Genomic DNA, 54889 nt, shown 5'->3' on the forward strand with positions numbered 1-54889 from the left:
TTCATTCATTCATTCATTCATTCATTCATTTATTTATTTATGGGATTTATATCCCACCCTATCTCCCAAAGGACTCAGGGCGGCTAACAACAAAACATATAATAAGTACAGAAATTAAGATAAAAATAAAATTAAAATCATCTGTGCAATAAATTAAAATTAAAAACTAAAAATAAATTAAAAATTGTAAATATAATTAAAATGCCTGTCAGTCCAGGTCAGCCTGGTGGAATAGGAGTGTTTTGAGGCCGCGGCGAAAGGACTGGAGATCTTGGGCCATCCGAAGCTCAGGGGGGAGCTGATTCCACAGGGCTGGCGCTCCCACAGAGAAGGCCCTCCCCCTGGGGGTCGCCAGCCGACATTGTCTAGCCGACGGTACCCTGAGGAGGCCTTCTCTGTGTGAGCGTACTGGGTGATGGGAATTCGTTCCCGGCAGCAGATGGTCCTGCAAGTATCCCGGACCTAAGCCATGTAGGGCTTTAAAGGTAAGTACCAGCACCTTAAATCTCATATTTGCATATGTGCTGTTGCCTGACAGCGAATAATCATCCCAAAATAACACCGTTTATTTTTGTTTTACATAGAAACTGCTGAAAGTGGCTTTGAAGGCGAAGTACAATGAAGAACCAAGATGGCGAAAGCAAAGCTTCTCTTCCACCCCCCAGCCCTTGCAAAATAAGGGGTGTTCTGGGGCCGGAAGATAGTGACTTAGCTGAGGCTCCTGGAGGGAATGCAGGAAGCGGAGATTGTCACCACCAACTTGGCCTCTCTGCCTTGAAACACTTTGCTGACGATCAGCTTGAAATGCCGGTGAACGAGGAGCAGAGGGAGAAAGAAGAAGGTGTGTTTCCCTGAGATTCACTAGTTTTGTTTCTCTTTAAATGTAGAATTTGGGGCACCACCATCATTTGAGAGAACGATTCTTACTCTGTCCTTCACTAATTCTCTCAAGAGCTGTGTTTTCATTTGTTTTTTTTCTCTTTGGACTTCTCCCCTCTTAATGTTGAATGGTGCTTTCTACCGTCTGCAGCACATCTGGCAGAGGAGGCTGTGCCTTGCCAGCCAGTCCCGGATGTTTCTGAGGAGCTCAGCAGACAGCTGGAGGACATTCTGAGCACTTATTGCAGGGACTCCAACCAGGAAACCCCTGGAGAGGACAATGGCCAGAATGAGCCTGTGGAGCTGGACGAGCCAGAGAAGTGCCGAAGCGAGTCCCCCCGGAACGGGGACCAGGACCAAAGCTGCCCTGAGATAAATGGCGAGAAGGAGGGTCCCAGGGGAATCACCGATGAGATCGGAGAGCGTGACCACAAACGAGTCCAGGAGAAAAAGAAGCCTAGAGGGCTCGGTAGGAAGTTCTCTGCTGACAGGCCTACATTCCCTATGTTCTTCCAAAAAGCAGGCAGTGAGAAGGATTGGGGAAGGGACATGTGCACAGAGACGCTACCGTTTCTCTCTCTCTTGTCTCTCTCTCTCTCTCTGTCTCTTTCTCTCCTCTTTCTTTCTCTCTCTCTCTCTCTCTCTCTCTCTCTCTCTCTCTCTCTCTCACACACACACACACACACACACACACAAACACACACACACAGTTGCTAAATCATTCCAGCCTTAGCAGTTGTTAGTCTTGGAAGGGGGTGATTTTTGGCATCTCACGACTCACCTACCTCTTAAGGGTTGTTGTGTAACTGAAATGCGGGGAGGCTCCCAGTTACCTTACCTCAAATGATTTTAAGAGTCTATAACTAGAATGTGTCTAGCTTTACTTCCCACATTCTAGAGGCTTTTTTGTACCGGAGACGCCATGCCACCATGTCTCTGTGCTTGCTCTGAATGAGCCTTTGCTTTGCTTCCAGGCAAGGAGATCACTCTGCTGATGCAGACCCTCAACACCCTCAGTACGTCTGAGGAGAAGCTGGCAGCCCTCTGCAAGAAGTACGCGGAACTGGTCAGTGCCTTGCATGGGTGGAGAGGCGACTCAGCAGACGGGAGAATTTTCTCCGCTGTCACGCGGGCAGGGCAGCGGGTTGTCCAGGGGAGTTGGATGCCTTCAGATCATCTTCACTCAGGCAGCTGCAAGAGATAAAAGAATGGTCACTTTCCAACCCAAGTTGCAAAATCTTATCCTGCTTTTGGGAGTTTGATTTCTTGAACCAGGGTGGCTGCTTGACTCTTGGGTAGCAAAAGTAACCAATTTTAAAGCTTAAAAACTGAATTTAAAAACCAACAAACTTATGATGGTGGGAAAATTTATGCAATGGTATCTTATCAGAAGTTTTTTTGTCTGTTTTATTTATTTTAGTCGGTTTTTAAGCTTTAATCTGTGTAGTTCAGTTGTTTAGGACTAGGCCAAATGATTTACTAACTCAGGCTCAAGTTCTTCCCTGAAACTTCTGTGAAGTTATAGTTGAGGGAGAAATAAAATTATGTAGGAAACCTGAGTAAAAATGCTAGAAATATTTATTTTTAAATGCTGCAGCACACTTCAGGGGGCGTCATCTTCTCCAGAGAAAACTTCTGTTATTCTTGCTAAAAAGTAGAAAAGATCTACATAGTTTCCAGAATGAAAAAGTCCAGGGGTCTGTCTGGATTCTCGGTTGTCCAGGTCAAAGTTGTGCCAAAGGTGCTTTTTTCAAAACACTTTTTTTCCTTTGAAAATGTTTCACTTTACATCCAAGACATTCCTTCAGTGTTTTGTGTTAGCATCCTTGATGATCAGAAAAACCTTGCAATGAGTGGTGGTTTGAAAAAGGCTGATTAATTAAATAAAACATGTCTGCATTTAAGCATATTCAAGGGGAATGTAGACTGAAAATAACTAGTATCTAGATAATTATACCCCAGTAGGAGGGACCATCTCCGTTCTGCTCCACTCCAAATACATCGGCTGATAATCAGCCACCCTCCTTGGCCAGCAAGCTGGCTGAAATACTGTATAGTCCACTAGTTGCTTGGTTGGCAAAGGCAGAGCAAATCAATGCGGGAGACACATTAGCAGCAGGAAAGGGACGCCTCTGTCAGAACCGTTCTCCACAATCGTAGAGCCTGTTGTTCAATCTTGGCAATTTTAAGATGCCTGGGGAATTCTGGGAGTTGAAGTCCACGTCTTAAACTTGCTGGGGTAGAGAAACACTGTTACAGAGGTGCACAACCATGGAGAAGATATGTGGTGAACTTTACAAACATGAGCTCAGCATGAGAAAGAAGCCCACTATTGCCCCCCTTGGATCTTGTTAGTATAAGGGAGCAAGCGAAGGAGTAACACTGTCCTACTTTAAAGGCTCTGTTATTCCAGTCTGTCTCAATAAAACAGAGTTCAATATTAGGGTATCTCCTTTACCTGTCTGGCCTACCTGAAGGGCTGACAGTTTTGTTGCTGAAATAATTAGCTTTTTAAACATCTCATTGTGCTTTTATTTTTCAGGGAGATCCTTCAGTCATTTCTGCTACATGATGTACTCGTTCCTTATTTTTCTTCCTTCCCTTCTTGTCCCATCAGCTGGAAGAGCACCGAAACTCTCAGAAGCAGATGAAAATACTGCAGAAGAAGCAGACTCAGTTGGTGCAGGAGAAGGACCATCTCCGAAGTGAGCACAACAAGGCCGTTTTGGCTCGTACCAAATTGGAAAGCCTGTGCCGGGAGCTACAAAGACATAACCGCACTCTCAAGGTACCTGAGGCTGGCTGATGCCAGATGAGAAAATTGTCAGAGCCTACCTGGACTCCCCCCCCTCCCCCCGCAGCAGTACTCCACCTCTCAGAGCCCAAAGTGGCAGCTCATTCCAGGGATTTCCCAGGCATCTCCTGGCCCTTTGAGGGGAAGGGTTAGGGCTCAACACTCTGTTCAGGGAAGAGGAGGCTTAGGAGCCAGCCACGACAGAGAGTCCTTAGTTTAGGATCAGTCTTTAGTACCGATGGACCCCTGAAAAGGAACCCAAAGTTCTCTCTCCCCCCCCCCGGGGTCATATGACCGCATTTTGGTCGCTTGGCAAGGCCTGCAATTTACAGCCATTTGCAGCATCCTGGAGTTTACTGTGTTTGTTCCAGAAACAGGCATTTCCTTCTGGTTTGTGGCAGAATCACCGCTGCAGAAAAGGTCATAAAGTTGGCTGTGGTCACATGATGGCCCACTTTACAACCATTGTGACTTATGACTGAAATTGCAGCCTCGGATATGTTTGTAAGTTGAGGACTGCCTTCACCTCAAGAGCAAACGGTTCCAGTATAATAAGACACGTGCATATATTTAAAATTATAAAATGATAAAAACCCTCTCTCCATAATGGAAAGAGTAGCCGGCCTCTTGCCCACAATCGCAAGCCACAAAGACTCGGAGCCAAACGGCCCCCCCAGAGCGTCGGTATTCAGCCCACTGAAGGCCGTGCATAGCCGCTGCCCCCTGTCGTGACCTTGACAGGCCACGAGAGAGGGGGAAAGTGCCTGGCGTGGATTCGGGAGGGACGGTTGCCGAGTGGCTGATTGCAACTTCTTGTTCTTTGAAGAGCGGCAGCAAGCTCCTCGGGGTTTGCTAGCTGGATTCTTTCGACTCGGACTCTTGGCATTGTCCGAGTCGCCTGGAAGGCTCTCCCGCTTTCCTCCGCAGGAGGAGGGTGTCCAGCGAGCTCGCGAGGAGGAAGAGAAGAGGAAGGAGGTAACCTCCCACTTCCAGGTGATGCTCAATGACATCCAGCTGCAGATGGAGCAGCACAACGAACGCAATTCCAAACTGCGCCAGGAGAACATGGAACTGGCCGAAAGGCTGAAGAAGCTCATAGAGCAGTACGAACTGCGAGAGGAGGTGAGCGGCAGGGAGGGAGGGGCCGAGGGAGGGGCCGAGGGAGGGGCCGAGGGAGGGGCCCTCCTCCCCAGCCTGCTGCTCTTCAGCTGGGCCACCTCAGACGAGACTTTTTCTGCAGGATTTGCTTGGCTTCCTGGTCAATCGACAGCGCTCCTCCTGAGCTCTAGAAAAGACAGTGTATGTAGGTAGTCCTCGGCTTATGGCTGTAATGCAGGTTAGCCATTACAATCTCAAGTGGTGATGGTCGTTAAGCGAAATCACCTCACTTAACGACTTCCCCATTCCTGCTCAAGTGTAGCGTGGGGTGCCTCTGGTGGGGGAGGCCCTGAGAGGCCTAATCCTGAAGCCTCCCGCACCCCACCACTTGGGGTTCCCCACCACCACTTGGGCCTGCTTCCCACCCCGCTGGGCCCCACACCCTCCTCCTCACTTACCTTTTGAAGATGGCAGGAGGTCAGGGGAAGGGAAGTCAGGCCACTCCATTGCTGGGCCCGATCCTCGAAACGGTCACCATTTTCCAAATGGCCGCATTGAATTGTGGCTGGTCAAAAAATGGCAGCTGCTTCAGGGATTGTGCTGCCCAGCCCAGCAACGAAGCAGCTTGCTTTGTTTTGCTAATGTGAGCTCTGCGGCATTCTTCTGCAGAGATGCTAAGGCTCTGGGTTCAGTTACAAGCTAGCAAGCCACGCTGGAGGAAGGGAGGGCCCAGCCGCCTCCATCTTGCTGCCATTCGTCCTTTGTCATCAGGGACTCAGCTTAGCTTGAAAGAAGCTTTAACTCTCCTTAGTGGGTCGCCCCCTTCAGGAAAACCTTTGTGTGTGTCAGTTTGCGCTGTCATGATGACACCGTCAAACTGCAACATTTCATGCCCATAAAATAGCTCAGCCTTTTTTCTCATAGGGCTGAATCAAAGTTGGCACCAGCGAGGATTCCTTTGGCGGCTTCAGATCAGGCTTGAGAGTTCAGTACGGAGCTGAGCTGCCCTGGACTGACGCCTGTTGTGTTTTTCTTGGCAGCACATCGACAAGGTCTTCAAACACAAGGACCTGCAGCAGCAGTTGGTGGACGCCAAACTCCAGCAGGCTCAGGAGATGTTGAAAGAGGCGGAGGAGAGGCACCAGCGGGAAAAGGACTTTGTGAGGCTTTGCGTGGTTGTGTCTTTGTTTAAGAAACAGAAAGCTGGAGGACAGCCACGCTGCCCTCCTCAAGTAGGCCTTGGCAAGGATTAGGAGGGAGCAGATTCTGGGGCAGCTGAAGAAAAAGAGGCAGCTGAATGAGAAAAGGATCTTCAGCTGCCAGGAGACACTGGAGGAGTTGTCAGGAGTTCTAGTAATCAATTGTGGGTAGTCCTTGACTTATTTTGCTTAGCAACTGTTCATAGCTACAATGGCACTGAAAAAAGTGACCTGACCTGTTCTCTTACTTCTGGTATCACCCTGGTCATGTACTCAAAATCCAGAGGCTCGGCAACTGGCATCCGTTTACGATGCTTCCAGTGTCCCGGGCTCATGTGATTGCCATTGCCATCTTCCCAGCCAGCTTTCAAAAAACAAAGTCAGTGGCAGAAATCCAGATTTGTTTAACGACTGTGTTTTGCTTAACAACTGTGGCAAAATGTCATAAAACCGGGTACAACTCATTTAACCCTGAGCTGCCTTGTTTAGCAACGGCAATTCTAATCCCAAGCTGAGGACTGCCTGAAATGCAGCCAGAGGGATTGGCTGTCTTGGTCCTTATCAGACCCGATTATCAGTGAAGCTCTGAGATCTGGATTTGGAAAGAACTTGACAGAGGGAGCAGATGCCAGGCGTCTGGAATTGGTTTTGCCTTTATCCTTGGATTCCACCGCTTGGGAGCAGAGGCTGAATAGCGGCTGGGGAGGCGGAGGTTCTCTGGAAGGAGATTCCCTGCCCGTCGGAGACTCTCCTCCTCTCTCATTCCCTTCTTGTTCTCCCCTTCCTTCTCTTTCTCCTGCAGCTGCTGAAAGAGGCCGTGGAGTCCCAGAGGATGTGTGAGTTGATGAAGCAACAGGAAGCGCATCTTAAGCAGCAGGTGGGATGGCTGGGGGCATCTTTGCTCTGGCTCAGTTGGTTTAGCCCAGCGGTCCCCAACCTTGGCAACTTGGACGTGGCTGGCTGGGGAATTCTGGGTGTTGAAGTTGCCACAGTTGGAGACCCCTGGTTTAGCCTAAGGATGCTCGTCACTTCCCCGAAAGGGGGGGTTGCTAGGCTCTAAGATGGGAGACGCCGTCTTTCCAAAACCAAATGTGGGATAGACCTGGGCCATCTGTGATGGGAGTCCAAATGGTGGCTTTTAGGTAGTGGTGCAGGATCAAAAAAGGAACAGGGCTTTACTTGGTTGGTTGCGATTGCCATCTTGACTGTTTGGACACCGCTTGCCCCCGTAGACACCCTGGATGGGACTTGGCTACTGCCGCTGCTCTCGGGGCTGGAGAAGAGGAATTTGTCATCCCGCCGTCCTTTCTCTCACCTGACCCCGTAGAACAGCTGCAGACGTGAATGTTCCAAGCAGTCATTCCTCTCTGCTTTCTCTGATTCAGCTGGCTCTTTATACAGAGAAGTTTGAAGAGTTTCAGAACACCCTCTCCAAAAGCAGCGAAGTCTTCACCACGTTCAAGCAAGAAATGGAGAAGGTATACAGTGGATCAAGGCTATGGAGGGCAGGAGGGGGTGGGATGGGGGGGTTGGTTGGTTGGTTGGCCTCTGAGTGACTTGTGCCAAACCCTCAGAGGAAGAGTCCAGACTGAGGTTTTCCGCCGTGCTTCTGAAACTGGCAGCAGAGTTAAAGGCTGGGACACATTGACCCACCCCGGACCTTGAATTTATGTGTGTGTGAGTTGGGGTTGCCGCGTTGCTTCTGGCCTTTTGGTCCTGCTGTGCCAGAGGCTGCTCGAGGGAGCTGGGGCTGCAGCAGGTGCCACCAGGATCCAGAAAGCTTTTACAGCATCTTTTCCCACGTGGAGACTTAGGGACACCTCTGGCCTACAGAACTGCTTTTTTTGCAGAAAAAAATCAGAGAAAACGGGTCAGTCCAGTTTGGGCCAATCTGTTCTAGGGCAGCAGCATCCACGTCCCTTCCCATTCTTGTAGGCTGAAAATATTGAAATTTTAAGAAATGTTTTGCAGAATCTTATATTCCCTAAGATATATCCATCCGTCTGTCCATATATTTATTTATTTGTATCCCACATTTATTATTTTTACACATAAGACAGCAAACATATCCAACACCCCCCCGCCTCCTATTTTCCCCACCACAACAACCCTGTGAGGTGAGTTGGGATGAGAGGGAGGGACTGGCCCAAAGTCACCCAGCTGGCTTTCATGGCTAAGGCGGGACTAAAATTCGTCATCTCCTGCTTTCAAGCCATTATTGCATAGTGCTTCCCGGTAAATACCTCCTCACCTTGAATATATTTGCAGCATTATCAATGTCAGAAAAATTTAAATGCTTTTGATAAATTGTTATGGTGTTTGGGGCTGGTTCTGATAAATACTTGAGTGTTCATTTCCTCGTTGAGGTGCTTTCTAACAAAAGTGCATTTTTTCCTATAAAAAAAGTTTGTAGCACTGCCACTGTTTTTGAACCAATCAGGATTCAGTGAAACATTTTCATTGTTCATTTCCATACTGATAGCTTTCTTCCTTGTAAAAAAATCAGTGATTTTATCCATACTCAGCTGCCTTTGATTGCAAGGGCAAGAACCATGTCACTCAGTCTGGTCTTCAGTAGTCCATAATCCCAGTTCTTGGCTTGCTGAAGACTGACAAGACAGGAAAGTAGGAGGGGCTTTGTAACTGCTCTTTTCTTGTTTCGGTTGCAACTCTATAGATGACCAAGAAGATCAAGAAGCTGGAGAAGGAAACGACGATGTACCGGTCCCGGTGGGAAAGCAGCAACAAAGCCCTTCTAGAAATGGCGGAAGAGGTAACATGGCCCTCTCCCGTGGGGAGACCGAGGCTTTCTCATTGTGGGGAATGTAGCCAAACAGGGCAGCCTTCCAAAATAGAGGAAGCCGTGTTATCTCGCACAAGACTGATGGACAAAAATAAAGATAAATCTAGAAACAATTAAAATGTTTGAAGTTACTTAAGATCTGAGGCCAAGGAGATGGAAAGTGCAGGGCTGAGGACTTATCCCGTCGGCCATCTACAGCAAGGAGTGCCCCAGTGGTGCTCCAAGCCAGCCAGCAAAGCCAAGTTTTAAGGCCCCTCTGGAAGGCTGGGCGGGGGGAGCAGATCTCACCTCTGACGGTAGTGTGTTCCACAGGGCAGGGGGCCACAGTGGAAAAGGCTCTTCTCCTTGACAGCTCCAGTCAAAATTCCTTCACAGGTGGGCGGGCTAATCCTATTGGGGCGAGACAATCCCACTGAATTATCTTCAGAACTTGGTTCCATTGACTGTCTTCAGATGTTTCCTTCCAAAAACTGACTCTGAAATTGATGCTCTTGTTCCCACACAGAAAACCCTCCGGGACAAAGAACTGGAAGGGCTCCAAGTGAAGATTCAGCGCCTTGAGAAGCTGTGTCGGGCCCTGCAGACTGAACGCAATGACCTGAATAAAAAGGTCCAAGATCTGTGTGCCTTTGCGTCTCTGACCACAGGGACAGAGGTCGAGGACCAGGCCCACAGCATCCCAGAGGAGCTGGCCCTGCAGGGCCCCAGGGCAGGAGAGGGCTTTGGTTTGGCCCAGGCAGTGGGCCCCCCAGGCCCGCCTGAGCAGCCTGGGGCACTGAGCATAGGAATGGCGGCCGAGCAGCCAGCAGAGGAAGCTGCTAACTCTGCTCAGTAGAGCTGAAGGATAAGCGGGCAGGTTGCAGCTTTCTTCAGATGGATCCATTCCTCTTTCGAAGCCCCGTGCTCAGATGAAAACTGTTCTGGGGCTTTCAGGTTAAAGCTTTTGACAATACTGAATGCTTTTTTGGCTTTTAAAATAATCTCTCTGTATTATCCAACACTATGTACAGCAGCAACATCCACCTTTTATATATAGATCTGTAAATGAGATTGATCCCGTTCTCTGCGTGGTGCTGTGTGAACATCTACGTCTGTGGCAGATCCAGCCATTGATCCTTTTCAAAGGTGGGAAGCAAAGCGGGGGAAGCTTGCTAATTTTACCTCCTCCCACTTTAACATCTGGTTGTTGCAGCTCAGTGAGTGCCATACTAATGCAGATGCAAAGCAAAAATCCCAGTGGGACTTTGAGGATTAATTCTTTTCTTTTTCTGAATGGTTTTTTTTTAAATTACCAGACCTGCCCTTTAAAGTCAGTGCTGGAGACTCAGGAGTTTGATAATGTGGTAGATTATTCTTTTTAGCCCGTAGGGTTTTTTTTGGGGGGGGGAGATGGAGAATAAAGCTGATGTATTACTGTGACGTGGGGACAGACACCAAGGAGCCCCTTTCATCGGTGTGGGTGGAGGAGGCGTCATCTCCAGGACTTTGCTACTTCCAGAATTGATGTCTCAATAGCCTTATGACTTCACAGTTGCCTCTATGATTATATGTGTGCATGGACACAGACACACACACACACACAAGCAAGTGTATGTACGTACTAAAGATTTAATCCAAAGGTTTTGCTTCCTTAACTGTTTTGCACATACTGAGCATTCCTGCCTGTGTCTGTGCCTGGTGAATGTTGGATGGGTGGCAAAGTATATTCTCCTGCGTGTAACTTTCTAGGAGACAAAACTTAACCTCCCAGTCCAGACCACATAGGTGGTGGGCCCAGGAGCTAGAACAACCTCTGCCCAAGTCTGGTTGCCTGAGGTGTGTCCTAATAGCACTTTTGATGGATTGTTTGTCTAGAGAATCATGTGGTGAGGAGGTGTCCTCAGAGCTTTTTGGTAATTCTGTCCATTTGGACCCTTCTTCACTTACAGCCAATTCATTATTTTAATTTGTGCCACTTTTGGTCTTAAAAGCAATCACAAACTTAATTCTTTTAGATAGATGCTAAGCCAGAGCCATTTTAAGTATTAATATAAAATTATTATATTGCTAGTAGCTTCCTTTCCACTTGAGAGAGATTTGGGAGAGCTGGTCACTCTTGAGGGCAAGGCCCATTTGCTCTCCCCCCCCCCCCAGTGGACAGCAGTCTCTCTCTCTGGAAAAAAAGACCTGAGTTTTAGGAAATGAGAATTGTAACCCCTGCCTGAAATGGCAGACCTGGCCCCTGTTTTCTGTGGGGTTCAGTTGCTGCTGAAATTTTCCTCCTCTTGGTCAGCCGGCAAGAAGAGAATGGATGATTGTAAACGTCCCCCACAGCTCTCCCAAGAGGAGGAGATCATCGTAAGCTGGGGAGGTCATCTTTGTCCCAATTTTTCTCTTCTGCAGTGTCAAGCAAACCTTCCAGTTTTTAATGCTGTTGTACAATAGACTTCTGTTGTATGTATCTTTGTACCCAATAGAAATGCAACATGTACCTGTTGTTTGTCTTCCTTTTTTATGTCACTCATTTTGATACTGTGAGAATTTGACACGCAGTGGATGTTTCCACCCCTCCTTTCAGGTCCTGCTACTACATGCTGCCTGGAAGGGAAGGGAGAGGAGGGGGTTTGCTCCTGGGAGGGATAAGCAAAAATGGCAGGAAGCTGTACAGGCCCAGCAGGGTCAGCCAAGGCCCAAAGGTCTCCCCAGCTAAAGAAACAGACATCTCTACGGGCAGCAGCGTTATAGGAAGATGTGGGAGGCAAATGATTGTTTTTGTCACAACAAGCAAAGGCATCTTATAATGAGAAAACAATGATAAAGCCTGCAGTTTTACATGGCTAAACGATTTAAGTTGATTGATGATACAATGCTGAATGATGCCAAAGCTGGAAATAATGAGAAAAACTGTTGGACCAAATGGCTTAGGTATAAACCAGAAGACAATCTTGTCATTTTCTATCAAAGTGTTGATTTCTTCATTGCAACAAATAAACGTATTCTTCAAACCAAAATAATGCCTAGGTGCATGCTAGACAGAAATCAAACTGCCTGTATTGATACAAAGAGGTGGAAAAGTGCAGTTATAATAGCAAAAACATGGACTGGGTTGACTGGGGACAGATTGCAAACTGCTCGTGCAACTTCCCAATCAGACTAAAGCAAAAGAATAAAGATTACTACTTTCCACATTGCGCTCTCGAGCATATAAACGCCATTTTCAAAGACAACATCAGGAACCGCTTTGAGTCCTGAACTCATTGATGTGCAACCAGAGGAACCATGGAAGGGTATCAAATAATGTGAATGTGAAAATAGAGTGCTAAAGAGGAAGAAACAAGAAGGCACGCTGGATGTCAGAACAAACTGGAAATGGTCAAGAAGAAAAAAAGGCCAAAGCCAAATGACAAGACACAATATTACATCTGTAACGACACTGAAGGTAGAAGCAGACATGGAAAAAGGTCTTTCAAGAGATCTCTAACTCCAAGCTCACGTTGGTGTAGGAAAGGACACCGGTGGACGGACAGACGTGACTGAAAGAAAGATGGAAGCAGCGTATTGAAAAATGCAGAAGAGATGGAGAGGTCCAGGTGGGTGGTGAGCACAAAATGGGAGTGATCAGAACCCAACACCACTGGCCTGAAAGTTTGCCTACCAGTAAAAAGGGAAAAGAAAAGAGCTAAAACACATCAAGGAAACCCTCAGAACCTGTAGCTATTCCAACTGGGCCTTCATCAGATCCAGAAGAGCCAGCAGGAGCATCTCCATAACAAAGAAGAAAACAACAAATGAAGCAATGTTGTTATTCCATACGGTGCAGAAATATCTGAAAAGCTCAGGAAGATTTTCAACCAACACAACATATGCTAGAATAGAATAGAGCTGGAAGGGACCTTGGAGGTCTTCTAGTCCAGCCCCCTGCTCAAGCAGAAGAACCTATACCATCTCAGACAAATTATTGTTTAGTCTCTTCTTAAAAAGCTCCAGTGATGGAGCGCCCATGATTTCTGGGGGGCAAGCTGTTCCACTGGTTAATTGTCCTCACTGTCAGGAAGTTTCTCCTCAATTCCAGGTTGCTTCTCTCTTTGATCAGTTTCCAACCATTGTTTCTTGTCCTGCCTTCAGGTTCTTTGGAGAATAATTTGACCCCCTCGTCTTTGTGGCAGCCTCTCAAATACTGGAATCCTGCTATCATGTCTCCCCTATTTCTTCTTTTCTTTAGACTAGCCAAACCCAAGTCCCGCAGCCGTTCTTCATATGTTTTCCAGGTCTTTGATCATCTTAGTTGCTCTTCTCTGAATTTTAGAATATTTCGGACATGTGATGTGACACCCAGAAAAATACGGCAAACTCCATTTAATCCTCCACGGAGAGACTGAAGGCAAACGAGGTCCAGGCAGAAGAAGAACATTGTGGCTTCAAAATCTAAGCGACTGGTTTGGACAAAACTCAGCAGAACTTTTTAGTGCCGCTACTGATAAAAACAGGATCACCAATGCCCGATAATGGATATGGCACAAGAAGAAGAAGAAGGCTGGTCGGGGATATCTACTTAGGCCAGGGGTAGGCAACCTTGGCTCTTTTATGACTTGTGGACTTCAACTCCCAGAATTCCTCAGCTAGGCACGCTGGCTGAAGAATTCTGGGAGTTGAAGTCCACAAGTCATAAAAGAGCCAAGGTTGCCTACCCCTGACTTAGGCGATAGAATTACAGCAGTCTCGCAGTCATCTGATTAGACCAGGCCAGATGGTGACCCATCATTCTGCATGCCACGGTTTTGCCGACTGGGGGATTCTGGGAGTAGAAGCCTACACAGCGCAGAACTGCCAGGGATGAGAGCCGCGCCTCGTGCCAAGCGCAGGAGCCGCCCGGCGCCCCTTCAAGCCTTCGGCCGCGGAGGGCGGAGCAGAGGCGTGGCCGGCTCCGGATCCCACCGCCGGAGCCTCTCGCGTCCCGCGACGTCGCTGGGTGGGCGCTGCCCGCCGGCTGCCGGGGATCGCCGGAGCCCACGAGAGCCGCCGGGACGCCTGGGCCGGTCGGCTGCGAGTCGGCGCGCCCGCGGCGAGGGCCGAAGGGCTCGGGCGGGAGGGCAGCCCGCCTCAGCCGGGCGGAGGGGCGTCGTGTCCGGCCCCAGCCCAGCCTGCGGCGCTGGCGGCGGCCCCTGGCGAGGGAGAGGCGGCAGCTCGCCGAGGGACTCGCAGGCTCGGCGCCGGAGAGGTTCCCTTTGTTATGCCGGGCGGCGGGGAGGGCCGCCTCCGCTCCAGACGCCCCGCCGGGCGGAGAGCCTCAGCCCGACGCGGCTCTGCCGGCGCCCGCCTGGCCGGCCTCGCGGGGAGCCCCGGGACAGGGCGGGGTCGCCGGGCGGAGGGCGGCAGGGGGGCCGGACTCCGCCTCTCGGCCGGCCGGGAGAAGCGGCTGGAGGGGCAGAGCCGGCCGGGAGGGTGGCGCGCCGCTGGGCCTCCCGGGGAAGCCGGCGGGGCTGCGGGTCGCCCCTGACGGGGTCGCTGGTCTCCCCGACCCGGCGCCGCGAAAGGCGGGCGCTTGGAGCCTCGGGACTCCTCCCGCGGACGGGGCCTCGGAGCTCCAGACGCCCGGCCGGGGAGGGGCCGCCGGCCCGGGGAGCAGCTGGGGGGTCTGGACGGGCGGGGAGCCGCGCGGGTTCCACGTCCACGTTGCGGGGGGTGTGTGTGTGCGCCGCCCGTGGATTCCTCCGGGCCCCGGCCTTCCCACAGCGCCGCCCGCCCTCCTTTCTCTGCGGAAAGAAAACGAACGAGAACGGGGGAGAAACTGGAGAAGTCCGGGAAGGTGCAGGTGGGAGGCGAGGCTGCGAAAGAGATTTCTGACCTTGGCTGCTTCAGGGCAGGAGGTCCCTCCCCCGGCCCGCTCTCTTGCCGAGATGAAGCGGGTTGCCTGAGCCCGTTAGCCGGGCGCGGCTTCCGAGCCTCCTGCGCGCCCTCCGAGGATACAGATCGAGACAGGAAGGTCCTTTTATTACAATTTGAACGCTCTGACTAAAACGGATTGCTCTCATTCTAAGAGGGAACCCCGAGACCAGAGAAAAGTTGATTGGACAGGGCAAACGTAACCCCTCTTTTGCGTAGTCAATCAGTTACATAGAGTTAAACATATACATGTGACAACATGTATGTCCGTTTAAATGAGGTCCGACAAAATTTGCTTGGGCGTAAAATTTAAGATTTTAATGAGGAAAAAAAGTCATAAATTTGTTTGGAGTTCACAGAGAGACAAACCAGATATACTGGAGAGAAACCAGACAAACTCCAGACATCCCATCCTATTCTGATTTGGGGAATAAAGACAGGTTTTTGTCTTGAAGTTTAGAAATGTTAGACGTTATCAATCAAACCATCAATATCATTTAAAGGGAGAGAAAATAAGTCAAATGAAAATTCAAAATAACTAAGTTAGCAAGTACAGCAATACTACAAAGTCAATGTTGGTACTACAGAATCCATCCTGTGTGCATCAGCCCAAAACGTGAACCACTCTATCCAAGTCCTGGCTGTCGCTGGTGAGAAAAAGCCTCAGATTTAGGTGTCCTGCTGCCCTGGAGAAATGATTAGGACGGAGGTAAAAAAGCAATTTAACCTGCCATGCAAACTCTTCCAGCCGTTTTTGCCACGTGCCCCCCCCCCACAAAATTCTATAAAGGGAGGTGGCTGGAGCCAGTCTTAAGGCTCGCTTCAATGAGATGGGCTGGATATAAATTTAATAAATAAGGCTCCCCAATTTCATTCCAAACTTTGCAAACGACACCTGTTCCTTCCAAAATGATGCTCCATGGCGTTTAACCTGTTTCCAAGTACATGTTAAACAGTGGTTTTCTCCAGTGTGGTTTACAGATTGAATCCCTATTAACTGGGTTTAAGGGACAAATTCAGACAAAAATTATGGTCTGCAAGTTAAGAAGGCTGGGCTAATAATCCATTGCCTAAGTTTGATTATGCTTCAGTTGGTAATAAAAAATCTTCAACTCCTTTGTTTCAAATGTTATTAAAATTTATTATATGATAAAAATATAAAAAGAAGCAAAAGTTAGAGAAGGGATAAAAGAGGTGAAAAGAAAAAGACAAAAACGTAGTGACTTTTCCCGACTTTTTTCAGTGCAGTAAGACAAGAAAAAAAAATTGCATCCTCAATCTTTTGCTTTAAATTTCTAAATATTTCAAACCATTTCAATAACCACAAAGTCATTCTAGTCATCAAAACCTAAAAGCAAAGTTTCAGTATTTTCATTTTTGAGCCAAAAGTCCAGAAGCGGTTTCCAGCGTGGACTTTCCAGGCATTATTTCTCGTCCTCCTTGTCCTTCTGTGCCAGGGCCTGGGAGGCCTTCTCCTCAAGCGTGGGATTCGGTGCAGGGCTTTCCAAAGTCACTGGTAACGTTTGCTTGGCCTCCTCCATCTTGCTTGCTCTCCTCTTGCAGGTGGGGTGGTTGAGAGGGAGACCCCACGATGGAGGAGAGGAAGAAGAAGAGCCCCAAGGCTCACCTCGGCCAGCCGGGCCCTGCAAGCGCGCTGCGCAAGCTGCCTGTCCCGGCCAGCAAGAGTGCCTCTTTCTCGCTGGGGACGCCGCACCTCCCATCTCCGAGGCCAAGAGCCAAGTTTAAGAGGTCAGCACGAGGACGGGGCAGAGTGGGCCTCTGAGGGCAAGGCCTGAGGGCGCCAGGGCAGGCCAGGTGCTCGGGCAGGGCTGGCATTCTGGCAGCACTTTCAGGTAGGGCAGGCGGGACCCGAGTCTCACAAGGATGGAAGATTCGTTTATTTTCTCTTGCCGCTCCAGCCCTTGTCAGAAGCTGTCTCAGAGCATCATGAAGCATTTGAACCAACCCTGGGAAATAAAAATTATAACAAAAGGCAACAGGAAAAAGCACTTGACTATTAACAAAGCAATAATAAGAAATAGTGTTAGAAATGTTTCTACTGGGGGCAGCCTGTGGCAGGAATCTGAGCTTAGAAACGTAGCAGAATCAGAGCTGGGATGAAACTTCAGAGTTGTGACGAAACCAATAAAAAACGGCTCCTGTCCTGCCACTAAGAAAACTTCACCGTCATGCTGATAAGGAGACAACCTTGAGGAGACTTTATTTATTAAACAGAGAGCTGAACCCACATGTATCCTTCCTCACAAAAATGTTTGCGATACCCGAAGGAGCTCAGTTCGCTTTTTAAACGGTTTTGTGACTTGCGCTTGAGTTCTTGGCTTAGTGATAGGGACACCAGCATAGTTTGCTTTGGATCTCATTGAGCGATCCGCGGTTAGAAATCTCATCCTGTAGTGGTGGGTTTGAGTCAAGGGTCTTTGATGGGGCCCCTCAGCTCAGTTAAGGTAGTTCTTTCACATCCTCCTTGCGTTGTACAACCGCAATTCAGTAAAAGAAATAGGGCCGGTCGGGTCCAGCCCTCTTCACACAGCTTGTACGTAGTTATCAAGCTAGCTTCCTTTCTGAGTTTGCACAGTGGAGTTAACCGTAAGTCACAAAAAGCGCCTAGGTTTGTGCAAATGCAGGTACGTAAGTATGTGGAGGGACCACCGCATCGATGGTGCAGGGTTGCGGGAGAGCAGGTGGGAAGCCAGCCAGCAGTACAAAGCACCCCATCGGAAGGTGTTTAAAGGGCTGCCAAGATGCTGGTCCTTGCAGATTGCCCTCCAGGCAGTGCCAAAGCCTGTTCTGCAGGGGAGGAGAGCTGCTGTGCCAGGTGGCCGGACGCTTGGCCAATCTTGGGGCAGAGCCTGCTTTTCTCTCGGAGGCTGGCTGGTTTCCTGCCACCGTTGCCCCAGATGTCACCTCTGCTTGTTTTCTGTTGCAGAGCAAGCAAGGAGGCGTCACGAGTCCCACAGCTTGGGGGCAATGCGGGCTCCGTGGTGGGCACCCCCCTGCAGCATTCCTTCCTGACCGACGTCTCTGATGTGTATGAGATGGAAGGGGGTCTCCTTAACCTGCTGAATGATTTCCACTCAGGGAAGCTTCAAGCTTTCGGTAACGTCTTTAATGCTGGGATGTCTCTAGACTGTATTATGCTGGGCAGAGAGAGTTGAGGCGAGTTCAAATCCTGGGTTATCACTTATCTCTGGATAATCCTTAACTTAATCCTGCTTTCATTTATTCATGAGATCATAATTTTTACTCTGCGCTTTTTGACGAAAAAGCCTTCTGCCTCGCTTAGTGCAGCAACCACAGCCCTTGCATTACAATCTCAGTGACAGAGCACACAAGCAAAAAAGGGAACAGGACAGTAGAGAAGAAAAAGAAATTTGGGCGCCTGCTTTTAAAAGTATAGTTCAAGATAGCTGGTCAAGAAAGGCTCTTAGCCATTTGTGGAGTCAGAGATGAATTAAATGGATAATTAATTGGGGTTTCTCCCCCTCCTTAGTTCCTCCCCTACTGATTCTCTTGTCTCTCTTATGTTGCATCTTGCGCCTGCTTGTCAGTCCCTGGCCACCGCTGCCCACATCCTTGGCTAGAAGCATTTCTGTCTCAAAGGGCTCCGTTATTAACCCGCAGGTTGTCCTCTCTTTCCAGCAATTCTCTTGCTGCAACAATTAACATTCCTCACACTTGACAGGGATAGAAAAATTGTCCCAGTATCAGCTCATTTGATTTTCCCCAGAAGATGTGGCAGAGAAGCTTTGCTTAGCAACTTAATGTGTGGATTAATTAGATATGTACATGTACATAAGCTCCACTTATGGTGTGTGTGTGTGTGTGTGTGTGTGTGAAATTTCAGTAGTGCAAGGTTTATGTTCCTTTGATACGTTGGTTTTGGGCTTCTAAGGCAGCATTTCCAGCCCTTGGCAATCATGCTGGCAGGGAATTCAGAGTTAAAATCCACACATCATCAAGCTGCCAAGGTTGAGAATCACAGTTCTAAGGATTTCAATAATAGATATAGTTTGAGTTTTCACCAGCTGTGATGCTTTTGATTTGGAAGAAATTATAATGATCTGTTTAACACACCATGCCTGGTCTGGAGATGATTGTTGAGTTGGGTAGGACTATCATACCGTTAGCCATCAATGCGGGCAGATCCGTTAGCCCACAGATACCTTGCCCAAATAGAACCCAAGCTAGAAAAGTAGATTAAAATGTCTTAATTATGTACACAAGTAAGGAGAGGCACCTCACCCAAGAGAGGAGAGGAGCAGCTTAGAAAATAGAAAATCACTTCATATACAGTTCAAACCCATTGGGTCTGGAACAGGTTCTTCCATTGGTTAGCATGATTTGACACATCTCTGATGTAGCACACACGTCTTTCGTATATTAGGATGTAATATCTCATAGCACCCCGTAACAACATTAGTATGATTTTGTTAATGCGCATCCTCATATTCAGGAGGTTTTAGATTATAATGAGGCGTGGAGAAGATTGCAAGTAACTATAGTTCAAGTCAGCCTCCCCGACAGGTTTTGAACCAGTTCTCTTACCAGGCTGTACAGAGCTTTCTTTGTTCCTTCCAGGACCAGAAACATTAATCAAAGAAACTTCTAGTTGCTGGAAACATTAATCACTGCTGCTGCTGCCATTAATTCCTTTTTGGTAAGGCCAGCAGAGTCAACCTTTTCTCCCCCCCCCCCCCCCCCCGTTTGGCTCACCTTTGCTCTGCACCCCTGTCCTGGTCTGGGCCTGCAGGCAGAGAGTGTTCTTTTGAGCAGCTGGAGCACGTCCGGGAGATGCAGGAGAAACTCGCCCGCCTGCACTTCAGCCTGGATGTCTACGTGGAGGAACTTGTGGAAGATCAGAAGAAAACTGTGGCTGACAGGAATCTGGACCAGCTGCTGACCAACGTGAGTGTCCCAAGCAGTTGCCTTCTTCTAGAAGAGAGGTGGATCCCCAGAAGATGGATTCCCAGGATGGGGGGGGCATTCCAGAGGAGGAAGAGGCAGTCCAGATATCCTTTGTGAGAGAAAGAGGGTGAAGACAGCCCCTCCCTAACCGTTCCCAGAGCGTTTGGTAGATGCCGATGGCTTGCAGAGTCCTCAGTCTGGCAAGATTCCGTCCACAGGCGTGAAGCAATAAAGAACTCAGCCTGGGAGAATTACCACATGTCGTTCTTGGTTTTGGACTTGACATCAATCCTGCCAGACTCAGGTCTCTGCTATCTGCGTCCACCATGTAATTTGAGAACTCTTAGGGAGGGGCTGTCTTCACTCTCTTTCCCTCACACAGGATATCCGGGCTGAGGTGCCTCTTCCTCCTCTGGGATGGAACCCTCCCTCCTGGGGACCCACCTCCTCGCTTCCTCCCATCACATCCCTAGACTGAAGTGGGCTTGGCATTTTGCCATTTAGGAAGGACACAACCCACCAAAACATAAAGTGGGGTTACCTGTTGCATGGATGCAGCAGCTCGGGATGAAATGGTGGTGGTGGGGATATAGCAGGCGAGGCTGGATGGCTGGATGGAGGGATGGACCCCCCCCTCCTCCCCGCCCATGTGAGAGGAGTGCAATCTGCAATGAAATGAAGCTAGAGTTCGAATGGCTCCCTTTGAGGCAGGGCAGGAGAAGGCAGGGATTGCCAAAGACGATGCTCTGCGTTCGTGTCCTTGGCCAGAAGAAGTGGAATGCAGTGAGGCTGACTGGGTTCCCACAACATGCTGAACGTACCCCAGGTTAGCCTTGCCAAGGATTTGGGGCTTAGAGTGGCCCTCTGGAAGGGTTCTTCTCTGGGCCCCTGAGAGGGAGAGGGAGCGAAATGGGCACTGAGATGAGGTGGGGGGAGGCTGCATCTCCTCTCCAGTTAACTCTGGCTACTCCAAACCCAGCCTGGCTATCAGAGACCTTTACCTTATTTCTGTAAGGACCTACCTCATCGAAGCCTCCCAAGGAAACAGAACTTTTGAAACAAGTGTTGCATTAAAAGGAACTTTCATTAGGGGCCAGTGACAGCAGGGAAAACAAGGCGAGGTCTGAGGAAAAACACGCCCAAGCTCTTTGCCTGTCTCCCCCATTGGAAGGATGGTTGGGCAGCTTTCCCAATGCCTGCCCCTGCCTCTGGCATTGGACAAGGCCTCTTCTGGGTCTGGGCCTCTTGCATATGTTCACAATGCTTTTTTTTGCTTTTTTCATTTGTTTTTGTAGCTGGAAGAACTCAGCAATTCCATGTATCCTTTTTTTAGGGCCCAATGTGGTTTTCCTGACAAATTGATCCGGGGGGGGGCAGGAGAGGAAAAGGGATGTGAATGGGGTGCTGTTTCAGAGAAGAAGGAGTGCATCAGAGGTGGAAGAACATGGGGACCTATGGGGACGTAATGCACAGGTGTCTATGGGGATGGTGACATCTTGTGTATAGGACTTCATCATGCTTTGTCCTGGACACCTAACTCCAAGTGATAGCCAATCTCTTGTCTGCAATTAAGATAATGCTATATCTCTGCCATTGGATCACTTGTGCAAAGTATAGGCTGTCCTTGACCTACCAGCCTAATGAAGCCTGGGAATTTGCATATATCCTGAAGGTCATAGGTTGAGACCGTATGTAAGGACCCGCTTCAAAACCTCATCCCAAGAAAGCAGGACTCTTGCAACAGATTCATCCCAAAAGGAACTTTTATTAGGAGAAGCTGACAGCAGGCATAGAAGGCAGGATCTGAGGGCTTCCCACTCAAATCAATAGGTTAAAGGAGCCTCAAGCAAACCCCACCCCAATAGTTCATCAGTTCAAATGAGCCAATCCCCAGGTGTTATGTCCTCTATGGGAACAGAGCTGATAACAGAGTCCGTTCCCATGCCTGTGAAGACGTTGTTGGGTCTTCGCACCTTTCTCTTCCGCAGCGAGAGATAAGCCAGATGGTGGTAGGCACATTCCTTTCTCACCCCCCAGGTTGACATCAAGGGAGAAACAGTTCAAAGAGCAAGCAGATAGAAAAGGGAGAGGATACGTTGTAGCTAAGCAAAGGAGAAATAATGCATTCCATAGGGCCTAATACCCCCTCCCCCTCAGGAGAAGGATACAACCCACAGAAAGAAGCTGGAAAGGGACAGAACCAACCCCCCCCAACAAGAAAATAGGTTCTGACACTCCTGATTTTAGATTTTTTGAAGCAGTCACTAAGATTCTGTGAATGTTAAGAGAACCCTTTCTCACTGACTGGTGCTTACTTCTGTTTTCCAGTAAAAATCACCATAAATCATGGTCATATGACCCTGCAAATGGCCATAAATACAAGCTGGTTGCTGAGCATCCAAAATGCAATTGTGTGTCTGCAGGTAGGGACACGACCATTGGAGCTCCGAATCTGGGTTTTAAGTACCTTTTTCGAGGCCCTGGTATCTTTGAACGGTTGCTATGCGATCAGTCCTAAATTGGGGGCTACTTGTATTACAAGTGAGCCCATTTCTCCCATCAACAACCTGGGGACAAAAAGGCTGATTTAACTTAGAAGTTTGGTTAACAACATAGCAATCCAGGAGAAAATGGCTCTGGGTGGCTTGTGCATGGTGTGAAACCACCCAATTGTGATGAGGGCCAACCTGGTTTAAAGGTGCTAAATTTTGCGCCTTGGATAAATCCCCATTTAGCCATGAAGCTCACAGACTGATATTGGTGTGCGAACATTCCTTGAGCCACATCTGTGTTGCATGGTCCTCCAAAATCCAAGCCAGCAGCCTTATCTTGCCTGCCTTTCCAAGTAGATGGTGTGGGTGTGGATGTACATTTCCAGGTTCCTCAATGTTAATGTTACATGCTGCAGATTTAGTACAGAGCTGCAGTCTAAACTAAGTCAGCATGGCTGATGTTCATAATAATATTATGTTTCATAGGATGAACCAATGGCAGAGATGTCCCTGGGTGGATGGAGGCTATAAAAGTCAAGATCATCATTTCTCAACCTTGGCAACTTTAAGAGGGTGGACGTCAGTTCCCAGAATTCCCCAGTCAGAAGTGCACCCATCTTAAAGTTCCAAGATTGAGAAACACTAGCAAAGACAAGGACTGCAGCTGCACGATTGGAGCCTTGGCTTTTTGTTTACACGTATATTGCATCTGTAAAAAAAGGGGTGGGAGGTTGTGGCTGCCATCTTGGCTTTTTTCGCCCCCTGAGGAGATGCAACTTTGCATCACGATTAGCCAGGATTCCTTGCTGTTGGTCATTTGGACTGAGACCAACAGGAGCTGAAGTCCAAAAGGTCAGGAAGGCAGCTGGTCTACCCAGGCTGTAGAAGTTCAGAGAAAGGGCCAGGAGAAATGGCTGTTCGACTCTTACTACTTATTTCTTAACCCTTCACCTTAGACAAAAGCTTCACCTGGCTGAAAATCCTGATGTGGAAGAAGCACCCAACACCTAGAAAAGGCATTGGGAAGGGCCAGGCTGTCCCGCTTGTGGCCCTTCTGAATAGGCCTCGAGAAGGATGTCTGGCAGGCAACTGCATCTGAATTGTGTTTGTTGAAAGGTTAGGGGCTGCCAGATGGAAAGAGGCAGACACACGCAAGCAGGAGGCAGAAAGCGCAAGGGACAAAAGCCTGTTCTGCATGGCTACTGAACAGAAAAAGCAAGGAAGGCAAAGGAGAGGGACGGGGCCAGGATGCTGATCCTCCACGTTGGAGCCCCGAGTCGAGCTGAGAGACCCTCTTTTGCTTAGTGTGGCAAGAGCAGAAGGCTTCTGGTTTCCTTCCCCTTGCAGTCTTGCTCCAGGTTCCATAATGGACGAACCTCTCTGGAAATTTCTGATGAGCAGCAGACGTTTCACCAATGGCGGCCCTTTGTTCTCGCTCCTCCTGCTGTGTGAGCTGGGCACCTCTCATTTTAAATAGTTTTGTTTTTATAATGCTGCACGAGTTTGATCTCCTGCATCCTGTGCCTGCTCTGCACATGGCATTAGTCTGAGAGCTATGTATTATTCTTTCCTAAGAACACAGTTAGTATATTAGGGGCGCGACAATTGCTTTGGGGAGAGTTTGGAAAAAGCCCCCATTATTCATGATAATCCTTTTATGTTCCTCCTTTTCCACTTGGATCTACAGCTGTGGGGGACAGATGAATTCTGACAGCATCGAACGTGAAGGCGACTGGGGAACCTTTGTGCTGAGAGGGTTCCTGAGAACATGATCTATCCCTGCACCCACCCACTCCTCTAGTCTCCCTGGCTGGGGACTGCAGAAGAAGCAGGCTGAGCCGCTTGGTTTGCCTGTCACAGGCTGTCAAATCAGGAAAGCCCCTTTGGCCGGGAGCCACCACAAAACCAGAGATGGAGAGACCTTCTGCGCAGCAGTGGGGAAGTAGGGAATTCTGTCCTGAAAACTACTTGGATCTACTAGCCTATTTCAGAAGGCTTCGTCTGTTTCTGGAATTGGGGGCGTTTTTTTCCTTTATAAGCAATTCCAGGGAGAATTGAGTTCCCTCCCAACTGCGGACTCTGGTTCGTGTCAGCCAGCAGTGCCATCAATGTGGTGTTGAGTGTTAAGCCACGACCCTGAATCACTGTCATAAAATAAAAACAGGTTTGAAATTACACTCTCTGTTTTTGGTTACTTTTATAATTTTATTGAACAGGAGGGTGCTGTGAAGAACGGGTGGGAAACTATGGTCCTTTCGTGACTTGTGGACTTCCAACCCCCAGAATTCTTAAGCCAGCCATGATAGACATCAACCTCCAAAATTTCTAAGACAGCTTTAGCAGCGGCGTTTGATGCTTTCTCTGCTTTTATGGGCTGGGGTCGTCGACGGTGGTGGTGGGAGGGCGGGGGGGCGTTGCTGGCGGGGCAATTCTGGCGGTTGAAATCCACCCATTTTAGAGCCGCCGAGCGTCGCGGAGTGAAGACGTCAGATGCGGCCGAGCAGAGACCGGAAGTGGGTGTCGCACAGCTGGCTGGGAGGATCGCTCCCTCAAGCGCCCCCGTTTTAGCCCGAGGAACCTGGCCAATCGGCGTGGGGGCCGGGCACACCCCCCCGCTGGGAATGATGGGACCTGGAACTCAGCGCAGCTGGAGAGCGGACCGAGCCGCCGGCCGCGGCGGGGCAGGAGGGGGGCGTGGCGCGGGTCGCCCTTCGCTGACGTCACCGGGGGACGCGGCCGCCGAGGCGGGCGGGAGGATGCGGGAGGCGGCGGCGGCGGCGGCGGCGCGGTTGCAGGTGGGAGGCGCGGCGGAGCGGCGGAAAGCGGGGTCGGTGGGCCGCCTCAGGCGTCGAGAGGGAGGAACGCGGGCCGGGAAGGAGCTGCCCTTGCCCGGGAGGCTCGGAGAGCAGCGCCCGCCCCTGGTGCAACACCACGGAAAAAGTCACTTATGACCGTTTTTCACAGTTAGGACGGCTACGGCACTCCCGTGGTCACGTGACGAAAACCCAGTCGCTTGGCAACTAAGGTGATCACATGATCCCCTTGGCGACCTTCTGACCAGCGAAGTGTGTGTGTGTGTGTGGGGGGGGGTTTCACGTAAAAGCCGTCTTGCTAGCTTAACAGCTGCAGTGGTTCGCTTAACGAGGGTGGCAGGAAAAGTTGTAAAACGGGGCAGAACTCATTGACTTGCTTAGTGGAGATTTGGGGCTCAGTTCTGATTGTAAGTCGAGGACTGCTTGCAGTAGAAAGGGTGAGAGGTTAAAAGGTTCAGATAAATGTCAAAGGGTTCTGGGCTCCCCTTGCCTTCCTTCCTCGCCTTCAGTGTTCAAGATTTGGACCTGGGAATTGGAATGGGCACAAGTAAGCGCTGACTTCCTCCCTGCCCTGCCCCCCCCCTGTGAAATGGCTGGACGAACAAGATGGAAGGGAGAAAAATCACCTGTTAAACTTCTCCCTATCAAATCCTGCATTACTGGAGAAACTCAATCTGTGCTGCCTTGTTATATGATAGCATTGGTCACTTCTGTCCAGCTGTGACTGTGCTTTTAACGGTTTGTTCCCTTTTAGGCTGTTGTCAGGGGTTATTTGATCAGGAAAAGGCTTCAAAGCCTAAGGAGTAAGTATGAGAGCATCGTCAAGGAAATCGAAGGGGACTTGGATGGGGTCCAGTGGACTGGCCAACTCTTCCCAAGACCGGAGTTTCTCTCAAAGGTATGACTGTTGATAGGTTCAGCTCTTAGCAAAAGTGGCAGTATTGATCCTTGTTTGTTGAACTCTTCCAGAGGGGAATTAAAGGCTTAGTGGTTAAGACATCAGCTAGAAACCAGAAGGCTGTGAGTTCTATTTCTATTTTAAGCATGAAACCATCTCGATCAGCTTGGTGGCCCAGCTGTGGGGGAGGGGGCTGGCGTGCACATGCCCATGACTTGCACAAGCGGTGGGCTGGGGCACATGTACCATGCACCCATAGCTCGACTGTGCACCAACCCATGGCCCAGGGTTGCAGACCGCTATTTTTCAGTCTAATAGACTGCCTTTTTAAAATGCACTATAATCTGCATTTGACACAATATAAAAATGAAAAAGCTCATTAGAACTTGAAGATTGGGCTAGAAATAACCCAGTATTTGTTTTTACAAATAGCCAATTTGTTTCTACAGCGGGTATGTTGCTGTTATTGTAATGTCTAATAGGAAAGCTTGAATTTAGCCAAGTAAAGAGGAATTCAAGTCTCCCCAGCCTTGGTCATCATTTTAAACTCTGCGTTTCCCACTGCTTTTACTCAAGTCATGCAGTTATTCTGAATTAGAATAGGAGAGCGTGCACTGTGAGAGTGAAACAATTATATATTCTCTGAGGCTAAGTTTATTTAATATGCTGGTCCTTAAACCCAGGTTAATGGAATACAATTGCTATGTTCATATTATATCTGATACTCAAATAAAACCATGTTATGGCTTAAGGAGGTTATTGTCTTCATGCAACATGTTTGGTGGCAGTCTGGTGGCATTCGGTGGCATTCGGTATATCCATTTGTATATCATATAAATATTTGCTTTTTGTTTGATGTGCAATAGGATGTGCAACGTTCTGTACAACACAGATCTGCACATTCAACTGGAAAGTATCTTTCTCTGTACATAATAACCGTTCCCTTTTTAAAGGTAATCATCTTTATTATTGTTTTGTTTTATATTGATGAACTTTATTTTTATATTTTATTTACAGTCTGCCCAGAAATCAATAAAGGAATTCAACAGAGAAGAGGTTAAAGTTGACAGGCCACCAAAACAGGATGCACAATATTATCAAGAGTCTAAGCCAATGTCTGATTTTGAGATGCAGTTTCCAAGCCGACTTCTGGCTGAGGAGGCAGCTGAACCCAAGATCGATGAGGTAGGAGAGAGTCTGGAGCAAGCCGTAGATGCTCGCCTCGGGAATGTCTGCAGCCTTCCAGGAGAGAACGAGGAAGGGGAGCCCAGCAATGCCTCGTCTGACTGGAGCAGCACAATTCTGGGGACAGAGTCTCCCCGGATGAGCCAAGGTAAGATGAGCGCTGGAGGAACCCTGGCTTTGGTAAACGGATAGCATCCCTGGATAGCATCAATCGTCATTGCCTGCGTGTGCATGCGTATGAATAGGACGGCTGCCTTGCTCGGCTGGAGGAGAGAGGGCATCTTGTTTCTGACTGCCTTGTTCTTTTCTCCTCCAGAGTTTCACTTCCCCAAAGCACCAGAGGTGCCCAGAGGGATGCCTGGTCTGCAGAACTACCGCAAGCACCTGGCCATGGAACTGCTCTGGCTGCAGCAGGCCATTGCCAGCCGTAAGAATGTAAGGATGCTGCCTTTGGCTCGCTTGCTGGCCTTTTGTCTTGGGGAGCAGCCATAACCCAAATGCCGGCTGGTCTGGCACAGTTCTGTGATCACCGCTTCTTCTGTAAGCTGATAGGTGCCGTGGGGGGAGAGGTAGTTCAGCATTGTCCTGGGCTTGGGCAAAAGCAGGTGGCCCTGGCAGGATTCCTTTGGGGTATGGAAGAGCGTGCGTCTTTACAATTCAGAACTGTACTGCATTGGACAGGGGTTAAAACCACGAAGGAAAGGGTTTGTGGTCTCTGGAATACAGGGATTCATTTTACTAGGATAGCTGCAGCAGTTGATGTAGATTTCGTCTACTTTCATTTCTTTCATTTCCTTTTTATTACTGTCATCCCTCATAGTATTTGATCCTGAAACAGAGATTGGGGAACCCAGCTTGAGAGCTCACCGGAAAGGCGCCTGTGATCTTTTCTCCCCGAACTGGAAGCTCACACGTTCACCTGCTACCTGCAGAAAGGAAGCAGGTGGCTGCAGGCAAGGCGTCCGCCCTGTTTCCTTTGAGAGGCCACATCCTGAAGTCGCCATTGAGACTTACAAAAGTAGCTGTGAAAAGTGGAGACTGCAGAAGCTTTTCACGGTTGGCAGATTTTGGAATTGCAGTTGCGGAAGTTCCTTTGGTGGAGCAGCGACAGAACGTCAGGTCTGCAAAGAACTCGCAAAGCTACTAATGAAAGCTGTTGCCTGCGTGGGGCCCCCTTTCCCTGTCAGTTGCACTAGAGGAGCTTTGACCAGAAAGTTTTCAATTCCTGGACATTATTTTTTCCCCTTTGCATCTGCTTTTTGTGGCTACTGACTGCTTGATTATTCTTAAAGTCTTTACTGTGCGGTTGTTTTTGCTGCTTTGTTGGCTTGTTTTTTTAAATTTGTATGCTATTATTAAATTATTATGAAATTTTGGACTGTGACTGTAAAATTAGGCAGTGTTCCACATTTTTCAACTGTGGTAGGCAGTATGAACCTGCCAGAGGTACTACAAGCATTTCTCAACTTATCACATTTGGGGTCAGTCCCGTTGTTAAGCAAGACAGTTGTTAAATGAGTCAAGCCTGATCTTAAGACCTTTTTGCCATGGTGGTTAAATTACTCACTGCAGTTATTAAGTGAGTCAGGTGGTTGTTGAGGAAATCCAGCTTCGCCTGTTGACTGCTTGTTAGAAAGTGGCAGTTTTACTGCGGGGCATTCTGGGAGTTGAAGTCCAGATATCTTAAAAGATGCTGAGGTTGAGAAACGTTGCTCTAAATCAGGGGTAGGCAACCTCGGCTCTTTTATGACTCATGGACTTCAACTACCAGAATTCCTGAGCCAGCTTGGCTGGCTCAGGAATTCTGGTAGTTGAAGTCCATGAGTCATAAAAGAGCCGAGGTTGCCTACCCCTGCTCTAAATTAAGGCAGTAGCAATATGGTAGTGTGATTTTTAGCCAAAGACCCTCAGGTGGGGCTACATTAGTTCAACAAAAGACAGCCCTGCAAGCTTGAACACTAAAAGACAGAACACAAAAGAAGGCATTTAAAGAGAGAAGCTCTTCAAATAGAACTAGCATCAGAGCCAGGAATAATAACTTCTCTGGCAGGACTAGTCAGTCCCATAATCTTTAGTTTTCTAAGGGGATTTGGGAAATTGCAGGAAGTGCAATGAATATGTTGAACGGTGGGGGCCTGTCGCTTTGTTATACTGATAGTTCTTATTTCCTTCCGAATCCACTTGTCTGTTTCACACTATCTGGAAAACAGATTTGCATTTTATGTGAGCTGCTCACCACAACCTCAGAGTCATTTTGTGGCTCTTGCATTTCCACCCTGCTGGCAGCATCTGAAGGGGGGATATGAGGCCATTCATCACGCCTGGGTGGGATGTGAAAAGTCCACTGACAGCGGAAAATGCTCCACTCTGGGTTGAGGGGTTTATCACATTTAAGCCCCAGCACGTGCACTGGATGGAGCTGAGGCAGAACAGTAGAGAGGAGCAAGTGACTTGTCTTTGTAGTCCCATCTTCACTATGGCACGTCCTCTGATCTCGTGGTTAGAGGAGCTGGCATCTGCCTCCAGGAGTCTGAAAGAAATGCCAGTTGTGCGCCTGTCGATGGGTGTCCTGCTCTCATTCTAGAAAGAGGCTGTGCATACCTCCACAAAAGAGGTGCTCCTGCCACAGACACACCCGAGTCTTTCGCCAAACGGAGGACACTCCCTCTCTCTTTTTCCTTGTTGAACCGGTACCATGGAAACGGCATAGTTCTCCTCTTAGAAGGCTGCCTGGCACACTCAAGTGTGGTGCTTTTTGGCTGCAGAAGCCCGCAAGGTGCCCCTCCGCCCTCTGCCAGGGGTCTTTCTCAGACAAGTAGCCTGGGGTCTGCAGCCTAGGAGAGATGGTCTTGGTGACTGTGGCAGTGGCACCCCTTGCCAAGAATGTGGTGGTCTTTCGCAACGGGGACCCCTTTTTCCTGGGCCGGAAATTTGTGGTGAGCCAGCGCCGGTTCCTGACCTTCGACGCCTTTTTGAACGAGGTGACCAGCACCATCCAGGCCCCCATGGCCATTAGGAGCATCTACACGCCCCGAGAGGGTCATCGCATCACGGAGCTGAGCGAACTGCAGAACGGGTGCCGATACGTGGCTGCAGGTTTTGAGCGGTTCAAAAGGCTTGAGTAAGTAACTCAGTTCATCTCTTTTGCAGTCATCAGTCAGCCAAGAGGATGAGGGAAAAAACTGTGATAGACTTAAGCCGTTAAAAATATATAAGCCATATGAATTATCTTAACTAAAAAACTTAAACACACACACACACACAAACGCCAGAGGCGACTTCCTCAAGACCTGCTGGGGGTCAGAATGGAGACCCTTCTGTGCTAGCAATGCAGGGAGGGGGGATGAATGAATGAATGAATGAATCTATTATCAAAGAGGGGGAAGGCAGAGAATCTGACCGATTCCCTGGCATGAAGGTGGGAGGTGAAGATCCCTAGCAGGTTATGACTAAGAACGTGAGCCTGCGGGTGGGGCAGGGAGAGACCCTTCCAAGGCCCAACGTTCCAGGGGAAGCCGAGCCAGGCCAAGCGCCAGTCTGGCACTAGCGGGGAACTGAAGCACATTCTCAGCCATTTACCTGCCTTCCCCCTTGCAGTCAAGGACGGGTGAGATCCACCCGAGTCAAAGCAGAACAAGACAGCCTGAGCAAGCTGAGTGTTGAAGCTCTGGGCTCTTCTCTAGAGCTGGGTGTCTGCTCTGGCCTCCCAGAGGACCAGGGCCCTTGAATTATGACGACACCAAGCTCATGACGTCAGTCTTCAAGCAGCTCTTGCCCTTGTGGGAGTATTAGAGGGCCGCTCTCAGCACCCAGCATTCAAGCCAATGCGTAAATTGTGAAGATAGGTGGCAGCTTCTCCAGCACAACATCCCAACGGGCTTTGTTTAAAGGAAGAGAGTCACAGCCGTGTAGTGAGTAGTGCAGAGAAGGCCACCCTGTTGTGGAAAAGCTTTAGCAGAAAGTTTCTATTTGTGTGGGTTTTTCTGGCATTTGAGTTCCTGAGGACAACTCCTCCCACTAAATCTCATTTGGTTCTTCTGTCCCAAGGCAAAGCACTGCCTTGACTTTCTCCACTGACTTCACCAGGAGCCTCTGCTTTGTTTTCAAAAAATGAGTAAAGTTTGAACTTCTGCCCCTTGGACATCTTTCTGCAACCAGCCACCCAAACTAAGCGATGTCTGCCACCCAGCCATCTCTTAGCTGCAGTGTGGGATTAGTGGCAGACATTGCTGCTCAGGATTCTTGGGTTAGTTGCCTTCAGCTGGCCAATTGAACTTTCAGAAACACTCTTAAAATCACAAGAGTAGTTGTAGCGGGTGGTGGAATTCTGCTTCTTCCTTCCAAGATGCATCCTCATCACACATGCATCACACTTTCCAGAGAAGGAGGTTTCCAACCCTCAGGTTTTATCGGGAGGACTGTGAATTAAAGAAGAGTTGAAGGGACAGCGCAGTTGATCTTCTCGGGTTGACCGTTCCCAAGACCCAGCTCACTGTTTCCCAACCTCGGCAGCTTGAAGTATATGGACTCCCAGCACGGCTGGCTGGGAGATTCTGGGAGTTGACGTCCACACATCTTCAAGTTGCTAAGGTTGGAAAACTGACTTAGAGAAAGAGATTTTTCCCTGTTTCTTCCTTGAAAGGCATCTGGAGCATATTTAATGATTGTACACACTGGAAGCGATGGGAGTTGTAATCGAACCCATATCTATGGCAAAGGATATGCTGCCTGTTTGGCTGGAAAACACCTCTTAAGAGTTACTTTGCCACGTTCTTTGGCCATTTCCAGAGCTGTGAATGTGTTAGCCCATGCCAACAACCAGGGATTGTGGGATTTGAAGTCTGCAGCATTCATGGAAGGAATAGCTGGATGTAGAAGTAGGAGGGTCCGCTTTGGACTGAAACTTGAACTCAGAAGTCTCCAGCACAGTCCCTGACTCGGCTCAGTGGCTCATTTTCTTCCCAAATGGCTTTGTTGACAGCTATGCAAATGCTGGGATGAAGCAGCTGAACAAGCACCAGAAAAAAAATGGAGCCCAGGTGAGTAAGTGGTTGTGGGTGGATCAAAGCTGGTTTCAGAGCGGAACAGTCCGGTTCGGCTTTAGAAAGGTCCGAGGACAAGTGGATTTTACACAGGGCCAGCCAGGAGATGCTCACAAGTCAGTTTTGGCTTACAACCACAGTTGGGACCAGAATTTTTGTTGCTAAGCAAGGTGCTTCCCACCTTTTTCCCACAGTTGTTAAGCAAATCACTGCAGTTGCTAAGTGAATCACACGGTCATTAAACAAATCCGGCTTCCCCCACTGCGTTTGCCTGACGGAAGCTGGCTGGGAAGGTCATAAATGCCGCAACCATGTGACCCTGGGATGCTGCAAGCATTGTGAGCACCTGCCAGTTGCCAAGTGCCCGAATGTTGATCAGGTGACCATGGGGGTGCCGTGATGGTTGTGACGTTTTTCAGTGCTGTTGTAACTTTTGGCAGTCACTAAAGGAATGGTTGTAAGTCAAGGATGCAGGTAGTATAACCCCAATGAATATTTGCTTGCAGAATTGTTGTGTGATAATCGTCTCATCTCCCTTCAAAGTGCTAAAAGTTTTGTTACCCAAACTTAGAACAAAGAGGCAGCTCTTTCACATTCTGGGGTGGAAGGGGTCAACTCGCCAGGCTGACCTGCTGTGGCCCTCTCACCCCGGCCATCTTGCTGCAGCCAACTTGTCGCAGGTCAACTCGACATGGGACAATTCAGTGCGGGATAGCTCACGGCCAAGCAGAATTGCAGCTCACCCCAGCCTCAAGGACTTCTAACTTGAGAAGGTTCAAAGCTGAAGCAAGACGAGGCCCACCGCTGCAATTCACTTAGAGTCCCTCTCTTGAGTTATCCTGCCCTGAATTGTTCCATGATGAGTTGTCCTACACCAGGGGTAGGCAACCTTGGCTCTTTTATGACTCGTGAACTTCAACTCCCAGAATTCCTGAGCCAGCCATGCTGAGGAGAAAGGGAGAAGTTTCCATGCTGAGCCATGCTGGCTCAGGAATTCTGGAAGTCCACCAGTCATAAAAGAGCCAAGATTGCCTACCCCTGTCCTAGACCCTTCTGGGGGGTCTTCAAAGAAATACTTGCAAATGCAGAGGGCTCAACTACCAGGAGGAGCTTTTGGTCCAGAAGCCTTCTGTCTAGTTTCAAAGCTTTGCATTGTACACCAAATATAATAAAAGCAACCTAAAAGAGGGAATTCTGCCTAAGGAGATGAGCAAGCCAGGATCTTCTAAGGCCTTGAGCCTGTTGGAATTTGGAGCCGGCTGGGGAATTCTGGGAGTTGAAGTCCATGAACCTTAAAGGTGCTCAGATTAAGAAACATAGGGTAAAGCCTACAGACAGTGGTGTGTTGTTGCTGCTGCTGTTGATGATGACAATGTTTTGGCATTCAGAATTATCCAGGTATTCCTCAGAAGGTGATGGTTACGGCAGGATGGAAGCGGCAAACGAACCTTCCTTGTGTTATCCAGTGAGTGACTCTCCTGTCCTTGGAAATTCTGTCTCGGATTAGCGAAGGAAGAAACGGGAAAGCTCAGGGAAGGAGACGGGGTTTGGCGCAGAGGTTAAGGTAGCAGACTAGAAACTAGGAGACGGTGAGTTCTAGTCTTGCCTTAGCCATGAAGGCTGGGCTAGTCACTCTCTCTTTAGCCTGATCCATATGACAGGGTTGTTGTGGGGAAAATATGAGGAGGAAAGGGTATTAGGTATGTTAGCTGCCTTGAATTACTTAAATTATTTTAAAAATAATGATAAAAAACTAATAAACAAACAAACAACTAGCTAAAGGCAGAATTGGCACAGTTCTTTGTCTCTGAGGTTTATTCAGCTTACCTCCCCAGGACCTGCATCCTTAGTGCTCCCAACAGCCCTGGAAAGAGGCAATCCTGAGGGGGGCTGTCCTCGGCAAACTCGGAGGGTCTTCCCGGTCTTAATCCAGCCCTAAAACTTTTCCTGACAAGGAAAAAGATTAGCAAAGTGATTGGAAAATAAAGCTGGGGTTATGAACAAGGATCCAGACACTTGTCCCCTCCTCCAAGTAAAATTCTGCCAGAATCCTCAGCTAGTTGACAATGTGAAGTATAAATACAAATAAATAAAAACCCAGAGAAGACTGGAAATTGTCCCTGCTTGTGGTGGAGTCCAGAAATTCCCTTGTGCCCCATTCATATAATTTTAGTGAGTCCAGATCCTCGCATACTGTACCTGAACGAGAGGGAAATGGGAATAGCTGGGAGTCTCCCCTGAGGAAGCTCTCCGGGGTCTCTGCTTCTGCCACTCCAGTGTTTTCCGCAATGGAGACTTGCTGAGCCCCCCTTTCCGAATGGTGCTGTCCAGGGCCGCCTTGCAGGAATGGGGCATCATCCTTGACCGCTTGTCAGAAAAGGCAAACCTGCGCACTGGAGCGGTGAAAAAGTGAGTCCTGTCAGCATTTCTTACCGTCCTTGTCTATGTCTTGCGGTGGTGGTGGTGGCTCTGCCGTCCCTTTGCTACCCCAGAACTAGGCTCCCCCTGCCCCCCAAGGCTGGAGGGGGCTGCCTCCTGGGGGTCCCTCTGCACTGGGGTCCTGCACTGAGCCCTGGCTCCAGAGGAATGGAGGGACCCTGTCTTGGGGGGTGTCATCAACACCGGCTGGCTCAGGGAGGTTGCTTCATGAGGGTGTGCGACAGCGGAGAGCTTTCTGTGCCAAAAGGCAGCTCGGCTTCATTTACTTATTTTCATCCTGTTTTTATAAATAACTCAAAGCAGTGAACATATGCAACACACCTGCCTCCTCCTACTTTCCCTACCACAACCACCCTGTGAGGTGGGCTGGGCTGAGGAGAGAGGAACCGGCCCAAGGCCACTCAGCTGGCTTTCATTGCTGAGGAAGAACTTGAACCACTTTCTAGTCTGGTGCCTTAATCGCTAAACCACACCGGCTCTATTTATACTGCTTCAACCGTCATAACTTCAAATTAAATAATTCCAGGTTTTTGGCAAAAGGACGGAGAGTCTGAAAAAGGAATCTCAGTTTGAGGGAAGGGAAAATCCTGTAAACAGTGTTTCTTCTAAGGCAGATGCAGTTCTTATGAACAGAGTGTCTTTTGCCTGTATGCTCTTCAGGTATAGTACCATATACTTTACTGTGAGAGCCGTCACCTCAGCTGAGGGGGCTGGGGGAAACTGGACCTCTCCTGCTCCCTCCAAAGCCCAGTGCCAGAGCTGAAGCTCCCGGGATCAGCTGGGCTTTAGCAACACACCTTCTTTCCACAAAAGGCTGAGCCAAAGCGGCTTCGTGTTATGTCAGAAATGTGGCTGAACAGGAAATAGGCTCATTAGTGTCACTCATGAGCAGAAACAGCCATCAGGTTAACTTTGCTTAACTAGGTTTTGCATAAGGCTGGCTATGGGAGCCAAGTCCACCTGCAAAACACAGACCGGGGGGGGGGGGTCATTGGGTTTAGTTATGGGTTTTCCTAACCCAAACCTTTCTTAGTCGAGGGGCGACAGGATAGCAGGATTCCAATATTTGAGGGGCGGCCACAAAGAAGTGGGGAGGGGTCGACTTATTTTCCAAAGCGTCCGACGGCAGGGCAAGAAGCAAAGGACGGAAACGAATCAAGGAGAGAAGCCACCTGGAATTAAGGAGAAACGTCCTGACAGGGAGGACAATTAACCGGGGTAACAGCTTCCCTCCAGAAACGGTGGGTGCTCCGTCCCTGGAGGTCTTTAAGAAGAGGCTGGAGAGCCATGTCTGAAATGTTAGCAGGGGGTTGGACTTTCACTAGAAGACCTCCAAGATCCCTTCCAGCTCCCTTCTGATTGGGTTAGTTCCCTCTTCAGTCTTTAAACAGGGGAAACTTGTAGGACAGGGGTCCCCAACCTTGGCAACTTTAAAACTGTGGACTTCAACTCCCAGAATTCCCCAGCCAGCCTTGCTCCTTCCTCAGATTCTTCCCCCTTTTCTTGGACCTTTTTCTGCTTTGCTGTTCCTGCCAGGCTCTGCAAGCTGAACGGTGACCTCGTCTCCCTGGGCGAGGAGCTGGTGAATGGCGGATATTATGTGGCTGTGGGGCTGGAGGAGTACAAAGATTTGCCTTACTTTGAACTACTGGTGCCTCCCAGAATCCCTCTCCGTCCCTTTTGGTAGGCAACTGAGGTGCCTCTGCTTAGCTCAGCTTTTTCAGTTGGGTGTCAGGTGGCGAAAGATTGATTGAAATGGCAGCCAATCTGGCACATGTCCAGATGGCTGAATCAGCGTGACTGAAATGCAGCAGCAGGCTCCTTTGTGCCAAATACAATCAATAATAATAATAATAATAATAATAATAATAATAATAATAATAATAATAATAATAATAATAATAATAATAATAAAGCAGTATTGACCTCATCTGCCCAAACACTTTCTCTAAGTACCTCTGTTCTTCCAATCTTCCTTGTTTAGGAGATGTTGGGAGAGGTCATAACTTGTGTTCTCTGAGGGTGAAGTAGGGTCTACGGATAAAAGAGAATGCTTGCGGCTCAGGGTTGAACCGTGGCGTCCTTGCTGCTCTCTGAGCTTGGTTGTTTTCTTGCAGATCTTTCGTTACACAACTAGATACAGTGCTAGAAGGGAGGTGGGTTTGCTGTCTTTTTATACACTAGGAATTGCCAAACAAGCTAACAGTAAGCAACCAGGGTCCCAAAGGTGCTTTTCCAAAAGGCAACTGGACTTTCTCAGTTTTTTCCTTGAAAACATTTCGCTTCTCTTTTTTTTTTAAATTGAAAAGTTTTACAATACATTTTTTAAATAGAAAAAACTCCCTCCCTCCCCCTCCCTAACCCTCCCCTCCCCTCCCCCTCCCCGACTTCCCAGAGCTGAATACAGGGTATAAACTCGCAAACTTAAGATAAAATATGCTAACAACAAAAAAAAAACATTAAATTCTATCGCACTTTAACTCTCCATAGTCATAACTATATTACTAACAAATAACAAATAACTAATAATACGTCATACAAAACCACTACTTATTCAAATGCTAAATGAAACTTTTTAGTCCCATATTTATTCTGGATATATTCAATTCATCTTCTCCATTCCACAATATATCTCTGTTGCGATTGTTCTTTCAAATATGCTGAAATCTTTGCCATTTCTGCCAAATTAGAAACTTTCAAAGTCCACTCTTCTATAGTCAGCAGTTCCTCCTTCTTCCAATATTGCGCTACTAAAAGTCTTGCTGCCGTAATTAAGTTCAACATCAATTTAGTATCTATAACAGTAAAGTCTGTAATAATACCCAACAAAAACAACTGCGGAGAAAACCTTATCTTTTTCTTAAATATCTTTTGCATATTCCACCAGATTTTAATCCAAAAAGCTTTGACTTTTTTTACAAGTCCACCATATATGAAAAAATGTTGCATCCTCACAACCACACCTCCAACATTTGGGCTGGCAGTTCGGATACATACTTGCTAGTTTTTTAGGGTCTAAGTGCCATCTATAAAACATTTTATAAAAATTCTCTCTTAAATTTTGGGCCTGTGTAAATTTTACGTTTCTAACCCAAATCTTTTCCCAAGTATCCATTGTTATAACCTCCTGGAAATTCTGGGCCCACTTTATCATACAATCTTTGACAAGTTCCGTTTCTGAATCAATTTCTATCAATGCATTATATATCCTTCTTATATGTGCTTGACCTTGATCTCTAATTTGTTTTACCAAATTTCCATCAGTTATTGTAACTGCCCATACTGAAACCAGGTTTGCACAATCTTTTCTTCTTTTAAAATATTATATGGCTTTAATTCTCATACATTCCTTTCTAACCTTAAAATTTCTTTATACATGGTCTCATCATGTTTAAATCCAACATTTATATTTTCTATTGCATGTTTAGGTATTGCCCAAATTGGTATCTTATAATTTAACTTATGTCTATATTTTTTCCATACTCGCAACAAAGCATACCTTAATATATGTATCTTAAACACATTATCCACCTTCTTATCATACAATAAATATCCATGCCAACCAAATAACAAGTTATAACCCTCAAGATTTAATAATCTCCCTTGTGTTAAATTAAACCAATCACTTATTGATGATCAAGCAGCAGCCTCATAATATAATTTAAAATTGGGCATTTTAAGACCACCTCTTTCACGTGTATCTTGCATTATCTTAAATTTGACTTGTGGCTTTTTCCCTGCCCAAACAAATTTATTAATACCTTTCTGCCACTCCTCCAAATTTAAATCCTTTTTAAGTATAGGTATCATTTGAAACAAAAATAAAAATTTTGGCAAGACATTCATTTTTACCTCTGCAATTCTTCCCAATAAGGATAGTTGTAACTTTTTCCAACCATCTAACTCTTTTTGTGTTTTTGACCATAACAATTCATAATTATTCTTATATAACTTCACATTTGAAACTGAAAGGTAAACCCCCAAATATTTAGACTTTTTAACTATTTCAAATCCCGTTAACTCTTCTAAAACAACCTTTTGTTCTATAGTCATATTTTTAGACAATATTTTAGTTTTTTGTATATTTATCTTAAATCCAGAAACTTTTCCATATGACGTTATTATCTCCATCAGCTCTACAACTGAGTAAGTCGGTTGACTTACTGTAATAACCAGGTCATCCGCAAATGCTCTCAGTCTATAATCCTGATCTCTTATTTTAATTCCCTTAATTTTATTTGAGTCTCGTATTTTAATCAATAATATTTCCAGTGTTAAAACAAACAGCAAAGGTGACAATGGACACCCCTGTCTTGTACCCTTTTCAATATTACATGTTTCTGTCAAACTACTATTAACTATTATTCGAGCTGTTTGCTTCTGATATATTGCTCTAATAGGTTGTAAAAATTTTTCCCCAAATTCCATTTTCTCCAATGCTTTAACTAAAAATTGCCAATCCAATTGATCAAAGGCTTTTTCAGCATCCAAAAAGATCAGCGCTGCAGAGACCTGGTTATTTCTATCCAAAAACTCCAATAAATCTACAATATGTCTCACATTATTCTTCATTTGTCTACCACTTATGAATCCAGTTTGATCACTATGAATCACTTGCTGCATTACCTTCATTAACCTATTTGCTAAAATTTTTGCAAATATCTTATAATCAGTATTTAAAAGCGATATTGGTCTATAATTTTTGGCTTGGGTAGCATCTTGGTCTTCCTTCGGAATCAACGAAATAAAAGCATTTCGCTTCTCATCTAAGAAGCTTCTCCAGTTTCAGTTCTTCAGCTTCTTGGACGAGAAGCGAAACATTTTCAAGGAAAAAACCAAGAAAATCCAGCTACTTTTTGGAAAAGCAACTTTGGGACAACCATGACCTAGGTCAGGGGTTGGCAACCTCGGCTCTTTTATGACTCGTGGACTTCAACTCCCAGAATTCTCTCCCTCCCGTTCCTCATGGTTATCCCTTCTGCCCGTTACACTGCACGGTATCTCAGTGAGGTAGGAAAAGCATCTCTGTGTGCTCTGGATATGAACGTGCTGCTTTTCTACTCATAGGAACTTCCCTACTAACAGAAGAAGGAACTACAATCAGGGGGTAAGTGGCCATGATGGCTGATTTCCTCAGGCAGCACCTGTGTGAAAAGGAGCAAAGATGCTTTGCATCTGGAGAAGAAGTGGGTTGTGTAAATGTTTCTATTAGATTTTTTTAGCAACTGGAGTGGGGATCCTCCCCTCCCCAAAAAACCCAAATGTGATTCATGGGTAACCTCCCAGCACGACAGAAATGACCAAAACCTGCTGCATCCACCCAGCAGATGGGGGGGGGGAGGGGAAATAAAAACCAAATAGTGCCCCCCCCCCCCGTCAATCCTTAACAGAAATGCTCATGACAACAAAAACCTTGGACAAAGGGAAGAGGGCGGCCGGCCGGGCGAGCAGGCGGGTGTCTTGCTCAGGTGTGGCTTGGGGAGGGGAAAAGGGGGCAGCTTCACCCCCCCAAATGCTGCCCTCTCACGAAAGCAGGATGAAAACTCCGAAAAATGACAAGGGAGAAAGGTTAAAAGAGAAGAGTGTCTCACAATGGTTTGCTTCCCTGCTTCTTTTTAGCAGTTTAAAAATGTAAAGACCACAAAAGAAAAAACCTGGCTTTCTTTCATTGTAATTCAGAAGGGAGGATTTGGGGGGGGGGTTGTTTGTTTCAAAGGAAGGGAAAGAGAGGATTTGGATGGGGGGGAGCACACAGGTGAACGGTGATGGTGCGCGGCTTCTGGCGCTGGGGGAGCACGGTCTTTTTAAAAGAGCAAAAGGAGGCAAAAAATAAAAATCCCCCACCGCACCCCCCAAGAGCTGGATGCGGATGTGATCTTTTTTTTTTCTTGTTCTTGTTTAGAGACACTCTTCTGTTTCAACCTTTTTTCCTGCTCGTTTTCGGAGTTTTCATCCTGCTTTCGTGAGAGTTTAGTTATTTCTATTCACTTCTGTTCTCTCCAGGTGGCCTCTGAAGACAGAGCCAGCGACTCGGCACTCCTGGAGCCAGCGCAACAGGTAAAGCGAAGCAGCAGAGTTGGAGAGTTTAGTCTGCCAAACTGGACTTGAATAAAAAAGTTCAGGATTTAATGTTTCACGTTGGCTAAGAGTAGGATTCCATATTCTGAAATAACTCTACATTACATTACATTTTGGGGGAAAATATTGTTTTTTTTCTCCACAAAAGGCTCTGTATACTAAATTCATGAATATTGTGGGACCACTTGTGTGTACTGGAAAGCCCAAGCAAAATTGAGTAAGTTGCCTTGCTTGCATCTTAAGACCTTCAGCTGATTGGTAGGAAATAAAGTGGAAATACTATTTCCTGAGACTTCAAAAATGGGCTCTTATCAATATAACCTAAAATCCTTACACCTACCCCAGTGTGCTGATTTGTGTTCAACTTGTAATCAGCAGGGGCATCTGCAGGAGTTTGTGGGTGTCCAGAAAATCAAGATAGCAGCTACAATTGCCTAATCAAAGTTCTACCCTTTTTAAAAATACAGGGCTCATTAAAACGGAGGGGGCAGAACTTTGATTTTGTAGCCACAGCTGCCCTTTTGACTTTTCCAAATGTCTTGCTTTTTTCTTCTAATATTTTTTATTAAAAGAAGGTTTTACATTGTTAAGTGGGTCATCACATGACCAGCCTGATTTTATATTTTTGTGGCAGCTGTTCATAGAATTGTAATGTTTTTTTAAGTGAATTTGTGGTTGGTAAGTGGATCCATTGTCCACAATGGGCATTTTTTGATGGAAATTGAAAGTCAACATCAGTTTGTTGCAAAAAAAAAAGTCAATAGTGGTTATGTGACCATAGGATGCTGCAAACAGTTATAAAGGCAGGTCAGTTGCTCAGCAACCGAAATACAATCATGTGACTGGGGAAATGGGGAGGGGCAGCAATCTGGGTCCTAAGTACCTGTTTTGGGGCCCATCCTAACTTCAAGTGGTTGCTAAGTGGTTGGTCATAAGTTGAGGATTACCTGTAGTAATAATTTAGACTTTTGCGAACTACGGAGCCTTGTGAAAATCATACACGCTTCTTTGGGCCTTGTGGATTCCATACATCTGGCTTTGGGGAAGTGGGCCTTAAAATCCCTAGGGCAGATGATCCTTCCCTAGAGCAAGTGTGGGGAGGGGGCTTCCCATCAAATGAAGCTTGGATTCCTTGTCACCCTTCCTGACCCGGCTGGAGTTGAAATCTCACAGCAGAGACTCCCCACTTTCCCAGTTGCTACAGATCCCAAAGCAGGGGAGCTGTGGCATATTTTCTGCAGGGAATTGATTTTTTTCCCTGCATGAAGAGAGATGGAGGGGGGAACTTCCAGAGGATGGAAATAGGAAATGCTGGGGATGTTTGGTGATGATTTGAACTGGCCAGGACTTACATCTCAAAGTTCCTGATGAGCATTCCTTGCACTTCCAGACGAAACTTTGGCGGGTGCATTCCACAGGGATTGTGCCTGCGGGAGACCCTCCCCGTCCCTCTGAGCCCAAGCCAGCCAAGAAATATCCCCACCAAGGCAAAGCAACGTCCGTCTTCCATGCCAAGCCAAGCCAGGTTGGACAAGAGAGCCAGGTCCCTGGCAACTATTATACCCGAGGTAAAAATAAATGGAAAAGAAAAAGCAGCTATGTCTCACCTAGAGAGAGTGGGCACGATAACGGCTAAGGGTGCTGTGGTGATAGTGAGCGACTTTGGCCATGCTGCCCCTGGAGGGCATCGGACTGGGCAACTCCATCGACCAATGGGAGTGTCCAAGGAAATTGGGAGGGATGGGCTGGGGCAACAGTCCAGGGTCTCTGGGGAGTTTCAAGGCCCATCATGCTGGGCCAACCAGTCAGGCATTTTTTTCCATTGGGAGCTGTGAAATGAATGTTAAGCAGGCAGATTGCACGTGGGGGATAATCTTTAATTATTATTAAAACATCTGACAGGCTGAGTTTGCACACAGTGACACACTGCAATGTGGTTGACTCCTGTGTGGCTTGTGTAGAGCAGATGGTATTCTTGGAGAAAACAAACAACAGAAGGTTTGTATGGGAAGTCCAGGGCTTCCCAAATTCAGAAGACTAGAAAATTCTTCTGTTTTGCTGTCAAAAACCTTGTCAGTTGTCCACAGAGTTACTGTGTTTCTTAACCTTGTTTATTTTAAGATGTGTAGACTTCAACTCCCAGAATTCCTCAGCCAGCCATGTCCTGGCCACGGCACCAGGAGCTTGCTTGATAGGAGGAAGAGTTTTAATCACAGCCTGCTTTGTGCTGGGCAGACGAAAGCCTTGGAGGCTTCAGTAAAATGTCAGTCAGAAGGATCTGAAGCCCCTTTGCCAATGACCCCATTTGGTTAACAGGCAGCAGCTTTTGTGAGCTGCATTCACTTCACGGACTGACTCAACTGCTGTACCCTATAAATAGAAATTTATACAGAATAATAGGGTTGGAAGGATCTTGGAGGTCTTCTAGTCCAGCCCCTGCTCAAGCAGGAGACCCTCTACCGTTCTGGAGAAATGGCTGTCCAGTCACATCTTAAAAACCTCCAGTGATGAAGCACTCACAACTTCTACAGTGAAGCCATTCCACTGATTAATTCTCCTCATTGTCAGAAAATTTCTCCTTAGTTCCAGGTTGCTTCTCTCCTTGATTAGCTTCCATCCTTTGCTTCTTGTCCTGCCTTCTGTGGTGCTTTAGAAAATAGGTTGACCCCTTTCTGGCAGTCCTGAAATATTGGAACAGTGCTATCATGTCACCCCAGTCTTTCTTTTCTCTAGGATGGCCATGCCCAAATCCTGTTCCTCATAGGTTTTAGTCTCCAGGCTCTTAATCATCTTAGTTGCTCTTCTCTGCACTCTTTCCAGAATCGCGACATCTTTTTTATAATGTAGTGACCAAAACTGGATGCAGTATTCCAAGTGTGGTCTTACTAAGATTTAATAAAGCAGTACTAATCTTGATACCGTCCCTCTGTTTATGCAACCAATGGTTGCAATAGCTTTTTTGGCTGCTGCCAAACCCTGCTGGCTCGTATTTAAGTGATTGTCCGCTAGAACTCCAAGACCCCTCTCATAGTTAACTGTTTTTGATCCAGGTTTCATCTCATCTGTACTTATATATTTGATTTTTTCTCCCTTTGGGAGATTTTGGGGAAAGGGAGGAAAAAGGGAAAAGAAGCTGGATGGTGGTGCAGAGGTAGGTTGCATGCGAGACGCATTGCAAGCACCTTCTGGGTTAACACCTACAATGTGTTGTTTGTTGAGAGCCTTTGAGGCACTCCAGAATCTCTTGGTGTACGTGAGCTCAGCTCAGTTACGGTGCTCAAGTCACTACTTCATTGTTTTGCGCAGAAGAATTAACAGACACAAGTTTGATTTGGGGCTCAAAAGAAAATAATTCGGAGCGTTTCACTCTCCCAGGAGCCTCTGATGGCAGATCTCAGACTTGAACCCCATGACTGAGTGAGAGATTGATACTTTCTGGGCCAATCCCAACGGAGAGGAAACCAACCGGCCAGGCACTACGTCCTGCTGGTCAGAAAGCAGCATGCTGGGAAAAGGAGAATATTTGCACCTCCGGGTTGGACTGAGGGGTCCGTGGTGCTCTCTGAGCTTGGCGGGGTTTTTTGTAGACATTTCAGGACCCGACCAGGTACTGTAATATCATCAGTGCATTTGGAGCTTGGATGTCAATGCAACACCGATTGTGTTCCCTAGTCTGGGTCATGAAAACCGCCAACCACCGAGGACCTCACACGATATATATGCCCTGCATCAAAAGAGGGACGAAAGCTAATTGTTAGGCACCGTCTGGGTCTGGAGCGTTCAAAGTGCAAGGAGGGAAACCGCTACGGGTAGGGCACGTTATTCACTAGGGATCTCATGTTGCCCTGTGTTTTATTTTTTCTTCAGAAGATGAAAGCGTTTATAAAAGGAGAGGGGCAAGGCAGGAGATGGCGGATGCGCAGGAAATAGGAGAAGACGAAGACACGCAGGTTGAATTGCCGGTGGACCAGGTAAGGGGGGGTGTCTCTTGGGGCATGCATAAGCAGCCTCTTCCCCCAAAATCAGGGGTGTCCGACCTTGGCGACTCTAAGACCAGGGGAGCTCATTTCCCAGAATTCCCCAGCCAGCGTGGACACCCCTGCCCTAAAGAGCTGCAGTGGGTCTTCAGAGCTGCCCACAGGGCCTGGACGTTCCCTCTCCACCTTTGGGGCCTGAGCCAGCTTTGGCTTGGCGTTCTGCTGCAAGGGGACCGGATCCGATGGATTCGACATCAAACGACAGCATCATCCATTCAGCCCCCAGGACTGTCAGGTTGCTATGCAGATAGTCCTCAATTTACAGCTATTCATTTAGCGACCATTTGAAGTTACAGTGCTACTGAAAAAGGGACTTTTGACCAGTCCTCACACTGATGATCATGTTAAGCATCCCCATCCATAGTCATGTGATCAGAATTCAGGCGCTTTCAATGGTTGCCGCATCCTCGGTCACGTGACTGATCTTTGCGACCTTCCCAGCCAGCTTCCCACAAGCAAAGTCAACGGGGGAAGCCAGATTCACTTAATGACCATGTGGTTCATTTAACAAATGAAGTGATTCGCTTAACAACTGTGGCAAAAATATCATAAGATTGGGTGTGACTCACCCAGCGACCACCATTCTTAGTGACAGAAATTCTGGTCACAGTACAGGACTTCCTGTACTGCCGTTGGGGGAGTTGGGAGGACATTGGAAACAGGATCTCCAACCCCCGGGCCTTGGCCCCTTCGGAACCGGGCCGCAGAAGTGCTTTTTGAAAAGGCAACTGGGCGTTCTTGGTTTTTGCTTAAAGGCATTTTTCTTCTTGGATGAGAAACAAAACATCTTCAAGGAAAAACAAAGTCCTAGTTCCATTTGAAATAGCACTTTGGGACATATTATTATAAGTTTTTGTATTTTTATTTTCCCCCCTAAAAGATTTCAGTTTATTTTTCAATCAAATTGTACTGCTTATAGGTTATGGTAAAGGTGGAGGAAATTCTGAAGTGAGTTATCTTGATATGATTTTTTGCATCTCAAAAATCTGGCGTTTTAAAAGGGGTGTGTAGAATTTTTAAATCCACTGCAGACTAACCATAGGAGCTGGATTATCATAGCTAAACCACAACTACAAAGTAAGATTAACAGTCTCAAAAGCACTAACTGATTTGCTTCAGTATACAAATACATCAGCCAGAATGGCCTGTGGGTCAGTATTAATGGGGTGGACGGCTTAGTAACTTTGGAAAAGAGTGTTTGCTTTTATCCAATATGTTTCCAGGGCTTTTCTTCCCGAGAAACTGTTTTCTCCAGACCTTTGTCATCTTTGTAGTTAGCTGAGGTGAGATGTTTCCTTTCTCTACTCTGAAGTCACACTAAGTTAGAACTTCCTGCCTGGTAAGAGTGGAGTATTCCCATCTACACCTTTTTTTTTGTTCTGCCGGCTGACCACATCGCCTTGGACATGGCCTGAGTGCTTGTGCTTTTCCCTTCCCCCCCAGAAAACTGCAGAGATTGTGGAAGAGGAAGTTATATCAAAGACCAAAGGAGGGCCATCCAAGAAGGTAATTAACTTGCATTGATAAACACTTTAATCAAACCGCTGGAGAGAAGAAAGAATAGTGAAGTTTATACAACCGATTTATTTTAGTTTACTGCAGTGAATGAATGTGTCCATTTATGTAAAAAATGAGCCAACTTAAAGGAAGTGCAGTCTGTGGGGTCTTTGGTGCTCTCTGAGTTCAGTTTTCTTGCAGACATTTCATTGCCTGGCAAGGTAACATCTTCACGGTGTAAAAGGGAGCAGGTTTGCTCCTTGCTCCAGTCCAGGGACTTTAACCCCGGGCTACCCGCAGTCTCTTCTCCTGAAGTGCAATCTATTCAGCACAGAACAAACCAGGCATCCCAGCACAAGCTCTTCCCCGAGATTAAGCAGCGGTCTGCTTTCACATCCCCTCACTGCTCCTTCCCAGAGTGCTCTAAGTAGACCTGTTCACCTGCCTTTGAAGTCAACAAACCTTCCGTCTTTTTTCATTCCTTGTACAATGACAAGACTTTCTCCTCTTTGTAGCACTTATAAGTGAGACGGAAGCTTCATTTGCAGCCAACAAGAAACTCTCCTGGATCCGAGAAAAGACTCAAATGAAACAGGCCCAGCGAGGTTTGCCGGAGGGAAAGTCTTGAAACAAATGTACGGTAGTTTTGTGCAATTTTTGTCTACAGAATTTGTTCCTACAATAAATGTAGAATCTCTCTGATTTGAAATCCTTGTCTGAGACAAGATTCTGGGAAGGGGGGGGGGAGAGAAACAGGCATGGTGACTGTGGGCTGGCAACTGTTCCAAGTTTAATTCGGCGGCCACCAATATGGCATCAGGTAAAGAAGGTGCTAACAGATTTTAGTTCTCAGAGTGGTGGGCTTGTCGTGCAAGCAAATTGGCACTATTGGAGCAGCAGGAAACCACAAAGGGGTCTAGGGCTTTTTGCCTCCACCACGTACTCGCACCCCCTTCGGCCCCACCCTCCAGCCACAGTCAATGGCAGCGAGCGTCCAGACTCAGCTGGACCTCTGCTGGCGTTTCTCCAAGGGACCCCCCAGCCCTCCACCTCCGCCCCCCCGTCGTGGGTGTTTTGCAGAGGGATCCTTGTACACCACCGATTTGCCCCAGGGACAAGCCGCTGCGCCTCCCAGCAGCCAATCAGGGGTCCGAAGGGTGGCCCTCTGCCGAGCCCTGGAGGTGCTGGCCGGTGGCAGTGACTGGCGGGACACTCAGCCCAGGAAGTGCTTGGGGGCAGGCTGGGTGGGTAGGCAGTAGCATTCTCTGTCTGTCTGTCTGTCTCTCTCTCTCTCTCACACACACACACACTCACACACATATAAACACTAATGCAGCCCCCCCCCAGCACCTTCACAAAGGGCCTGATCCTGGGCTGAGCTTCCGACCACAGTCCCTGGGGGGGGGCTTTAGATGAGGCCTCCCCTTAGCATTCGTCTTCCTCCTGGTTGCTGCCTGGAGCCAACATCGTATGCATAATCCTTATTTATTTATTTATTTATTTATTTATTTATTTATTTATTTATTTATTTATTTAGACTTATATGCTGCCCTATCTCCTGAAGGAGTCAGGGCGGCTAACAACAATAACATACAATAAATACAGAAGTTAAGATAAAATTAAAATTTAAGGCCCCTGTACAATAAATTAAAATTAAAATTAAAATAAATTTAAAATTAGAGTTAAAAAATTAAAAACATAAATTAAAATGCCTGTCAGTCCAGGTCAGCCAGGTGGAAAAGGAGTGTTTTGAGGCCGCGGTGAAAGGATTGGAGGTTTTGGGCCATCCGAAGCTCAGGGGGGAGCTGATTCCACAGGGCTGGCGCTCCCACAGAGAAGGCCCTTCCCCTGGGGGTCGCCAGCCGACATTGTCTAGCCGACGGCACCCTGAGGAGGCCTTCTCTGTGTGAGCGTACTGGGCGATGGGAATTCGTTCCCGGCAGCAGATGGTCCTGCAAGTATCCCGGGCCTAAGCCATGTAGGGCTTTAAAGGTAAGTACCAGCACCTTAAATCTCACCCGGAGGGCAACTCATGCAGCTCACGCAGGAGGGATGTAATATGGGAGTATCGGGGTGCTCCCATCACTACCCGTGCAGCCGCACTCTGCACCAGCTGAAGTCTCCGGATGGTCTTCAAGGGCAGCCCCATGTAGAGAGCATTGCAGTAGTCTATACGGGAGGTAATGAGTGCGTGGGTGACTGTACGTAGGGCATCTCGGTCCAGAAAGAGGCGCAACTGGCGTACCAGGCGAATCTAGGCAAATGCCCCCCTAGTCACGACTCCAATATGATCTTCAAAACTGAGTCGTGAATCCAGGAGGACGCCTAGATTGTGTGCTCTATCAACGGGAGGTAACATCTCTCCTCCTATAACCAAAGATGGAACCTCTTGGACTAAACGAAATGCTGGTATGTAAAGCCACTCAGTCTTGGCCGGGTTGAGCTGGAGCCTGTTCTTTCCCATCCAAATCTGTACCACTTCCAGGCAATGGGACATCACATCGAGGGCATCACTGGGTTGGTTCGGGGTGGAGATGAAAAGCTGGGTATCATCAGCATATTGATGATACCTCACCCCGAAGCCACGGATGATCTCTCACAGTGGCTTCATTTAGATGTTGAACAGGAGAGGCGAGAATACCGAACCCTGAGGCACCCCACAACTAAGGGGCCTAGGGCTTGACCTCTGCCCCCCTGCCAACACCGTCTGCGAACGGCCCGAGAGGTAGGAGGAGAACCACTGCAGAACGGTGCCTCCCACTCCCAACTCCTCAAGACGACGCAGCAAGATACCATGGTCGATGGTATCAAAAGCTGCTGAGAGATCTAATAGGACCAGGACAGAGGAATAACCCCTATCTCGGGCCCGCCAGAGATCATTCACCAGCACGATCAATGCCGTCTCCATGCTGTACCCGGGCCTGAAACCCGATTGGTACGGATCCAGATACTCAGTTTCCTCCAGAACCAAAGGGAGCTGCCGTGCCACCACGCTCTCAACGACCTTCGCAAGAAAGCGAAGGTTGGAGACAGGACGAAAGTTATTTAAAATAGCTGGGTCCAATGCAAGTTTCTTAAGGAGGGGCCTTACCACCGCCTCTTTCAAGGTGGCAGGGAAGTACCCTTCACTCAGTGAGGCATTGATAACTGCTAGGATCCAGCCTCATGTAACCTCCCGAGATGCATAGACCAGCCAGGAGGGACACGGGTCCAACAAACACGTGGCGGCACTTAATTTCCCCATGATCCTGTCCACTTCATCCGGAGTCACAGGATCAAACTCTTCCCAAATGTTCTCGGCCAAACTCATTGTTTTCCTCTCGTCAGATACTGCCCAGTCAGAGTCCAGACCAGCCCGAATCTGAGCAATTTTGTCCACCAGATATTTACTAAAATTCCTTGGCCCGTCCTCGTAAGGGGTCCTCTCCCGTCCCTTGATTTAAAAGGGAGAGGGCCACCGTAAACAGGGCGGCCAGGCGGTTATCTGCGGACGCAATGAGGGTGGTGAAGTAAGCATGCTTTGCCACCTCCATTGCCACAAGATAAGATCTAGAAAAGGATCTTAACTGTGTTCGGTCAGACTCGGACCGACTGGTTCTCCAAATGCTCTCTAGGCCCCTTCTCCGGCGTTTCATCTCCCACAGGTCCTTGGAGAACTAAGGAGTGAGCCGGGACCTGCGCCGGGTCAGAGGCTGCAAAGGCACAACGCGGTTGAGAGCCTCCGAAGCAGCCTGTTGCCAGGCATTAACTAAGGACTCAACTGGGCTGTGGGAGAGGGAGGTAGGAATCAATCCAAGCGCCGTCTGGAACCTATCTGGGTCCATCAGGCGCCTGGGGCGGAACCATCTAGTCGGTTCCGCCTCCTGACAGCGGGGGGTGACGTGACGGAGGCCCAACCGCAGGGGATAATTGTCTGTCCATGAAAGGGGTTGAGATGTTGGAGTACCCCCCCCAGACCATTAAGCCACTGCCCAGAGATAAAAATAAGATCAGGCGTGTTTCCCCCCTCGTGAGTCAGGTCCTGAATAATTTGGGTCAGGTCCATGGCAATGCCCTCTCTGGATTGGCCACAATTGCAGATCCCGCCTAATGTCAGGCCTGGCCCAGTCTGATCCCTTTAGGGAAGTAAGACTCTCAACTCCATTTGTAGCAAAAAGGCACTTTTACTCCATTCAGAGGCTGAATGCAGGAGAGTCAAGCGGAATCTGAAATTCCCATGCACCAATACAGAACCAAAATCCCTGGTTCCCCCAAGCGCTCTCTTATAATGATAAGAATAGAATAGAAAAGAATAGAACAGAATTATGGGATAGAATAGAACAGAATATGGAATGGAATGGAATGGAATGGAATAGAATGGAATATAGAATAGAATAGAATAGAATAGAATAGAATAGAATAGAATAGAATAGAATAGAATAGAGCTGGAAGGGACCTTGGAGGTCTTCTAGTCCAGCCCCCGGTCAAGCAGGAGAACCTACACCATCTCGGACAGGTGATTGTCTACTCTTTTCTTAAAAATCTCCAGTGATGGAGCACCCACGATATCTGGAGGCAAGCTGTTCCACTGGTTAATTGTCCTCACTGTCAGGAAGTTTCTCCTTAGTTCCAGGTTGCTTCTCTCTTTGATCAGTTTCCAACCGTTGTTTCTCGTCCTTCCTTCTGGTGCTTTGGTGAACAGCCTGACCCCCTCTGCCTTGTGGCAGCCCCTCAAATACTGGATCACTGCTATCATGTCTCCCCTATTTCTTTTCTTCAGACTATGCAGACCCAAGTTCTGCAGCCATTCTTCGTATGTTTTAGTTTCCAGGCCTTGGATCATCTTAATTGCTCTTCTCTGAATTTTTTCGAAAGTCTCAACATCTTTTTTGTGATATGGTGACCAAAATTGGCTGCAGTATTCCAGGTGTGGTCTCACTAGGGCTTTGTAAAGTGGTACTAATTTTATTTATTTATTTATTTTTATTTTTATTCCATTTATATCCCGCCCTTCTCCGAAGACTCAGGGCGGCTTACAATACTATTATTACAATAATAGTTCACGTGAACTTGATTCTATGCCTCTATTTATACAACCCAGGATTACATTAGCTTTTTTGGTTGTTGCTGCACATTGCTGGCTCGTAGTCAAGTGATCGTCCACTAGGACTCCAAGGTCCCTCTCAGTTACTGTTTTTGAGTCAGGTCTGGCCTAATCTGTATCCATGCCTTTGGTTTTTCCTGCCTAAGTGTGAGACTTTGCTTTTCTCTACATTGAAACTCATTTTGTTGGATAGGGCCCATTGTTCGAGTTTGTCAAGATATTTGGATCCTGAGTTTGTCTTCTGGGGTGTTGGCTACTCCTGACAGCTTGGTGTCATCTGCAAATTTGATGAGTTCCTTCAGCTAATTCAGGGGTGTCAAACTGCCGGCCTGTGGGCCAGATGCGTCATGGCAAAACCGCACCCACCCCATTGGCAGCAATGGAAAAAAAGTCACGATACGTTGTGACACGTCATATGACATTGCAAGTTTCACCCCTGATCTAAGTCATTAAGAAGATATTGAAGAGTACTGGCCCTAAGACAGAACCTTGTGGCACCCACTGCTTACTTCTTGCCATGTGGATGTAGTGCTGTTGAGGACGGCGGTGATGTTGTCTATTCCACCTTTTTCTTGCTTGAGAATTAGTAGGTTGTCGTCTACTTTGTCAAATGCCTTACTGAAATCTAAGTATACTACGTCCACTGCATTTCACTGGTTTACTAGTTTAGTTACTTTATCGAAAAATGAGATAAGATTGATTTGGCATGATCTGTTTTTAACAAACCCATGATGGCTGCTAGTTATAACTTTGTTTGCTTCTAGCTGTTCGCAGATCTGTTTTTTGATTATCTTTTCTAGGATCTTCCCGGGCATTGATGTTAAACTGATTGGTCTGTAGTTTTCTGGGTCCATTTTTCCCCCTTTCTTGAAGATGGGGACCACATCATCCCTTTTCCAGTCCTCTGGTACTTCCCCGGTGCTCCAGGATTTGTGGAAGATGTGGTGCAATGGTTCTGAGATAATATCTGCCAGCTCCTTCAGAACTCTGGGATGTAATCTGTCGGGTCCCGGTGATTTATATAGAAACTTCTTGGATGAGAAGGGAATGTTTTCAAAGGAGAAAGCACCTTTGGGACAACCGTGATCCGAATGATTAAGAATCTCCATTGACATATGATCAGACTCTTCTGGTGTTTTTGTTACTATGGTTACTACGGCTCATCTTCTGTGTAAAGCTCCTGATTTAAGGCTAGGTTTACTACGGCAGTAAGACAGGCAGATAAACCAGTTGGTTTCCTTTCCTACTTGTTGGTTGACCTATCGCTTTGGAGAGGGGAGGCATTGATTGCTAAGGATACTTCAAGGAGCAAAAAGATGATGCTGAACACAGAGTTCACTCCGGCTGACTGAGTTAAATAAATGTTTGAAAGCATGATCAGGACAGTCCACTCTTTGGGGCTACAGGAATTCGTATCTCAGGGAAGAAATATTCTGCAAGGAAACCAAACACACACAGGATTCTTCTGCAGTGCTTATTATCAAACATTCTTTTCAACTCTAAAAATACAAGTCAACTTATGGTAAAGCAGGTTTTAACGGCAGGGCTGCAGCTCCCTCTAGTGGTGAAACTGGAGGGAGGGGATTAAATGGAGCTCAGATAATAAGGTGCAGATTTAAAACTGATGACTGCAGACCAAATGGACAGCATAAAAGTACTTGCACTCCAAATTGCAAAAAGAGTTAGGAAACTAAGAGTTGGCCTGGCTAATATAGTAGTAGGTTTGAAGATACAGTGGCTAAAAATATGGAGGATGAAATAGAAGTATACTGAATTGCAATGGAATTTTTTGCAGGATGAAGCTTGTGTTCTGGGCAGCATACCTAAAAAATATGAACCTCCTTCACACATTTATTGGCAAATTGAGAATGTATTTATTTCTTTTTATTTCTTAATCGTTGGGTGCTGGTAAATACTGGCGTGTCCCCTTTGACACACGTGTCAGGCTCCTGACAGTTAAAAAGGGACCAGAAAACAAGCCTTGCCTGTTGCTATCCCTGTCCCTTTCAGGACACCGTGACCCTGACTCCTACTTTGGTCTTGGCCTGCTGAGTCTTCGGACAAGCTTTAAAGACCCGGTTCTGCTCTCCACGTGGGAATGGGAACAGTAGCTAGAATCTGTGGGGCACTTTTAAATCATTGGATTTGTTTTTTCCTTGGTGGTCCTTTTAGGCCAGGGGACCCCACCCCGTTTGGGACCGGGCCCTGCAAGTGGCAGGCATGTGTGCTCACGAACGCAGTTCCATTTACACAAGCTGCGGGCCAGTCTTGCACACATGAAGCTCCATTTGTGCGAGCACCTGGCGGTGGACAAATGGGACTTCACGTGTGCATGTGTGTGCCCTCCGCTCATGCAAATAGAGTTGCATGTGTGAGCACACACGCCTGCTGCTTGCCTGGAACCATTTCCTTTCCTCTCTCCCACCCCACTCCCCCCGCCTGCAGGTCCGCAAATTCAGAAAGGTCGGGGAACACTGTTTTAGGCTTTGTATATCGATTGGTTCTTGTGGTTGATATTTTACATGTTTTGTTGCCCAAGGTCACCATGATGATATGAGCAGACATGCAAATTTATGTAAATCAGCGATATGTTAGCTAATTTCTGGCTATGAGGCGGGAAGAAAATAAGGAGTTTTCCTCAGAGCTCAGATGAGGGCAATGCAAGAGCACCTTTAATGTACAGTGTTTTATATACATGATAAATAATAGCAGCAGTTGTGGAAAAAGCGTTTTGAAGGAATGAGGGAGCTCTCCAAATGAGTCTTCTCTTTCGGTTCCCTGGTTTCCTCGTGCAGCCATTCACCAGCACAAGTCCCGTGTCTTTCACTGAGTCCTCGTTACAAGTCAGTCCAAAGACCATCCTAAGAACAGCCGTAGGTTGACCAGGAAACGGCTGCTTCTTTCTCACCCTCCTTCATGCCTGTGACTTCCTTCTACTCTTCCCTTTATATCCCATACTGAGCTGTGGCTCTTCCTCAGCTGGTGATTCTCCACAAGCATCTACATCGTTTCAACAGCTGAAAGACTTCTTCTGTGGACAGTTGGTAGTTTAGGAGATGGTCTGCTTGGTCCTGGATGGCAGAAGACCTTCACTGACTCAATCAGTAGCCAAAATGGTGCCAGAGTTCTGAGTAATGGAGACATGGGCCTTCCTGCCCAGGTTGCTGAACTCTGCTCTCTCTTGGAATACCAGATTGGGGAGTTTGGTAAATACCGGAGGTATCAATAGAATTTGTAGCTCAAGGTTGAACTGTGGAGTCCTTGGTACTCTCTGAGCTGCCTTATTTGCCTGCAGACATTTCCCAACTGGGTAGCATCACCAGTGCTCGTGAATGTGTGATTTGCTCCCTGTTGGTATACAGTAGTTTGTACTGCCAGTGTTGATGGTGGTGTAGTTTTTCTCCTGGGTAGTTCCTTGATTAAAGGTAAAGGTTCCCCCGCACATGCGTGCTAGTCGTTTCCAACTCTAGGTGCCGGTGCTCATCTCCGTTTGAAAGCCAAAGAGCCAGCGCTTGTCCGAGGACGTCTCCGTGGTCATGTGGCCGGCATGACTAGACGCCAAAGGCGCACGGAATGCTGTTACCTTCCCACCGTAGTGGTCCCTATTTTTCTACTTGCGTTTTTTACGTGCTTTCAAACTGCTAGGTTGGCAGAAGCTGGGACGAGTAACAGGCGCTTGCTCTGTTATGCGGCACTCGGGATTCGACCCGCCAAACTGCCGACCTTCTGATCGACAAGCTCAGCGTCCTAACTCACTGAGCCAC

General features: G+C 47.6%; 4 protein-coding genes across 9 annotated transcripts in view; all 4 read left to right on the forward strand.

Moving 5' to 3' along the window:
- TXLNA (taxilin alpha) overlaps nt 1–11243 on the forward strand; it is a 12230-nt gene extending 987 nt beyond the window's left edge. Inside the window, exons 2-11 of the mRNA XM_083368911.1 lie at nt 585–841; nt 1031–1348; nt 1854–1945; nt 3497–3667; nt 4601–4795; nt 5812–5931; nt 6773–6847; nt 7356–7448; nt 8648–8743; nt 9279–11243. Coding sequence (XP_083225037.1) covers nt 619–841; nt 1031–1348; nt 1854–1945; nt 3497–3667; nt 4601–4795; nt 5812–5931; nt 6773–6847; nt 7356–7448; nt 8648–8743; nt 9279–9608 — 1713 coding nt within the window. The 5' untranslated portion in view covers nt 585–618 and the 3' untranslated portion in view covers nt 9609–11243. The remainder of the gene's footprint in view (nt 1–584; nt 842–1030; nt 1349–1853; nt 1946–3496; nt 3668–4600; nt 4796–5811; nt 5932–6772; nt 6848–7355; nt 7449–8647; nt 8744–9278) is intronic.
- Nucleotides 11244–13442: 2199 nt separating this feature from the next.
- On the forward strand, nt 13443–23820 carry CCDC28B (coiled-coil domain containing 28B). Of its 6 annotated transcripts, XM_083368914.1 has the most exons (7): nt 13846–13970; nt 15223–15344; nt 16199–16384; nt 17583–17752; nt 19407–19561; nt 20857–20879; nt 23010–23820. In XM_083368914.1, exons 3-7 carry the CDS (start codon nt 16227–16229, stop codon nt 23062–23064), a joined length of 561 nt encoding a protein of 186 aa, XP_083225040.1. In that variant the 5' UTR covers nt 13846–13970; nt 15223–15344; nt 16199–16226; the 3' UTR covers nt 23065–23820. The 6 variants fall into 6 exon arrangements, 5 of the variants coding, with proteins under 5 accessions (XP_083225041.1, XP_083225039.1, XP_083225040.1 ...); XM_083368915.1 differs by lacking the exons at nt 13846–13970; nt 15223–15344 and adding an exon at nt 13443–13788; XM_083368913.1 differs by lacking the exon at nt 15223–15344 and having other exon boundaries at nt 13763–13970.
- Nucleotides 23821–24639: 819 nt separating this feature from the next.
- On the forward strand, nt 24640–28325 carry IQCC (IQ motif containing C). Its single transcript, XM_083369999.1, has 5 exons — nt 24640–24848; nt 25621–25764; nt 26782–27097; nt 27266–27384; nt 27770–28325. The coding sequence occupies exons 1-5, from the start codon at nt 24675–24677 to the stop codon at nt 27806–27808; spliced, it is 792 nt and encodes a 263-aa protein (XP_083226125.1). The 5' UTR covers nt 24640–24674; the 3' UTR covers nt 27809–28325.
- Nucleotides 28326–29777: 1452 nt separating this feature from the next.
- Nucleotides 29778–46751, forward strand: DCDC2B (doublecortin domain containing 2B). The gene is made up of 11 exons (XM_083370157.1): nt 29778–30070; nt 31931–31988; nt 33380–33456; nt 34269–34400; nt 35967–36113; nt 39498–39537; nt 40434–40487; nt 41899–42076; nt 44376–44479; nt 45989–46051; nt 46558–46751. The coding sequence occupies exons 1-11, from the start codon at nt 29793–29795 to the stop codon at nt 46564–46566; spliced, it is 1140 nt and encodes a 379-aa protein (XP_083226283.1). The 5' UTR covers nt 29778–29792; the 3' UTR covers nt 46567–46751.
- Nucleotides 46752–54889: the final 8138 nt, after the last annotated feature.

The sequence above is a fragment of the Vipera ursinii genome (assembly GCF_947247035.1).
Source record: "Vipera ursinii genome assembly, chromosome: 9".
NCBI lineage: Eukaryota > Metazoa > Chordata > Lepidosauria > Squamata > Viperidae > Vipera > Vipera ursinii.

What these genes read in the sequence shown, in the direction of transcription:
- CCDC28B (XM_083368915.1), top strand. Translation starts at nt 16,227, where the DNA reads ATGGAGGAGAGGAAGAAGAAGAGCCCCAAGGCTCACCTCGGCCAGCCG. An exon ending in CCAAGAGCCAAGTTTAAGAG is followed by an intron (nt 16,385 to 17,582) that starts GTCAGCACGAGG and finishes TTTCTGTTGCAG; the next exon opens with AGCAAGCAAGGAGGCGTCAC. An exon ending in AGGGAAGCTTCAAGCTTTCG is followed by an intron (nt 17,753 to 19,406) that starts GTAACGTCTTTA and finishes CTGGGCCTGCAG; the next exon opens with GCAGAGAGTGTTCTTTTGAG.
- IQCC (XM_083369999.1), top strand. Translation starts at nt 24,675, where the DNA reads ATGATGGGACCTGGAACTCAGCGCAGCTGGAGAGCGGACCGAGCCGCC. An exon ending in GTCTCCCCGGATGAGCCAAG is followed by an intron (nt 27,098 to 27,265) that starts GTAAGATGAGCG and finishes TTTCTCCTCCAG; the next exon opens with AGTTTCACTTCCCCAAAGCA. An exon ending in CCATTGCCAGCCGTAAGAAT is followed by an intron (nt 27,385 to 27,769) that starts GTAAGGATGCTG and finishes CATCCCTCATAG; the next exon opens with TATTTGATCCTGAAACAGAG.
- DCDC2B (XM_083370157.1), top strand. Translation starts at nt 29,793, where the DNA reads ATGGTCTTGGTGACTGTGGCAGTGGCACCCCTTGCCAAGAATGTGGTG. An exon ending in AACCTTCCTTGTGTTATCCA is followed by an intron (nt 33,457 to 34,268) that starts GTGAGTGACTCT and finishes CTGCCACTCCAG; the next exon opens with TGTTTTCCGCAATGGAGACT. An exon ending in GAAGGAACTACAATCAGGGG is followed by an intron (nt 39,538 to 40,433) that starts GTAAGTGGCCAT and finishes TGTTCTCTCCAG; the next exon opens with GTGGCCTCTGAAGACAGAGC.